General features: G+C 41.1%; 1 long non-coding RNA gene and 4 other non-coding genes across 5 annotated transcripts; all 5 read left to right on the top strand.

Moving 5' to 3' along the window:
- Positions 1–30,135: 30,135 nt before the first annotated feature.
- LOC138243038 (uncharacterized) lies at positions 30,136–31,642 on the top strand. The gene is made up of 3 exons (XR_011191899.1): positions 30,136–30,214; positions 30,322–30,436; positions 31,002–31,642. It is a non-coding gene; the product is annotated as an uncharacterized lncRNA (long non-coding RNA).
- A 3,844-nt stretch (positions 31,643–35,486) lies between these two features.
- trnaf-gaa (transfer RNA phenylalanine (anticodon GAA)) lies at positions 35,487–35,559 on the top strand. The gene has a single exon. It is a non-coding gene; the product is annotated as a tRNA-Phe (tRNA).
- A 109-nt stretch (positions 35,560–35,668) lies between these two features.
- On the top strand, positions 35,669–35,741 carry trnav-aac (transfer RNA valine (anticodon AAC)). The gene has a single exon. It is a non-coding gene; the product is annotated as a tRNA-Val (tRNA).
- A 1,235-nt stretch (positions 35,742–36,976) lies between these two features.
- On the top strand, positions 36,977–37,049 carry trnav-cac (transfer RNA valine (anticodon CAC)). The gene has a single exon. It is a non-coding gene; the product is annotated as a tRNA-Val (tRNA).
- Positions 37,050–38,761: 1,712 nt separating this feature from the next.
- On the top strand, positions 38,762–38,834 carry trnaf-gaa (transfer RNA phenylalanine (anticodon GAA)). The gene has a single exon. It is a non-coding gene; the product is annotated as a tRNA-Phe (tRNA).
- The last annotated feature ends 33,255 nt before the right edge of the window (positions 38,835–72,089 follow it).

Genomic DNA, 72,089 nt, shown 5'->3' with positions numbered 1-72,089 from the left:
CATTTTTGACTGAAATATTTAAACGACAAGAAATATTATCACTATGCAATTCATTAATGCAATTGAGCTCCTCTAAATGTTCTAGTCTGATGAAACAATGTATAGAATTAGGTGACAATATAGGAATTAATTCAAATGCACAAGATAAAGTTTCAGCAACAAAAATGCGCTCGAAAATATTTTACAAGAAAGAAACCTTACATTCACCTTAAACAACATTCACCCTCGACGTTAGCGAGAACAGTAGGACAGATAGTTAGTGTCACTGGACACTGCGTCACAGAGGTGGATCTCTTCTCCCTCATTATGCAGGCTTACCCGCTCATGATGAACTGTCCTCCAGTGATAGTCAGCTGCCATCACCAACTCAGATTTCAGACCCAGTTCATGTACATATTATACCTTAATTGTACCTGCCACTGCATTACAATAATTTGATCAAAACAACTGCTAAACAAACAATTATCAAATATTTCTTTCTTTCTTTTAGCAGATAAAAAAGAAGTATTTATTCCTTTCCTCTCCTACCAGTCTTTGCAAGCCACCCAGTTTTCTCTGAGCCAGTGTGAGGTATGAGGCAGTCAAGGCTAAACAGCCGAGCACTCTAAAGAACTGGATTAAAGCTCCAGACTCTTTGGGGACGTAAGTTGGAATCCCACTGCTGCCAAATATCTCCAACTATCTGTGTTAAGAAGCACTTAATTTTTTGTTGTTACATCCCTTTGATTTAAACCAATTTCAGACCAATACATTTAAATAACCACACTGATCTTACGGCACGCCTTTGTCTGGCAAAAAATAACATGACACCTCCTTTCAAACACACATTTTCTACGGAAGGAAAAGGAGAACTCGTGCCATTCAACCTTATAGCGTGATGTCATTTTCTCACGCTCATTTTTAGATGCTCGTGATCGAACATATGATCCTTATGAGTGCGCTCACCCTCCATAAAGGTACCACAGATATAATGTGCCACGTTTTCAGAGAATCGCATTAAATACAGGTCAGAAGAAGGTGAAAAAATGTCCGCTAGGCAGTTCAGCGATGTCAACGGTGTTCTCTGTTTTTTAGTTGTAGAGTGCCAGCTGTTACAACCAGGAACCACACAGTTTCAGGCATCAAAAAGACTTCCCCAAAACCCTTATCCTCTCCTTACTCCGATGATGGCATTCAGACATTTCCTGCAACAAAGCCATGATATGGTCTTCAACAACACATGTGAAAAGCTTGTTCCCTACCCCTGCAATCCTTCTCAAAGAAGGACCAAGTGTGCTCAGTGTTAAATGCACTGTTTATTAATAATAATAATAATAATAATAAACTTTACTTTATATAGCACCTTTAAAGGTGGCTTCTCAAAGCACTTTGCAGAATGACAACAATACAATGAAAAAATACACAAGATAAGCAGGATGAGAATACACAGTTAAAGGAGACAGTAGATGGTGGTACCAAATACAGTAGGAGCAAAGGGATAAAGAATAGTTAATTAAAGGCTCTTCTAAAGAAGGAGGCTCTGAGTCTGGATTTGAAGGAGTTTAGACAAGGTGACTCTCTGATATCCTTGGGGATAGAGATCCAGAGGTTGGGGGAATAACCGGAGAAGGCCCTGTCACCCGTAGAGTGTAGACGGGCTTGGGGGACAGATAGGAGACCAGAATTAGAAGAGCCAAGGTTACAATTAGGGGAGTAGGGCAATAAGAACTCAGACAGGTACTGAGGTGCCAAGCCATGGAGAGGCTCATAGGTGAGAATGAGGATTTTGAAGTCGACATGAAACTTGACAGGAAACCAGTGCAAGGACTACAGGATAGGAATAATGCGATCACTGACCAGGTCCATTGCTAATTTCTCCCTTGTGGCCGCTGGTTCATTTTCGACTGTCGACTCATAAGAAGTCCTCTATTTGACTTGATCAACACCAATCCCTAGAGGATTTCGAAAGGCTGAATCAAAATAACATGTGACTCTAGGTGGACTCCAACCCACAACCTTTGAATGACTTCATTCTATTAACATCTAGAAGTCCAACACGCCCTCCATTGCACCACAGAGCCAACACTTGTGCTAAAACATAAAACACCTGCAGAAAGCTGTAACACATGCATATCCTTTCATCCTTAATTTTACTATCAGTGACATATTTAGCCAATGTCCACCTGGAATTTCCTCCCCCTTAAACATTTGTTATATCTCTGCAGCAGAACATAGCAGGAGCCTGGTTCAGGTCTTAAATTGAAGCTAACCCCCTTGGCTTTGAGTGTGAACAGTCAAATTTCTTATATTTCTTAATGTGTCCACTCAGCAGAAAAAAAAACAAAATATGAAAAAAAAACAGCTGGTAATGATTTTAAAACCTTCTTCTAGGTGGCTACTAGCTTGGATAAAAATTTGGGACAAATTGATCAATTAGAAAAAATTATACATCATGTTTTGTGAAGACTGGACCTGGAATGAAATTTCACGCCTATAATAAAAAATCATAAAAATATTGAAAATAATAAGAATAAAAACCATTGCAAAAAAAACCTCAGAGTTGCCTTCTGGTGTGAAAAAAAGGAGCACTGATAAGAAACTGATAAAAAACTGATTGATTACCCCTTCTGAGTCAATGATTGACAGCTAAAAATGCGGCCTGAAGCTTCTAGAGGAAGTCTCACCCCCTAAAGGCTCTGAATGGCTGAAAATACAATGAATGACAGCGGTTTTTACCAATCAAATCACCTTATTTCTGGCGCTCGTTCTTCAAACATTTACTAATTTTTATTGGGATTCTGCTAGTTCATTAATTTATTGGTTTATTGCATAATAGTGTCATGTCTGTGGAAACAAACTTTATGGTTTTGTTGTGGTAATATTTGAGAATACGTGCATGTGAGAAAATTTGTGGAGCGGTTTCAAACAAACGTTGTTTATCTCGCGTTTATCTTAAAAATAAAAAGTGTCATCTGGGGAGACAGGAGTGGTCCTCGGTGACCGCGATCCGGACTAAGTGAGCTCCATAAATATTGGCAGTGATTGGCCTGGTGTTTATGAATAGATACCACTGGGATTCACACCCAGGATCTCTTGTTTTTTAGTCAGGCACACTAACCAGCTAAGCCATGGCACCAAACATGCAAAATGTTATCTACAGCTTCAAACATCTGTGAGAAACAGGCAGCTTTGCAGTGTTACACCTGCTGGCTCAAAAGGTTAACCTTTTCAAAGATGAAGATTGGGAGAGGATTTTTTTGTCAATTCAATCAAACGTTTCAGAAATGCTGAAAGATTGGTGTGTCTCATGAGCAGCACAGGCTCTTGTTTGCTTACAAATAGAATTAATTTCTTACTCCAATCTACTCAACTTCAATTTTTGCTAATCATTTTGTTTAATTGCTTCCTACTGTATACTGCGCTGATTACTGCACTGTTCAATTTACCAGTTGATTTTCATTTCTTGTTCTGTAAGACAAAGAGGCTGTTCAAAACGTTACCTCACACTTCAGCAGCTCTTTTATTTCCAAAGGCGCAGAGAGAGATACTACAACAGGTAACACCCCGTGAGAAATATCATGAGCATCTGTAAAACCTCTCTACCTGCAAACTCCCCACACTGACGTGTGTGAGGAGGGTTTTAAAGGGACATTTTGAAGTGTAGAAACATTTTATCATTCCCTAATTTTCTGCGCAGTTTGTTCCCTTTCAACTATGCCCAACAACAGAGCTAGTGTTTAATATGACAAGAGTAAAGGCACACTGCACATCTGCAAAAGATCACATCCGAGTTTAGTTACAGCAACATCAGAGTTTGGAAGGTACAGTTGGTAGTTTCAGATCACGTTTTTATTCAAGTTTCAAGCAACCCTGAATACCTTCTCAAGAAAAATGTGAGAATCCCAGCTAAATCCAGTACGATAGCTGCACTGATCTACAGTATACAGTTAGAACACTGTTTGTGCGTTAAAAGAAGACACACCGCCCAGAGCATTTCTAAAACAGGAATTACACATTTCGGAATGCGTCCTACTTTATAAATTAAATAAAAGGTCCGAAGTCTGCTCCAAAGAAGAACTATATTCAGAGCTGCCAAAGAAGTTGAGATTTCACCAAGTGACAGGAAATATCTCATAAAACGAAGATACAGTCGTTTCCATGTCGGGCAAGAGCTAAAGCCCAGTGTTCTTTGATTGAGTAATGTGAGGAAGGAATGTGCTGCAGAAGGTAGTGTGGCTCCGTTGTCTAAGGTGCTGGATTTTAGGCTCCAGTCTTTTTGGAGGCATGGGTTCAAATTCCGCTGCTGCCAGGTTCTTCTATGTTAAGACCTTGCTTCCGATGAGAATTTAATCAGTTAAGAATTTATTCGACAGTCTGTCGAGAGATTGCGATATCTTTCAAGATAGTTTTTGTCAGCTCAACAGGCAGAAAAAAGCTTTAATTTGTCATCTCAACAGAAATGCTCATTGACCCTTTCAGCTTCATGCGGGTAACAACAGCTGCCGAGATAACTTTTCAGTCAGTGCGAATCGTAGTGTGCTGTCTATTCCATTTAATATTGCTTTTGGCTTGCATTCAGCTTTTGTCAGTGAAACTCGAATGCTCTGCTTTTTCACACCGAATTGTCAGCAGGAGTACAGTTTATGAAATCTTTGCACACAGCGCTCCATCAAAAATACTTTGTCCAAGTTTAGAAGAAATTGTGGGATTCTCTGCATGCGTTCACAACACATACCTCAAACAACAACACCATTCAATGGGAAATTGATTCTGCTTCTTGCTGTTGTTCCTGTGCTTGCGGTAGTTATAAAGTTGAACGCTCTTCCACCTTCTGCTATAGTATTCACTGGGTCGGCTTCATCAATTGGCTCACAAAGGTCAACTGTCATTCAGGTCCGGAAAAAATCAGCAGCAGTGTCGTTATTTTGTCAGTGGGTATGGCTGTCTTTTAAAACACATGAAAAATACGAGTTTGTGGATTTCTCCAAATAGCAACGGCAAGTTTTAAACCTGCGATAAACATTCTTCCAGTTGAATAGTTTTCCTTCAAGGAAAAGGCAGCACAACAGGGATAGTCAATATTTAAAGACTTTAGCATCTGTATTGGATTGCTTGTATGTAGATATCGCTCAGAATCCCTAATATTATTCTCCCGAATTCAGTTGTGCAGTGCTTTAGCTGTTTCAGAGTTTCTTTTATTGACACTGCTGTATTAGAGAAGTGACATAATCACAAACGCAACCATTTGTGCTGGCTGTTTCACTATTAAGCTTTGTTAACTATCACATGATTTTAACTAATTTAACGTAATCTTCAGAAAGGCAAGAGAGCGCTGCGCACTGAGCTGAAAGCTGTGTGAGCTCCTAACTGGGTGTCCTGTGCTGTTACATGCGCTCTCATGTAGACTATCTACTGTATCTGCAGCCCAGTGACAATAACACCTTGAACTTGTTTCGCATTTGAAAGAAAATGCTAAAGAGCCTGAAAAGATTGAACATTTAAAATATCCATGGCACAATTTGAAAAATTGAAGGACAATACATCAACTGTTTTGGGCGTTCACAAAAGCCTCAGAAACACAGCTACCCAAAAAGGTACTTAAAACCTGGACCCCCATATTGGAAATCTGATGCTTTACTGACTAAGATAAAGACACTACCTGCTAAGCGCTCTTCATAGTACATACAGATGCAGCCATTCAAAATGCGCGGGCGATACCGCATTATTTTGCGGTATGCTGTACGCAGTCTACCGCGAGTTACCCGTAAATACTGCGAGTTACCGTAAATTCTCCTATAATACAGCAAGCAAAATAATAGTATCCAGAATTTCCGCAAGGTGGAGCTAATAAAGCTCACTCTCATGTTTTGAGCTGTCGCCATCAAAGTCTTTAACGAAGATATTACTAATAGTATTAATAATGAATGACCTTGGACAAGCTGTAAGTGTAAACTCAAAGTATTGCCCTGGTCAACATTCTTTTTTTCATTGACCGTCTTTGTAAAAGTAACACCACAGCATTTCGCAATCACGCATTTGTTTCCAATCATGCAAAGTACAGTGATTCACCATGCCTTTCACATGCTCATAAAAGAGATTGATTTAGGAACATAAACATATTACCGTATGCAAACTGTACTGTATACAGTATGTATATGTATATTTAATGTCTTAACTGTGCCCGTTTAAGTATTGAATATTCATATCTAATTTTACCACTGAAGGGAAATCTTAGTAGCTGAGCATAAAAAGAATAGGAGCATACTGCAACGCGTGTGAAGGCCATAAACGATATTAATTTTGGAACATAAACATACAGTATATGGCTGGTCTCGGTACTTTAAAGAAAACATACACGAAACATGGTTTCATTATGACCAGAATCGGTCTTGAGATATTTTTAACTTGATTTACAGTATTTGAGAGGTATGTCTTAACACCGATACTACAGTGCTTAAGTACTGCTCATGTATATGTTTCTAGGTTTATATTATGCATTTCATACGGTCAAATTACTTTTGAGCAACTAATAAGAAGCGCGAAACGGTATGCGTTTTAGTTTCGTTTTGTGCTGGGGCCCGTGGATTGATTAGAGATATCAAGTACATACAAGTCATTTTTTAAATGTTGTAGTTCGTCTTGAAAAAATGTTACGAGTACATCATCTATCAACAATTACACAGGTTCTGTTTCCATATTGCGGATTTTGGTTACGTAATATTATTTTCTAGATTTCACGTTGTGAATATATGATTTGGGCAAACAGAGCCGCAAAGAAGTACATTATAGGTTGTTGTTTTTTTTTGCAGTTTTATCTAGAACAAGCGATGCTTAAACCTTTGTCTGATTCTTGTGAAACTATCCACACGACAGTTACAGTACCTAGGAGTTGACTTCAGTGATGTCACTGATGAAATGTTTCTAAAAATCCATCCTCTGTAAAACGTCTTCTCTAGTTGTCCTGCATATGTATTCGCTAATGAAGCTGTGTGTTCTGAGCCTGGATCTCTACATTTCTGTATGAACCAGCTTAGAGGGCTTAAGACAGCTTGTGTTTAAATTGAGTGTAAGGCAATTTATGCTTCTAAAGTCATGGTCAGCATTTATTATTGTACTATGCTGTAAACTTGTTCTGTGCCAAGTCACATTATTTTATAGCGTTTTTATAGCGTTATCGAATCCGGAGGCACTGTGTGTTAGTTTCCTGACTCCTATGTCACATGGTCTGTGATTGAAACCTGTAAAACTGGTTTAATTCGTCACAGCCAGCACTCCGGTTGTAAAGTAGAAGCAGGTGAGATTTCTAGCGAAAAACACCTCCCCCTTCTTCAGGTGTGAGGGTCTTCTGCTCAGAATGAAACGCTAAAATGTAATGTAGGCTCTGAATGGGTTCAATTATGATTTGGGCTTGATTAAGGTCGCTGCCTTTCATCTAAAACCCTACTTGAATCCTTCTAAACTAAAAATCAGTGTTAGTGAGTTCTAAATAAAGAGGTATCCAGGTAACAGTGAAACGGGCGGACAGTCTGGGGAGATCGCCAGTTTTCCATGTAAATAGTTCCGCACCCCTTGGTGTTTCTCTCGCTCTCTCTCGGGTCACCTGATCATTAGCTCGAAAGATTTGAGTGCTTTGTGTATATTCTAATGGTAGTGGGGGCAGGGTGTGTGGGAACAGGTTTGGTTGAAATTGCATTGGAGATCTATGTTCTTCACACCTGAAACATTTTCTCTGAAAGCATTTTCTTCGCAGTTTAACCGATCTTGTTACAGCATGTTACAGTTTACTATTATTAACCATATTAATTTGAAGTGCTTAATGTAAAATCTTGTAAAAATATATTTTCATTGTTCCAATATACATTAAGTCTGACTATCATATAATAAGTTAAATACAAAACTAAAGAAAAAATAGGGTTAAATATAATTCAAAATATTTTGCTAACAATGTTAACTGTTTATAAATAATAAATTGTATTAACTAAAGAGTAGGATGGCACAGTTGTTAGTATGCTTTTTTTTGTTTCTTTTTCATAAATACAACAGTAGTACCTCATGTCTCAGTGGCTTTCAAAATTAAATTATGCATGCAAACCTGTGAATTAGAAAGATAACTAAGCTATCCATCCATTTATAATGGTGGCAAAGTGGTTAGCATTGCTATCTTGCAGCACTGGGGTCCTAGGTTCAGTTCCTGCCATCCTGTGTGTGTGGGGTTTGCATGTTCTCTCTGGGTTACATGGTTTTTCTCCATATGTGTGATATGACTCCCTCTCGCACTCCAAAACATACTGGTAAGTTAATTGGTTTATGGGAAAACTGGCCCTGGTGTGTGTGTGTTTGTGTCTGTCTGTCCTGTGATGGACTGGCGCTATGTCCAGGGTGTATTCTGCCTTGTGTCCGTCGCTTACTGGGATAGGCTCCAAATCCTCTGTACTGGATAAAGAGATTAGAAATGGATGGAAGTAAAGGCACTGTGTGGATGGAACTATACACAGTGTTAGAAACCCACTATGAAATGGCAGCATCTCACTGAGAATAAAATATCTTATAGTGCTGGCTTAAGGAAACAGCCTTTCCACCTCTCTTGCACATCAGTATCCATACCTAGTTATTTAAACAAATTGCCTCTAATTATAAACATCTTAATATGCTGGCTCTGTGGATCCGCATCAGCTATGTTTGCCCATTCCTTCAATTCATGTGCATCCAACACACAGTTCAACGCTAGCAACTACACAAAATGTAAAATACAATCCTCATTTCAGTATCTATGTAAACATACAGTCTGTTAACTTCATCATCTTCATCAAAAGTATGCCTAACCCCATTAGGAAGTGTTCTTGTTATCAGTGTATTCCTCAGCTATCCCAAAATTATCTTCTTCTTACCAACATCTCTAGTCTTCTATCCTGCAATAACTCAGCCAACACTTAAATCTCCAAAAGCTGCTTGTGTTAATTTCTTGAAATCACAAATATCATGTGTAAATACTGGCCATGTAATACTCTGCATTGTGGAATAATAGTTTATTTTAAAGGGAACTAGAGAAACTAAGAACTAGAGAAATCAAGAAAGGCTTTTTTTTCTAGAATTAATAAATGCACATCCTGTTCACTGGGGAAATTAAATCCACACTGAGCAATCTTCAATATGTTCAGAATATGACAGCGAGAATCCTATCAGGGATGCATTACACCTGTTTTCAAGTCCTTGCATTGGTTATCTATCAGGTTTCGAGTCAACTTCAAAATCCTCATCCTCATTCAGTACCTACAGTATATGGCTTATTATCTGTCTACTCCCCACCTTTGTCCATCTGACTCTGGTCTTCTAGCTGTCCTCAAGAACATCTACATTCTGTGGGTGACAGGGTCTTCTGTAGCTGCACCCCAGAGCTCTCAATTTGTATTCCCAGTGATATCAGTCACGTACCCTGAGAGCATTTAAATCTAACCTCAGAACCTTTCTTTTCAGAAGACTTAGTGTCTGTATCTGCTTCATTTTCTAATTTTGGTAGCACCTCTAACTGCTTGTCTTTCTTATATGTATTTTCTTTGTAGTCTGTGGTCCTTTTATCTGTTTTTATATCTACTGTATTGCTTTGAGATGCCACTTTTAAAGGTGATATATAAAATAAAGTTTTTTTTATTATTGTTATAGAGAAACATGATCAGTTTTCCCTGGTTCAGATAAAAAAATCTAAAGCATACTTGTTTGTCACTCTTCTCATTCCCTTTGCTAAATAACTTTTCATACTAATCTGATCAATCTAACTGCCTGTTTTCTGTGCTTTCTCTATCCTGCTAGATTTGCAATTATTCTGAAAATTTTCTTCTTGAAATAACTCATTTCTAAATACCTTTTTTCACTGTTAACATCTTGCAGCAACTCTGTGACAAAATATACACTTAGCACAGGTCATCCTGCTACCAACATTGAATAAAAAAAAATCTTATGATTTCTATATTTATGTCTTTATTTAGTGGTTTCATTAGTGACAAAGGCTAAACTTTCTTGAAAAAATGTATTTTATGTGTTGCGGAAAAAACTGACTTGCTTTAACAAAGTATGTTTACAAATCCTTTCACCTGGCAATCTACCTGAATGCCCAACTATCTGAGAAGCCCTCCATGAAACCATGGTTGTTATTAATTCATTTAGGGCTCATTGACAGAATTGCTGTTTTTTATGCATGCTAATTTTCTGATCCCTCACTCTGCTTCATGTTTATAGATAAGACTTTATTGATCGCGAAGGGAAATTGATGTACATGTTCATGTACATGATGAACATGTTTGCATGTTCTTTTGTAACACACCTTTTTGTGATTTTTTTGTATATCTAAGCAAGTGTTCCTGCATCCCTCTTCTGCACTATAGGCATGGCTTTTTTTCTGTTTGCTCCATTTCTAAAATGTTTTGCTCATGTGCATTTTTGTATTTTTTTACATCTCTAGCACTTTAACGTCCTGAATTTTCATTTGCCTTAATTTGTAGAATGAATTTGAGTTTTAGCCTTAAAAATCTTAAGTTTTCACTATCTTTTGTTTCTTGTCCTATAACTGTTATTATTGATCACCGAATTATTGTACTTGACATGACTTCATTCAGCCTTTCCTGAACGTCTATGACAGGCAGAGAGAGTGCTGTTTCTGGTGCGATCTTTTGCAGCTGACATTTCACTGTTTTAAACGAACAAGACATTAGATTGCTCATAAATCACTTATCCTATATAAATACAGCGTAATTGCCCTCCGAAAATCCTCTTTTCTTGTTCGTTTTAGAGACCTTGATCGAAACTGATTTTAGATGTCAGAAAGGATTTCTTTTCTCTGTATTTCCTACATTGCTTTGTCGAGATTTTAACTTTATATCTAACTTTATATCTAGGCTCAGATTTCAACTATAAATCGTACAGTAATTAATAGCAGTAAATACTGATGTTTTGCTCCATCTTACCACAAAAATATATATGTTTTGTAGCTGGGATTAACTTTATTTCGTACGCGTAGCTACTACCATTCGGACACGAAGCGGTTAAAGATGGCTGCAAATCAGACACCCAGAGAGGGGGGGGGGCATCTTCTCGCCTCCATAACTAAAATGCCAAATAGGAGTGGCTTAAGCGACATACACAGTCGTGTAACTGACAGTTTGAGGTAGCCTATCGTGTAAATTTCGCTTTGTTGCTGATAGGTTAAGCTTTCGAAACTCTGCCCCAAAGTCATGTGACTGATTTTTCCCCCTGTTTCGTTGGTTAAACGCAATGATCACAAGCACCACCATGGTAACTGGGATGTGTAGTTTTTAATTCCGTTTGAATTATAACTGTACGTACTGTCTTCATATTTGGCCAGGGCTTTAAAGAGAAGGCGCGCCAAAAAATTTCGGTGCCGTCGTCTCCGCTTTAAAGGTACCCCCGTGCTGGAAGAATTTGACCTAGGAACGTTTGCCCAGCGTACTAATAGCTAGCAAGTGCTCCTAGTTAGTAAAGTTTTTTGTGTCCCTGCCTGTCACGCGGGAAACCGGGGTTTGATTACCGACGGGGAGACAGCTAGTTTTTTTATGATCAGATTCCAGTCTTTAATGCTGTGTGTGAGAGTTTACATAACTTTCCTTTTCTCACATTTTCTGACGACTATTCCGAAGGAGCGCCCTGTCAACTCCTAATACTTTTCAAAAATCTGCCTGCATGTTTGATTAGTTTTGTTTTATTTAGAAAAAGTTCAATATTGATCATAACTAAAGAAAATTATGATCAGAAACAAAAAGAAAATGTTGAAGATGCAACTCGATCTTGAATCAGAGCTGGGTGACATGGGCTTCTGTTCTGATATGGTTGTACGAGAAACAGGAGGAATCTCTTCTCTCCTATGGAGCATGATGAATCAGGAATAAGACATGTCATATATCAACGCATGACCTACATCGTAAAACTAAAACTAAGTTGTCAGAGACATTCATTTATATACAAACAAGAGACAGACAAAGCAATAATTCTACAATAACTTGTCCTGCACTGATCAGACTAATTGAAATGGTCTGATTCAGAGCCTGTGCAGCTCGTGCTAATACAACAACGCCAGTATTGAACCCTCAGCACCATACTGACTACTGAGCACAAGTTCAGCTGCTCTCCAGCTTTGTTACGCACGTTTTTTTTATTGCAAATGGAGCTTATCTCCAGACAGTACAGTGTTAATTAGTCAGCAGCCTCTACTAGTAATACATCGCCCCTGTCCAAAATCTCTAGGTAAAAAAAACACATTTTATACATTTGTCTGTTTAAAGATATAATCTCTTTAAAAAAGACAAAGGGTTTGTGTGTCAACTGTTTCGATTAATTTCGAACGCAAAGAAAAGTAGTTTTCTTCCAAGAAATCACACATTTGTCGCATCCTCCATACTATACTTCTCTCTTGTAGTAGTAAAGCATTTTGATTTAAACTGAACAATATATTAAATGTTTCATCTATACACTTACGATTAACATAGGCAGCCTTGAACGGATTGCGGAAATCAAATACACAGATGGATTCAGAGTGTGCTTTCCAACTTTTGTGTAACATTTTCCTTTGATAGGGCGGAGTTGCTTTTAAAATCTAGATTAAATAAAAAGGAGTGACGTCAGTGTAAAACAGCTTTCCTTCATGGGGAACAACAGTTGTGTTCCATATTTCTAATTATTTTGGTTTCAAGATAGCAATTTAGTATGAAACATAAAAGCCAGCTAGATAAATCTGTTACACGTCATTTACAATGGTCTTTCAACTAATAGCCCGTGCAGGGATCAAACCCCAACTGTTGGTATGAGTTTCGTAAGGCTCTGCAACATGCAGATGAGAAACTAACCTCCGCTTCTTCATTATATACACAGTGAGCTATATATGCGGGCCTACTGCCCCCTACGGGCTCTGTATTTGATTGCGGTACAAGACCGGCCATGGAGAAATGAAGTGAAGAGGGTGTGTTCATTAAAAGGCTCATAGCGTCCCTGGGAGGTCTCAAACCACCACCCTTTTGGTTAACAACCGAGCCACAAAGACTCATGTACAGCTTAACACTTCTCGGTCTCAGTGAAAGTGATACACTCCGTAAACTTTCTGGAGAATCATTTGTCAATTTCCCTACGTGATTAATAAAGTATTATCTATCTATCTTAAAGGAAAATCGCCAACAGTGGCCGATATCTATTGGAGTTTTTTCATTCTATACTGCAATTTCTAAAGGTTACCCTGTGAAAATACGAATTTTGACGAGAAGGGATGGACATATATGGTCAGCAGGCTTGGGGAATTGGACCTTATGGTGAAGGCTGCGGGCTCAGCATCAGCAGAACCTGATCAGTATCGGTTGACTCCGATATACTTTGACAACTTAACTTCTGGATTTTGAGACATTTACCTTAGTGTCGGTATACTAAGATGTTTTGGTAACGAGGAAGGAGGGACAAAGCAAATTGGCAGAATGTGTGCTATTTTGTATACTACAAGTCCTCACATGCCAGAGGGTCAATATATAAAAAAAAATGTAACAGTATAATCTCTTGTACTTCACAATTTAATAGTGTCTGTTACATTGTGTCTCACACCTCAGTGTCAGAATTGTGAGACGAGTTTGTAATCAGGAGGGAGGGCCATAGCAATTCAGCAGAAATTGAATTCACCTTTTCCCAATGCATTCTCACATGCCATTTTCTCACATGCCATGCTCAGAGGGTCATATTTTTAAAATGGTATCATAAAATGTCATGAAGTTCAGGATTTTGACATTCTGTTATATTGTGTCTCACACCTTGATGTCAGAAATATGAGACGATTTTAAAATCAGGAGGGAGGGCCCAAGCAATATAACAAACATTGCATTTACCATTTGACAATATATTCTCTCATGCCATGTTCAGAGGGTCGTATTTAAAAAACGGTACAGTACAATGTCCTGAAGTTCAGGATTTTGATAGTCTTTTCCATTGTCTCTCACACACCTGTCAGAATTTTTAGACATTTTTATAACCAGGAGGTAGGTTCGATCACCCTCTGCTCATCCTCAGTTAACCATATAGTCTCATATGCCATGTTCTAAATGTCCCATTTAAAACTACTATATTAAAATTTCTGGAAAAAATGCAAGAGTTTGAGACTTTTTATGATCAGTAGGCAAGGTCGTGGAAAACATGCAGAAAGTGCCAGTGAATTTACGTTTTGCCTTTGTCTTATTTACTCGTGGTATAACATGCCAGTTTGTTTTATTGTGAGTTGTGTTTCTGAAATGTGTTTCATACAAAAATGCAATCTGGACAGTCTCTACTTACATATTCCCCTTTACTGAGGATATGTACAGTAATACATCCGGATAAGTATTTTTAAAAATGACTGTAGAGAGCCGTCTACAGGCGAAAGGCGGCATAACATCACAACAGCAGCATTTAAGATGGAACGAAAAACGCGAAGAAGCTTGCTAATAAGAAGCCAGCTTCAGCCTCGTTAATGCAATAGCATTAGGTGAGGTTAGGTGGAAAAATATTTCTTGCTCTGAATCTATAACATTTTTATGTTCTAGGACTTCTTGCCTCAGAAAAAAACTGCCAATACATCACTTATTTCTACTCTATCAATAGCAGCAGTGTTATCAGTACTGAGCCCTAAATCTAGGTCCTGTCATCATATAAAAAGTCAAAAGTATCGACTGCATTCAACTGATAAAATGTATCTTCTATGAAAGTTATAACTTTATCCAAAATACATTGGAAAGAAATTTGCAAGTTTTTTTTTTTTTCGGATCCTGAAGACTGAGACTCAAAACATGTTTTTTCTTCTTTCCAGGAGGAAGGATTATTCAGATGCAAACATTGTCCCAAAATCAATGTACTTTCCTATTGCTGTTGCTTCTTCAAATCCTTCATCTGAACGTTGATATTTAAATATTATATCATACAAATTGTGTTTTTCTTTATAAGGCAAATGTTATGCTTCAAATTAAATAAATTGTATTTATTATGAATGTGCCTGAAATTTTTCAGTACTTTCGAGGGTTCTGCCATTTTAGATGTTATGCTGTTCCTGTCTGATTTATCAAATGTGTCATTTAAATCTCCCGTCATTTCTATATCAGTCTTGCAGTAAAGATTGCAATTCATCCCAAAATGCAATTCATCCAAAAAACGTTTCCCACTGGTGATACATACAAGGAAATGAATGTAAATTTTCCTCCCAAATCAACAAATGTAAAATCAAATACCTCCCTCATCTGCAGGTAGAGAGAATAATGTCGGAATAAATACAGGTTTAAAAGTCAGGAGCATTGGTAGTCCTATTTTAAAATGACAATAAAATGCTCACAATATATTAAAAAGCTCTGTAAAATAATAAAAAAATTAAAACAAGGTAAAAAGAAATAATACACAGTTATAAAGCTCAGGAATTATCAATGGGAAGTTACAATGGGTTGATATGATTTAAAAAATAAAATATGTGAAAAAATCCACTTACAATATGCTAAAAATGGCAAGAATACTTAAAACAGGTTTTAAAATAAAACAAGTTAAAAATAAATACTAAATGGGTTTAAAATTCAGGAATGTAATTGGTCAGATCCAATTAAGTAGAATAATGAGAAATGGGCTCGAACCACTAACCTTTCAATTAACAGCTCCCAGAGACTCACGTGCATCCCTTTTCTCCATTTGCAAGCTTTTGGTAAAAAAAAGACTTTATTCTTGCCAGCCTGTGATATTTGTTTTGCACTGATAAGCAAGATCTGTGTTTCATCTTTCGCAAGCTGTATGAATTTCATGAAAAGCAAGTTGTTGTACAAAGAAAATGAAAACTTGCATTTAACAAAATCAAGCCACACGTGATCATCCATAGTGATACATTCTATAAGACAAGACAGGAAGAAAGGCACCACTGGGATTTGAACTCAAGATCTCCTGTTTAATAGGAAAACGTATTAACCAAATCAGCCAAAGTGCTGTCAGAGTATTAACATCATGTCTGATGTCAGTGATTGCAGCTGACTATCGCTGGAGGACAGTTCACTGTGAACAAGTCAGCCTGCATAATGAGGGGAAGAGACCAGCCTCTGTGATGCACTATAGAGTTACACTAACCTTCTGCCCTACTGTTCTCTGCTGCATTCTACCCTAGCAGATAAATATTGGTTTCCATGCATGTAAGGTTTCTTTTTTTTGTCAAATATTTTCAAGCATATTTTTGCTGTTGAAAATAAGTTGTTTGTGGTTTTGAGTGTTGTGTTCCTCTTCCCTTAGTGTCACCCAAAGTGATACATTGTGCTTTGGCAATTCTTCAGGCCATAGTGTTTAGAGGAGCTCAGTTGAAGTAGTTTGAGTAGATAAAGTATTTATTTTCCTTTTAATCTTTAAAACCATATTACATTGTCAATACATTGTATCTTTCTTCCTACTAATTGTCATCATTTTTCTTATGGCTTGATCTCATGATCAGATATTTCAGAATCTTCCTTAAAAACTAGCAAAAGAAGTGGGACAGATTCATGCACACTAAAAAATATGAAAGGGTAGCAGGACACAGTAACCACCAAACATCTCGTAGATTATGAATGTGCCTAAAATATTTCAGTACTTTAGAGGGTTCTGCCATTTTAGATGTTGTACTGTGCCTCTCTGATTTATCAAATGTGTCATTTAAATCTCCCGTCATTTCTATATCAGTCTTGCAGTAAAGATTGCAATTCATCCCAAAATGCCAAGTTTCCCACTGATGATACGTACAAAGAAATTAATGTACATTTTCCCCTAAAATCAACCAATTTAAAATCAAATGCATCCCTCCTCATCTGCAGTTGGAGAGAAAAATGTCAGAATAAATACAGGTTTTAGAAGTCAGGAGCATTGATAGTCCTATTTTAAAATTATGCTAAAATGCTCAATATATTAAAAAAGTTCTATAAAATGCAAAAATAATTAAAACATATTAAAACAAGGTAAAAAGAAATGATACACAGTTATAAAGATCAGGAATTATCAATTTGAAGTTACAATCCACTTACAATATGCCAAAAATGGCAAGGATATGTAAAACAGGTGTATACAATTTTTTAAAAATAAAACAAGTTAAAAATAAATACTAAATACTTTTAAAATTCAGGAATGTGATTGGTCAGATGCTTACGATGAGTGTTGTTGGTGTTTCGTGTGATTTAGCGAATTGAAAAAATATTCAATTTTAAAACGGCAGGAGATCGTATGAAAAAAATAGTTCGTAAGTATCTTTGTTGTAACAGCTGCGCCAGAACTAGTGTATTCATATACATCAGAAAAGTACCTGAACTTGACTGGTTTATATTCAGTTATGTGCATTGGGAACAAAAGGGAGACTTCCATGGATTTTATTAGGTTTTAGGAATCAGAAAATGTATTTTTGCACGTTTATGCATACGAGCAGAAATAACTTCCTGCTTTCAGCGCTTTTATTGTTTCTGCTTGTAACTTCGAACAGAGACACCCAGTACCGACTCACAGAAAAGCCCCGGAGTTTCTGTGTTTCTGGGATTTAAGAGGGATGTACTGTATGTAGACAGTAAAGCGAGTTTTTTTTCCCGCTGTAGAGTATGAAGGCGATTTGATGAGTCTGGAGGGAGGAGACGCGCATTCCGCACGGGGAGCACAGAACAACGAGTTTCACCTGCAGCTCGCCGAGTCCTGTCCTATATAACCGCTGAGCCTGGGACACACTGAGTCTCTAACCAGTGTTGGAGATGTAAAGGGTTAAACCCAGAAGTTGAGAGTGGAGTTTTTGTATAAGTGTTTGATTAAGGGATTAGGGTTTCGGTTTAGGTTTAGTTTGCTTTTGACACATTTGTAACGGCCATGGCGGCCTGTAGAGTCGGTATGCGCCGTTACTTTTGCGCACATTTGGTGTATAAGGGTGGTGAGGGTTCATCTCACTCGGGTGATATTTCACGGTTGGACTTTTCAAGGAAGGTATTACAGAAAGAGTTAAGGATTAGGGTATTAGATGTCAATTGCTTAATTACTTTGCCGAAGGGAATTGGTTTTGACATCAGTTTCAAATCGGCAAAGTTACTGGAAGAATTTTGGAAGAAGAAGAGAAAAAAGATGTGGGCCTGATTAGAATGTTTAAATGGCAGAAGCTGATGGATCTTTCCAATAGGACTATGATTGTTTGCATATTTAATGAGATGGTGATGAAGGAAGATATTGTGACATGGTTGTCTAAGTATTGTTTAGTGAAAGGTGAGCCTCAGAAAGTCTGGGATGATGATGGCATCTGGAACTGTGCATGGAGAGTACCTGTTTCATTGCATGGAGATAAAAATGGTTATGGTGGATTTAAACACATTCCTTCTCTGAATGGATTAGGTGAAAATAGAGGCCTTGTGTTATACCAAGGGCAGCCAAAACTGTGCAGGAGGTGTGGGGAGCTGGGTCACTTTGTGGATGCCATTACAAAGGTGGTGTGTGGTAAGTGTAAGGAAATTGGACATGCATATACTGAATATACAAGAGTGAGGAAATGCAATCTCTGTGAGTGTGAAGGTCATGTTTAAAGGCTGTCCAATTTCCTTTGCAAATAGAACAAAAATGCAAAAACAGTTTGAAGAAGCATTTTAGGGCTGGAGCAGTGGTTATAGATCAGGAACTGGATGTGGTTGAGGTTGAAGAAAGTGGTGAAAAGGAGAGCGAGGGTTCAGAATGGAGTGAAGGGAGTGAGGATGGGGTAGAAGAGAATTATAATGATGCAGAAAGATTTACATCTCTCCAATATATGTAATCCTACTGACCAAGCTTTAGAACCGGTGACTCAAGGAGGGCAGATGGAGAACTGTCCTGTGGATAGTGGGGGTGGTGGAGGAGGAGAGAAAGAAAGCAAAGGGGGGAAAAAGAAAAAGGCCTGTATAGTAGGTAGAGGTACGTCAGCACCTTGTAGTGAAACCAGCGAGAGCACTGGTGGTGTATCTGGGTTTCATGAATGTCTAATTTAAACTCTTAAATCTATATTGTTGCTCACATGATGGATATGTCCTAATTCAGGAACTGAGTATATTTATTGGGATGGGAACCAGTGGTTTTAGCTGGGGATTTTAATTGCCTTTTAGGAAGAGAAGGCAGAATGAAGGGCGAGAGATGGGTCCAATTTCATACTTCATCAATATTATTGCAAACATGTAAAGATTTTAAACTGAAAGATGGCTTCAAACTTCATAGTCAGGGGAGGGCAGATTTCACATGGTACAAGTCTAATGGGACCCAAGCCTCACGCATAGATTTTGTTTTGATACTTGATTTTACTTTCACGACCGCAGGCTTAACCCCTGACCATTGTTTCTCTGACCATTGTTTACTGTCATGTACTCTTTCTATTCCAACGGCTGTTACTGTGGGGAAGGGTGTGTGGAAGCTCGATATTTTGCTTCTGGAAGGTGAGGAAGTGATGCGCAGGTTCAGGGAAAGATATAAGGAATGGCAGTCTTTGTATGACCTGTTTGGCACAAGAGCACAGTGGCTGACCCTGTTCAATTAAAGGACAATAACCAGAAACACTGGTTCTCACATGGAATGCATTCTCCTTCAATCTTTTTTACCAACAGGTGAGTGGAGTTGCCATGGGCACCAGAATGGGACCCAGCTATGCCAATATCTTTGTTGGCTGGGTAGAAGAATGCTTATTCGCTTCCTACACTGGTTATGTCCCTGACCTCTACAAGCGATATATTGATGACTGCGTCGGTGCCGCCATATGCTCCGACGATCAGCTTAAGTGCTTCCTGCACCATTTCACCAACTTCCACCCGTCCCTCAAATATACGGTTAACATATCTTCCAACACTCTTCCGTTTCTAGACATCAACTACCCCAGACTCTCCACTTCAGTTTATTACAAACCCATGGATTCACACAGCTATCTCTTGTATAACTCATTTCACCCCAAACATACTAAAAACTCTCTCCCTTTTTCACAGTTCCTTCGGCTACAATGACTATGCAGGGACGACACTGACTTTGAGAACCAAGCCCTCAAAATGTACTCCCTTTTCATCAACGGAGGATACCCCAGCAATGTTATTGAGGGGGCCCTTGCCCGAGCCAAAAACACCCCTCGGACCATCAACCCAATCAGGAACTCCTGCAGTAACAACCACATTCCTTTGGCGTTTCCCTACCACCCTAACACACTTCCTATCCCCAGGACTGTTAACGACAACTTTTCCATCCTACACGATGATCCCTCCATTGGGGCCCTCTTTTCTGACCGCCCCATCATCTCATATCGCCGATCACCTAATCTGCGCAACCTTCTTGTTCACAGCTCCCTTGATCGCCCTCAGCAACCATCCACACCAGCTACTTTCCCTTGCAACAGAGCTCACTGTATCACATGCAAGTAAACATCCAACACCACACTCATTCAAGGCCCCTCAGGACAATTCTGGATCACCCAGATGGCATCTTGTACCTCCAGCAACCTTATTTACTGTATCTCTTGTAGTAAATGCCCAGTTTCTCTCTACATTGGAGAAACATGAAGGAGACTTGGAGACCGCTTCAGAGAACATGTCAGGGCTGTGAAGATTCACTATATTACCTTTGCCTACTGCCTTGTCTCTCTCACACCTGAAGAAGGCTCCACGGCTGAAATGTTGATTTCTCTCTTCTTTTTTTCAGCATGGAATAAATCTATTACTTGTTCCTTAACAACCGGAAACACTATCTTCGGTCTTTCCAGAGCTGTAAGTAGTCATTCCAAGTTTATTAACTTGTCTCTGTTTTGTATGTACTCTTCAATAGCCACTGATGTTATTTACAACAGCTATTTTTAAAAATAAATGTGCATTTTTTAAAGAATTGGCACATTAGGTGGAGCGGTGGCTCTGTGGCTAAGGATCTGCAACTGTGCCTGGAAGGTTGCTGGTTTACATCCCAAGGTCGGCAGAGGAATCCTACTCCGTTGGGCTCCTGAACAAGGCCCTTAACCCCAACTGCTCCAGGGGTGCCGTATAAATGGCTAACCCTGCGCTGACCCCCAGCTTCTCTCCCTGTCTGTGTGTTAATGGAGAGCAAGCTGGGGTATGCAAAATAGGAATTCCTAATGCAAGAAATTGTATATGGTCAATACAGTGATCATATCTTATTGGCACATGGTAATCTCCAAAGAACACGGAATAGGTTTATTCCATGCTGAAAAGAGAAGAAAGAAAACACAACGTTTTGATCATGGAGCCTTCTTCAGTTATGATTTGATTTTTTACAATCATACCCACACAAACTTTGCAAAATCTTGCACACACAACCCAGATATGTTGAGTTTTTTTAAATTGGGGGGTAAGTTTAAGAAACACATAGTTCTTTTCTCAGGAATCCTCAGTGAAAAGGTATGCAGATCCTGTGCAGATGCAGGAGCAAGTAGTTATTGAGACAGTCGAACAATCCAGAACGTCAGGCGAGGTCCAAGGTCGAGAGGCAAAAGGGAGTTCAGTAACCAGTAAGCGAGATTCAAACAGAAGACTCAATACTGAGTAGCAGGAAGCGGGTTTTAAAAGGGATGGTTAAAAAAGTGCTGCAGAGCGTGTGCTGATGGATTAACACATGTTATTATTAACCTGCTGCTGGTACTGGTTAGTTCTTTTGTGAGTTGATCCCCAGTGGTCGTGACAGTGACAGAATGCTGTTTTGTGATTGATGCTATATTAAAATATAGGGCCCATAAAATTAAGCACAGAAATAAAAACATTTAATCGCACTATCTCTATCGCACTCCTACACTATTAACATCCATTGGGAGTTGAATTTTAATTATGTTTCCACTTCATTCAGCTGTGTTTTCTATTTTTCAGATTGTTGGCAATGCCACATGTTAAAGAAGGACAGAGGAGTAGGAGCCCAGAAGTGTGGTCAAGGGTTGGTGGAGTAGGCCATGTGATCAAAAACTTTCTGAAGTTTCTAAGCTAGAAAAATAAATAAGGTGGCATGACAATATGTGGTCAACACTGTCAAACAGAGTCCTTGGAGAGGATTGCTCCAGCAACAGGAAATGTTTATCAGTGATTTGGCATGAAGATAGAAAAAAAGTTAGAACCCAAGTGCTTAGGGCACAGAAGGGGGTGAGTATTGGTAAGGATTCCAAACCAGATGACAGTACACAATCTATAGTCAATATTTCAAGTCAAAGTGAGGGACATAGTTTGGAAGGCAACACAGAGCTCAGAAGTTCATCAGAAGATACAGAAGATACATGGGCAGCACACGGCAGCACAGACAGTGGTGACATTTTAGAGGGAGAAAAAAAATCTGTGTAGAATCAGAAAAAAAGCCTGAAGAGCACAGTGAATATTCCCAGGGGGCAAGCTCGTCTGGGACGTCACCTCAGGATAAAAAGGGGATTAAGAAAGATTATGTCTGTGCCTAAAACTTTCCAAGTATGTCTGAAGGCTGAATAATGGAGAAAAATAGCAACTCTAAAAAGATTGCTCTCTACCATTTTCTCCCTTAAAAAACAGATTATCCTTTCCGACAACAACATCAAAGAGGCTAAGGAATTTCTACGGCTGACAGCTCCACATCATCTTCCCTTCATAACTAACCTCATTAGATCTCTCAACTCTAAACTCTACCAGTTTCTCACTACAGAGAAGGACAAAAAACTCAGTCATCTTCTACAGAAGAAAACCATCAACACCCCGGACACCCTAACCAACCCTAACCTTGTTGTCACCATACCTTCTGACCTTTCCCTTTCACAGGACGAGCGATCCCTCCTCAGCAAAGGGCTCAGTTTTGTACCAGTTCCCAGGAAGCTGGACATCCCCCAGACCAATGTCGACCTTAACCGCTTTTACCGCAGGATCCGTCTCAGAGCACATTTTGCCGACAATTCCTTTTCACAGGCAGCTGATAACAACCCGGTTATTGATGTCATTAACAACATTAATCCCAAACAGAGCTGTTGGACTCCCTCCTCTGGCCGTTTTCCACCAGTTGATTATTTCATTAACCAATGCACTAATCAAGCTCCCAAGGCACTCTCTATACCCAGTAAACATAGGTCTAACCTCACCCAAGGAGAAAATCAGGCGCTTCAGTCTCTCCGCAACAGGGATGATATCGTCATCAAACCAGCGGACAAAGGAGGTGCTGTTGTGGTGTGGCGTAAGGATCTATATATCTTTGAAGCCTCTAGACAACTAACTGACACTTCTGCCTACCTCCCTCTCCAACAGGACCCTACCACTGACTACCAAAAGGAAGTGGTATCCACCATTTCCCTTCTTATCAGCAGTAATGAGCTCCCCCAGGAGGCGAACCGGCTCATCATGGAACATCCACAGGTATCTCAATTTTACCTCCTCCCCAAAATCCACAAACCGGACACCCCTGGACGCCCCATCGTATCAGCATGTAACTGTCCAACTACTTACATCTCAGCCTTTCTCGACAGCCTCATGAGACCGCTGGTTGAAGATCTTCCCTCATACATCAAAGACACCAACCACGCGCTCCAACTTTTCAATGATTTCCAATTTCAGAGTACCGAATGCCACATTTTTACCATGGACATCACATCTCTGTACACCGTCATTCCCCATAATGACGGCCTTACAGCACTCAAGCACACGCTGGACAAACGCACAGTGCTTGATCCACCCACCCACACCCTGGTACGCCTTGCAGAATTGGTCCTCACACTGAATGCATTCTCTTTCAATAATCTTTTTTACCAACAGGTCAGTGGAGTTGCCATGGGCACCAGAATGGGACCCAGCTATGCCAACATTTTTGTCGGCTGGGTAGAAGAACGCTTCTTCGCCTCCTACACTGGCTATGTCCCTGACCTCTACAAACTATATATTGATGACTGCGTCGGTGCCGCCACATGCTCCAACGATCAGCTTGAGTTCTTCCTGCACCATTTCACCAACTTCCACCCGTCCCTCAAATATACAGTTCACATATCTTCCACCACTCTTCCGTTTCTAGACATCCACTTGTCTATCAACTACCCCCGACTGTCCACTTCAGTTTATTACAAACCCACGGATTCACACAGCTACCTCCTGTACAGCTCATTTCACCCCAACCACACTAAAAACTCTCTTCCTTTTTCACAGTTCCTTAGGTTACGACGACTATGCAGCGACGACATCGACTTCGAGAACCAAGCCCTCAAAATGTACACATTTTTTATCAACAGAGGATACCCCAGCAGTGTGATTGACAGGGCCCTTGCCCGAGCCAAAAACACCCCCCGGACCATCAACCCGATCAGGAACTCCCGCCGTAACAACCGCATTCCCTTGGTACTTCCTTACCACCCTAACACACTTCCTATCCCCAGGACCATTAACCAGAATTTTTCCATCCTACAGGATGATCCCTCCATTGGGGCCCTCTTTTCTGATCGCCCTATCATCTCATATCGCCGACCACCTAATCTGCGTAACCTCCTTGTTCACAGCTCCCTTGACCGCCCTCAACAACCATCCACACCAGGCACTTTCCCTTGCAACAGAGCTCGCTGTATCACCTGCAAGTACACAGCCACCACCACACTCATTCAAGGCCCCTCAGGACAATTCCGGATCACCCAGACAGCATCTTGTACCTCCAGCAACCTTATTTACTGTATCTCTTGCAGTAAATGCCCAGCCATCTACATTGGAGAAACAGGAAGGAGACTCGGAGACCGCTTCAGAGAACACGTCAGGGCTGTGAAGATTAAAGATCTCTCCAAGCCCATTGTTTCTCATTTCACCTCTGACGGCCACGACCACACTAATCTCTCCGTCTGTGTTCTCAAAGACGGTTTTCCGAACTCATACATCAGAAAGACCACCGAAACTAAAATTATTCTGCAGTTAGGATCACACATTCTCCCTTCCCTTAACGACAGATTACTGTTCTTTTAAATTTTCTCCATTCATTGGAAGTTTCATTTCACACCTCTCTGCACCCATTCTGACTTCACACCTCTTGATTGGCCTCTCTTTCTGTCCCCTGCTCCCGCCTCTCACTCCTCCTCCCTCCCAACCTTTGTTCTCCCGCTACTTTACCTTTGCCTACTGCCCTGTCTCTCTCACACCTGAAGAAGGCTCCACGGCCGAAACGTTGTGTTCTCTTTCTTCTTTTTTTCAGCATGGAATAAACCTATTACTTGTTCCTTTGCAACTCTAAAAAGGTACATCTAAACTAAGATGACCATGGACCCATATCTTATATAGCGAATTCAGGAAGATTAATCCTTGCTGCCCAATAGCCTTCAAATACCAATACATCAGGAAAGAGAACAGCAGAAAAAAAACATTTCTGATGATTAAAGCAGTCTGTAATTTCAGTTCCTACCTTCAGTTCCTATAATGTAAATAATGACAACAAGACATAAACCAATGGGCAATGATGACATCACAATTGATGTTGTACGAGTAGGGCAAATACAACACAGTGAAAGGGAAACAAAATTTCGACAGGCACGTCAGCCTTATTGTTGAAAGATTGCCCGTGCCCTCACAAAAGAAATCGGCAATGTGTACTACAGGCAGCAGAGCAGAACTCCGCTTGCTGAAACTGCAGCAGGCTATTTATCTAAGCCACTAACACGGATTATCCTGAAAGTCATCTTATCAGAGTTCAGGAACAGTAAGCGCCTTCACTATGATCCAGTGATTGAATTACATATGACACAAACATTAATGAAAGCATGCGACTTTGACACTGTCCATTTTCCAGGATATGTACAGATTTTGCAGTTAGACACATTTGCTGCTTATCTTTACACAGAACAGAGTATGCAAATTCTTATTGCCCATCTAAAGATGAAGGAGAAAGTCAGCCTTTACCTGGATGCGACAAGAGGGGTAGTCAGAAAAATTCCATCGGAGAACAAAAGAATTCTGTACTACAGTCTCACATTACCTGGAGGTGGAAAAAGAAAGCCTCCATTACCAGTGTCTGAAATGTTGACAAATGACCACACCATAGTCAATATAGAACGTTGGCTCTGGAAATTCATGTTTGACATCTCAACATGTACTACCAAGAGAGTGCAGCATGTAGAAACTGACTACAGCTAAGCCCTGATTCACAGTGTTCTTTTTGCCTTCAATGGGGACACCATCCATGCATACTTAAATCGTACAATGAAAGTCTGCCAAGGCAAACTTAAGTACACAGAACTTCAGATGTTCACTGTTCTGCACCTTTGCTCTGCCCATGTCATAAAGGCTGTCCCTCAAGCAATTAGGAAAAAAACAACAGACAAAGGACTGTGAGACTTTGCAACATTTTCTTTGCCATCCTGCAAAACAGCACAACTTTGAGTGTCGCCAGAAATGTTTTCAAACACATGTGCATTGTACTCTCAAGCAGGAGGTTCACAACTGAAGTCCAATCTAGTGTCTGCCTCCTTAATGCTTACATTACTCAAACAACGATACCAGACCAGATGGAAAAGGAAGCAGAAGTCAAAGACACAGATGAGGTACTATACCCAAAAATGAGAGGCAGCCTGGGCTGCTCTCCTTTCGCTGTGGAGTTCAAAGGTATTTATGAAGACAGCATATCAGCTCAAGGACATGATGACTATGGGACACAACACAATGTGAACCCCTATTTCTGTGAAGACATAATTAGATTTCTGTTGCAAAGATACATGGCATTATTTCCACTGTGGAGAGAATTTTGTTGGGTGACCTGACAAGATATGCTTCAGACAGCAAAAAAGACATATCAATGTCAGAGGTAGCACAAACAAGAGCCACTAATTATCATGTTGAGACCTGGTTTGGCATTGTCAAGCAATCAATACTTCAGCACAGGAGGAAACTGAGGCCAGCAGAGTTTATTACGATAATGAGAAAATCTCTCTAGGGCGGAACAGAGAACATGATCAAAAAGGTTTTGATGACACCATTGATCACCACTAAAACACGTCATGAACATGCACAGGAACAATGGGCAAAGAGGGCACCAGGTGTAGGCAAAGAAACAAAAAATAAATTCTACAGCGCACCACAGAAAATTCCAATCCCCCCAAAAATGAGAAAACAGGAAAAAAAATTAGCAATAGAAATATTGAAACAAGTGAAAAGTCGCCAGATGACAGCAACAGCCTGCAAGTACAGCAGGGGAAAGCAGGAACCACAGAATATAAAGAATGGCAGCACAAAGAAGAACGGAAAGTGTCACCCAAGCAAGCTGCCATGGGCATGACTGAAGTGATCACACCACACTGTGATGCACGCCCCATCTCAAAACTTATAAAAGAGAAAACAGATTTCAGAAAGAAGGTAGGATTTGTATTTCAAATAGTTTTCTGTGTGGACATTCACTACTTTTTCAGAGCTTATGAATGTCATCTTCTACTACTGTAGGTGTTCTTTGTCGTTTCTCTCTAACTTGTTATACTTCTTGATAGTGGTGTGTAATCTCAATTTTCGTTATGTATTGGTTATGTTAGCTCCAGTGATCTCTTGTGTATGCTTTTGGCTTGGTAAATCTTTTTTAGGTTCACGCCCTTTGGAACATCAATCCGAGTGAATTAGTGGTTGCAGTTTTGCCATCCATGCACAGTGCAGACACATATATTCTCAGACACTCAGAGTTTGTGTCTCTGAAACCAGATGAGTGCCTCATAGACGAGGTGAGATGAAAGTGTTTGATTGCAAGGTTTGTTAAGGTTTCTGAGCTTTTGTGTAATCAAATGTGTGTGAGTGCGTGAAATCATATCTTCTTCAATTGTATTTGCTTTTCCATAAGACCATTGAGTGTTACTTTCAAGTAGTGAAAGAATCCATGGACTTGGGGAAGAAGGTTTTCCAAATGAACCACTACACAACTAGTGTAATCATGAGTGGGAATAGAGAGCACATGGCTAGACAATGTTTGTCCAAGGTAAGGACATCAAACACAAATGTTGATGGATTACATTAGTGAGGGGCAAACATGGTTTTTCACTAACTGATGATTGTTTTATCAATAGAGAAACAAGGAGAGCTACAAGCAATCAAAACAGGTCACAACTGTGCTCATGGTGCTGCCTAAAGAAACTACCTTTATAGTCAGAGAAATCAAAATTCATAGGTAGCACACCATCCATGTGAGGCAGCCTGTCGTGCTAATCTCGTCATTCTTTTCATTACAGGTCAACTTTGAAAACTATGAAGCCATAATTAGTTTTTTTTTTAACACTGGTGTCCATTGGAAGTTGTTGGTAAGTGTGGTGCAGGTAATCCAAAACAGCGTAGGTTTATAATTACACTTGGAACCATAACACAGTTCAAGTGATTATCCCTGTTGCATCTAAAAAAATTACAATGTATTGGTTCCTCTCCTGTTAAAAAAGGCGGACATGGATAGTGAGTATCCAAGGCAATAGTGACAGTGCACTTTTCCTAAAATATTATTGTGAATACTGTTGTGTAATAAACAGAAAACCAAGTGTCATGAATTACACCCCCGCAGGCAGGCGCTCATGCATTCCCACGAGCTCCTCCCATCCCAAACGTGCACGCACCAATCTTTCCTCTATTTAAACCCTCGCCAGACCCCCTTTCAGTGCTCACGATTGAGATCTTCTCCCTGAGCTTAGTTCCTAGTTTACATTCTGCGATACTACTCTTTGACTCCTGGATCTTGACCCTGCTGTTCTTCTGCTACGTCTTTGCCTCCCGACTTTGTACCTACGCGCCTACTACTCTCTCCTGGATTTTGGACCCTGCTCTTCTTTCCAGACGACGCCCACACCTACCGATTCTGTACCGACGCTCCTACTACGACTACCCGGATTTTGGACTCAGCTACTTCTCCGACTACGCCTTCGCCTATCATTACCCTTCCGAAGACCTCCACATAGAATCCCTATCCTCCGCAGTCACCCCCTCCGTGACACCAAGCAGGTCAAAGTATCATGTAGGAAAAAAATAAGTACTGTTAGGTCATTTCCTGACTGTCTTTGCTGAGGTTTGCAAAATATTACATGTTAAATAATATATAAATGAAATATTTAAATATTAAAAACGTTTGTTTCCACAACATTAAACTCCTGAAACTGCCTGTGTGTCTGGCCCCACATTAAATGCAACTTCATGTCTGATGACGGGCCATTTGTTTCTTGCAGTATCTGTATGCTCCATCCCAGAAAGTCTTTGTGGTCGACCCTATGGGGAGATGGCAGACTCCACTGCAGTGGTAAAAAGTTTCAGGTAAGAAATCAAGCATTGGTTTCGTGGTGAAACTCTGCACGGGCACACATTCATTTCTTATTCAAATTCAGCATGACAAATATGTCCTCATTTATCAATAACCTATTATTTTGATTCACAGGGACTTTCAAGATGCGAAGGAACGTCCTAGGAAAAGAAGACTGGTTGAATATCATCTGGCACCCAAGTGTGATTGGTCACACCAAGCAAGCAGATGCCTCAAGCTGTGGGGTCTTTGTGATGCAGGTCAGCATAACCTTTCCATGCAGAAATTTTGGACTGTCTCAAAACTATTGTATGAGAGATTTTAGGGAAATAATAATTGTGACAAACCTTCGTCTGTTAGATGGGCGCAGACATCATGAACAATTTCCCGGATATTCAAACATACATCGAGATGAACAGCAGCGCCAAAGAAATAAGAAAGTTGCGGGAAGACCTGTCAATCAGAATTCTTGAAGCTTCAGGTATTGTACCATTTGATCATCATTGCCTGCGTTTATTGGTGTATGTTGTTTTCCTGAAGCATGCTCTGTCTATGTAACAAGTCTGAATGAAAAAAGATTCTCGATTTATTTATATGCAGAACTCATTTGGGTATTCTTTTTGTACTGTATAACACAGAGATGAAAAGTTAATTAAATCACATTTCGCACAGTTAAAATTCAATTACACTTTGGCCTTCGTCGTGGTTGACACAACCATAGTCTGGGAAAAGTGTGGGTCTTGATTGCCCATAGTGAAACAAACTGGTTGAACATGGCTGTGTTATCATGTGCCCCCTTAAAGTCATAGCAACAAAAAAAGGGTAACAGGTGTTGACAGGAGTATTCTGAGACATGACAATGTGCGGTTTAAGAAGCAGTAGAACACCTAATCAGGAAAGTGCATACGAAAAGGTCTCTATCAAATGGTCTTCAATTATGCAACAATGATCTGTAGATAACATTGGAAAAATCAGTCTATTTGGCATGTTTATTATAGCTCCTCTCCAGGACATGTGCCTGATGTGTGGAGAAACACCAGTGCGGCAGACAAACTGGGTAAGTGAACATCATCTCTATCTGTATGTGTAATGTAAGCACATAATAACAAAACATGCCAGTGAAAGGTGATAGCTGAACTGATATAAGGTTTACTGTCCGTGTAGATTCAGTGTGACAGTTGTGAAAACTGGTTCCATGAATTGTGCATCTCAAAAGAAGAGTATGAAAGCGCAAAGAATGAAGTAACATGGATATGTACATTTTGCCAACCCCAGTTTGGTGAGTATGCTCTGCATGCAAACTATCACTATGAAAGGGTTTTTTAAGCAGGACATGTAGTTTTAGATTCAGCAGAAACATACAGTAGGATGACATATTTCAGTGGACGTTATAATTGTTTGTTATTGTTAAGAAGTTTGGATTGCAGGCTTGTCTTCTGGCATTAATGGTTCTATAAATTAGAGATAACTTTTCAAAAAACACACCAAAGAAGGCACACATAAAAGATTACTGATAATCTGTGCAATTTATTACATGACACAGGCATCTCAAAGATAGAATTACTGTGTCAGATTAATGATTAGACATGGATGCATCAAATCACTTACTAGGTTTCTTTCCAATAGTATAGAAACAAAGACACAACCATGAACACCTAAAAGAGCTTGCCATTTAGCACAGAAACAATATAACGTCTTGCTGTAAAAACACAAAGTAAGAAAAAAGGAGTTTGATTAAGAGAGATCTGGCAAATTGTGCAAATACCTAGATCTTGATTTGTGACCCATTTATACTCCTTGGATCCTTTGCAGTTCGTAACCCTTCTTACGGTTTTATATTTCAGGCACTGTTGATGAGTGAGCATCCACCCCCTACTCCCGAGCATTACATAAAAGACATGCTGGAAACTCAAGAAGACTGTCAACGTGTTCTCAGCAGAATTCACCTCCAAAAGACACGTAAGTACAAGTTTCAATATCCCCCCAAAAATTTTATCTTGGGTAAGAGTAAACTTTCGTACACTTTGCCAAACAATAATGAAAAACACTAGAACACAAAATCACTAGAAACCATTTGTTATCTATTGCCAGAAACCAAACAAAGTCTGTATGAAAACAGTAAAAAAGTTAATCATGACACAACACAGTCCCTTTTAAATATGATCACTACACACTGTTAACATCACTGTAGTAGTGCAAAGAAATGTAAAACGACAGTATGTCACCATGACATGATTTATGTGAAAGATTTCCAGATAAAATTGTATCCATCCTAGTAAGATAGATTAATCAAGAAATTCCACTCCGTTGTGAGAAAGATCAAAGAAAAATGGCTTCTATCAAATAGAAGTGTATTAAGGGTGATTCCTTTTTATTAGGTTTCCAAAACAGTACTCTATCTACCTTCAGACAGGGCACAGTGCTAAAAGGATTCTAACCGGAACAATAAAACACAATTGCATCATCGAAGTCCGAACCCCACTGGCTTTCAATATCGTGCCATGTACATCTCCAGGAGTGGAGACTCATGAAAAAGAACAGCCTAGACACCAAAGTGATACTTTTCTTACAGTAAGGTTAAGGTAGTTGTAGGATGCTGGCTAGATCAATGAACAGATTATGTTAACAATAGCAAGCACGTAGCAGAGCATTTATGCACACAGCCCCTAAATTGTGGAAATATATGTCAGACCTTTTTAAGGATGCCCCATACCTACAAGCATATTTAACAATGCTGTAGTCTTCTACATCGTCTCTGTAGTCTTCTTTATCCCAAGTGATCTAATTCTTTAGGAGGTGCAGAAACATAGATATCAAGTGGGTAAGTAGACAACCACGTTGCAATTGTTTTTTCTGTGTCTAACCCTTTTTTTTTCTCCACACCATGCCTGCCACTGTTCTCTCTTCGGTGCCGTTGGTTGATATTGAGCTCCGTCCCCCATGACAAGGGATCCTCCTGGATTTCTGAAGCAAGGAACCCAGCCTACAAAACTCAAGATCCTGTACTGCTCAACCCAGTGGATGGGACACACTCAACATTAACATCTAGTCTCACATAATATATGAAATAGAATTCACCGTGTCAATCTGCATGGTTGTGCATGTGAACTGTTTCTAGTAACTACTTGTCATACACAACCAGGACCTGGAGGGGAGGTCAACCATCAGGCCTTGGACCCCCAGAGATTTTTTTTCTCCTTTGGAGTTTTTTGTTTTTCTCTCCTTCGTGCCTGATGGTTACACAGTCACATCATCAAGACTGCATACCACACCTTCATTGTGATTACAGATATAGCTTATTTAAAATGTGAAATTAGGAAAAAACTAAACGAAACATGGGAAATAAAAAGAATGTAAAATCTAAAATTTTCAGATGTTGTGATGAAGCTTTTGACTCATGAATAGCACCCCCCTATCCCAGTGTATTACCTGTAGTGTTATCTTCAGAAACTCATTACAAAATAAAGAAAGGAGCCACAGCCACAGTAAGGTTGTATGAGGTTTGGGGGCCTGTCTGGTGTGTAAACCACTTAGTTTCAGCAGAGTGGGTGCTGTATTTGAAATGCTATTGAGCCATGAAGACGACCCACCCGTCCCAGTGTATTACCTGTAGTGTAATCTTCAGAAAATCATAAAAAATTAAAGAAAGGGGCCACAGGTACAGTAAGGTTGTATGAGGTTTGGGGGCCTGTCTGGTGTGTAAAACACTTGGTTTCAGCAGAGTGGGTGCTGTATTTGAAATGCTATTGAGCCATGAAGACGACCCACCTGTCCCAGTGTATTACCTGTAGTGTTATCTTCAGAAACTCATTACAAAATAAAGACAGGGGCCACAGCCACAGTAAGGTTGTATGAGGTTCGGGGGCCTGTCTGGTGTGTAAAACACTTGGTTTCAGCAGTGTGGGTGCTGTATTTGAAATGCTATTGAGCCATGAAGACAACCCACCCATCCCACCTGTAGTGTTATCTTCAGAAAATCATAAAAAAATAAAGGTTCCATAACCCAAAACAAAGCTGGGAATAGTCAGATGACCTGCTTAGTGTGCAAAACACTTACCTGCAGCATTGTGGGTGCTGTGGTTTAAATGCTATTGGTTTGTGAACAGAATACCCCTATCCCAGTGCATTGTGCCACATGAAATAAAAGCAAGAGAAAAAGAGATTCAGAACACAAAGCTGTGTCAGTGTTCTGTGTAAAAAGTCGGTATGAACATCATGGGAGCTGTTTTTAATAAGCTGCTGAGTAAAGAATATTTTTATCTTCCTGCTGTCAGTAGTATTGTGAATATAGTTGACCCTTACCTGAATGAAAACAGGACGTAAAGGAAGGGTTTCAGAAATCAAACAAAGCTTTATTCCCGTGCTTACAGTCTGGGTAATTGGAGACTGCGCTGTTCTGCTTCCTATGGTCATATACCGGTTTTTCGCACGAAGCCGTATTGAACAGTATTTCTCGCGTTGTGAACGTGTGCACACAGCGGTCCCCCGGGTTCCAGTTCGTGCGTAATTACGCATCGATGAAAAACCGGAGGTTTTAAAAAAGATAATTAGCTCACTGATAGTTTGATATAAAGGGTGTGGAAATATCCACAAGTCGTGGTCTTTAAAATGCATTTGGTTTGACAGCATTCTGTGCTTCCATCGCGAAGATATGGACAAAAGAATATTCGTGCTTGGTCAAAAAAATGTCATAAAAACGACAAAGTAAAGGCTGAGAAAGCATCCACAATGTATTTTATACACAAAACAAGCATTCTCGCAACTCTAAGAGGTTTCGTGAAAGCGCTACAGGCGTGCCAAAATCGTTTTCGAACTTCGAGCTAACTTTACCCCGGTTATTTCCACAGCCTCTACATCAAAGTATCTGTGAGCTAATTATCTTTTTTTAAACCTCCGGTTTTTCATCGATGCGTAATTACGCACTAACTGGAACCCGGGGGACCGCTGTGTGCACAAGTTCACAACGCGAGAAATACTGTTCAATATGGCTTCATGCGAAAAACCCGTATATGACCATAGGCAACAGAATAGCGCAGTCTCCAATTACTCAGACTGTAAGCACGGGAATAAAGCTTTGTCTGAATTCTGAAACCCTTCCTTTACGTTCTGTTTTCATTCGGGTAAGAGTCAACTATATTCACAATACTACTGACAGCAGGAAGATTAAAATATTCTTTACTCAGCAGCTTATTAAAAACAGCTCCCATGATGTTCAAACCGATTTTTTACACAGAACACTGACACAGCTTTGCGTTCTGAATCTCTTTTTCTCGTGTGTTTATTTAATGTGGCACAATGTACTTGGATAGGGGTATTCTGTTCACAAACCAATAGCATTTAAACCACAGCACCCACAATGCTGCAAGTAAGTGTTTTACACACTAAGCAGAGAGCGATGTCTTCCTCGTTAGTATAGTGGCAAATATCCCCACCTGTCACGCAGGAGACCAGGGTACATCAGGACATGCATTGAAGTGAAAGCAGGATGCGCTGCGACATCCACTGTGCAGATCCCGCCACACTAAGAGGTGAGTGGGTCTGTTTGATCACAGCGCTAGGCGAATCCCCAAACAGTCTGCGTGGCAACAAACGAAAAGGGCCTGTTTCCGCCCGGTTTCGATCCGGGGAAATCGGGCCCAGTAGTGGCGGGATCTGTACAGTGCATGTCGCAGCGCTTCAATGTGCTTCCTGATGTCCTACCCCGAGAAGAGAAAGGACAGCGTACACAGCAACAACAGATCAGGTCTCTGCACTGGATCTAAGCTGCCCCCATCTCCTCTGCTCTGCGGCTCCTCCGGAGTGGAGTCCTGCCTGGAGCCGTGTTTGCAGGCGGCGGCTCCCCGCGCTCTGTCTGTGCGTCGTGTCCAAGAGCTCCTGGGAGGAAGAGAGAGCCCTCCCACTCGGGGGCTTTTCCACGGTCTGTGCGAGGAGGGGCGGGTGTGTCCAGTAGCTTATCGAGCGGAAGCCTGGGGCGGCGGAGAGCTGTGATCGTGCAGACCTTGAGGTGTCACCTCTTTGTCTGCTTTCCTGCCCCCCCTCTGCCCAAGCTCTGCTCCAAAGTAGCCCGGCAACCCCTCACACCTGCACGTGTCACAACCTAAGGTGTGGTCATGAGACACCCATGGGGTGTAGTTCTGTTCTTGTTAATTGTTTCCTGCCCGTCGCAGGCAGGAGTCCATGCGAGGAAGATGCACTGGACAGAGCTCAGAGGGCGCAGCTGGGTGGCTTTCCTTCTGAGTGACGTTCCTGCAACACTCTCCCGCTCCTCTTGGTGCGCTCATGCCGCAACACATGAAGGCTGGAGCAGGTGGCCGTGGGCTCTGCGCACCGCCGAAATAGCTCATTTGGGAGAGCGTTAGACTGAAGATCTAAAGGTCCCTGGTTTGATCCCGGGTTTCGGCATTTTGTTTCATCGCACCCTATGTTCCTCTCTCCAGCTCCCCCTACCTAAAGTGACGCGTCGCTTTCTCAGCCCGAAACGCAAGCGAGACACCAGCAGCATTTCCTACAGGTTTCCGTAGTGTAGCGGCTATCACGTTTGCCTAACACGCGAAAGGTCCCCGGTTCGAGACCGGGTGGAAACAGCCTCGTTGAAGTACGCTCCTGTACTTCACAGAGGTCTTGAGAGACCGGTCATTTGTTCCCAATGTATTTCCGGTGCCTTCGTGCACTCCTGTACCAAACGCACGTTCCTTCTGTACGCGGAGCCGATCATTTGCATTTGGGCTGTGCCGACAGACCAGGACGAGCTCTGTCGGCTTAAAAGCAGCGCAGGACCTGCAAGAACAACAGAAAGATTAGCATCCAGCGGGGGCCTCTTAGTGAGCCCAAGATCTCATCAAGAATCGGCTCCAGCAACAGGGCTGGGCGCATTGTTCCATTCTCCGACCACTCTCGGTGTAAACAAGTCCCTCCTGGTCTCTGCTTGAAATGCACTTCCCTGCGTTTGCTTTGGTGTAACTGGCTTCCCCTGCATGGGCGAATGTGAAGAAGATCCTTAGTAAGTCATTGAAGAAAACCGAGAAGAGGTCGGAGTGGCCTCTGTCGTTCATCAACGATCCAGTCAGGCAGTACTCCTCTGCAAAGCGCCGTTCGTTCACATCGATTGGCTTTTTTTGCCTTCATTCGTGCAAGTAGTAAATTATCTTTGTGTGACATAATTCGGAAAAGTCCTGACGTTGCATTTCAACTGAGCCCCAGTATACATCGACCCTTCGACACTCTGAGTGACAACTCTCTTGCGTGTTTTCTCATATTTATGTAGTTTGCTTGCATGATGCCGGGAACAACGTGGTTGTTTGCTGCCATATGGTGTAGGGGTTAGGATTCCTGGTTTTCACCCAGGCGGCACGGGTTCGACTCCCGGTATGAGAACGTGTCGGTTTTGCCTCCTGCTTTCCAAAAGATCAGCACCGTGTACAAAGGAGCTGCATTAAAACCACTCGAACGTGCAAAACGTGCGAGAAGAGGGGGCGCTTGTTTCCAACCGAAACTTCTCGCGTGTGAGACGAGCTGATCATCACTGTGGGAGGGCTACTCTGGTAGACAGGGCTGACCTTCGGCAATAGGATTTATACTCTCCAAGATGATATTTGCACTTTCTGGAGAGGCGATTTTCTCCACTTCAGTAGCCCGATTTCGTCGATTGCGTGGAGAGGGCTGTAAAATGTGGCGCCGCCTTTCCTGCTCCGTCCATGACAGGCGTGCTGGTCTCTGGAGAGAGACCACGGTCCATCAGCGCACTCCAATAAAGGCACTGGAAGCAGCTGAATCGCATTGGCGAAGCTCAGCGCTGGGCCGCTGGGCACGTCTTACCACCGTTTCCGTAGTGTAGTGGTTATCACGTTCGCCTCACACGCGAAAGGTCCCCGGTTCGAAACCGGGCGGAAACAGACTTCTTTTGTCGCCACGCACAAAAGGGGATTGGGGATTCGCCTAGCGCTGTGATCGAACAGACCCACTCACCTCTTAGTGTGGCGGGTTCTGCACAGTGCATGTCGCAGCGCATCCTGCTTTCACTTCAATGCGCGTCCTGATGTACCCCGGTCTCCCGCGTGACAGGTGGGGACAGGTGACAGGTCCTATACTAACGAGGAAGACATCGCTCTCTCTCCGACCCCCGGCATCGTGTCCCGACCCACCGTGCTGGAAGCCGACGCGTGCTGTGATTCCTTAACGGAGCAGAAATGACAACCGAGGAGCCGAGAGATCATTTCAGCATTTCGCGTCTGAATGGAAAACACAAACGACCAACTCGGAATGACTTGCCTTTGACGCTTATCAAAGCGTTCTTTGTGCATCGAACAGACCCACTCACCTCTTAGTGTGGCGGGATCTGCACAGTGCATGTCGCAGCGCTTCCTGCTTTCACTTCAATGTGCTTCCTGATGTCGGGTCGTGTGCCGTGCGAAGGCTCTGATAGCGAGAGCAATGAAAAGGTGCACGACGCTGTGAAAGAAAACAGAGAAGTGAAAGGCAGTCATTTCTCTAAGGAGGTGAAAGAAAAGCTACTCCCCGTCAGGGAATCGAACCCCGGTCTCCCGCGTGACAGGCGGGGATACTTGCCACCATACTAACGAGGAAGACATCGCTCTCTCCAACCCCCGGCATCGTGTCCCGACCCAGCATGCTGGAAGCCGACGCGTGCTGTGATCCCTTTACGGAGCAGAAATGACAACCGAGGAGCCGAGAGATCATTTCAGCATATCGCGTCTGAACGGAAAACACAAATGACCAACTCGGAATGACTTGCCTTTGACGCTTTTCAAAGCGTTCTTTGTTTACGACGACTGCGCCGCCTAGCAGATACAAATGGGTTGTACAACTTTGAACTAGCAAATGGAAGAGGGCTAAGCCCCCTCTCTTGTAGCCCAGGTTCGATCTGTCTCCCAGAATCACCAGGGCGCACACACACACACCCGTGCCGTTGAAGTGCTCTGCTTCATTTCTAAGGGCAACTCAACATTCACTCCTACCCCGAGTGCAGAAAAGACAGCATCCACAGCAACAACAGCTCAGGTCTCTGCACAGGAGCTAAGCTGCCCTCATCTCCTCTGCTCTGCGGCTGCTGCGGAGTGGAGTCCTGCCTGGAGCCGTGTTTGCAGGCGGCGGCTCCCCGCGCCCTGTCTGTGCGTCGTGTCCAAGAGCTCCTGGGAGGAAGAGAGAGCCCTCCCACTCGGGGGCTTTTCCACGGTCTGTGTGAGGAGGGGCGGGTGTGTCCAGTAGCTTATCGAGCTGAAGCCTGGGGTGGCGGAGAGCTGTGATCGTGCAGACCTTGAGGTGTCACCTCTTTGTCTGCTTTCCCGCCCCCCCTCCGCCCAAGCTCTGCTCCAAAGTAGCCCGGCAACCCCTCACACCTGCACGTGTCACAACCTAAGGTGCGGTCATGAGACACCCATTGGGTGTCGTTCTGTTCTTGCTAATTGTTTCCTGCCCGTCGCAGGCAGGAGTCCATGCGAGGAAGATGCGCTGGACAGAGCTCAGAGGGCGCACCTGGGTGGCTTTCCTTCTGAGTGACGTTCCTGCAACACTCTCCCTCTACTCTTGGTGCGCTCATGCCGCAACACAGGAAGGCTGGAGCAGGTGGCCGTGGGCTCTGCGCACCGCCGAAATAGCTCATTTGGGAGAGCGTTAGACTGAAGATCTAAAGGTCCCTGGTTTGATCCCGGGTTTTGGCATTTTGTTTCATCGCGCCCTTTGTTCCTCTCTCCAGCGCCCCCTGGCCAAAGTGATGCTTCCCTTTCTCAGCCCGAAACGCAAGCGAGACACCAGCAACAATTCCTACAGGTTTCCGAAGTGTAGCGGTTATCATGTTTGCTTCACATGCGAAAGGTCCCCGGTTCGAGACCATGTGGAAACAACCTCTTTTTGCACGCTCCCTTACTTCACAGAAGTCTTGAGCCAACGGTCATTTGTTCCCAATGTATTTCCGGTGCCTTCATGCACTCTTGTACCAAACGCAAGTTTGACGAAATGACAACCAAGGAGCCGAGAGGTTATTTCAGCATTTCGCAGCAATTCACCAGGGCCTAGCAGATACAAATGGGTTGTACAACTTTGAACTAGCAAATGTAAGAGGGCTAAGCCCCCTCTCTTTTAGCCCAGATTCGATCTGTCTCCCAGAATTACCTGGGCACACACACACACTGTCTTGTTTCTCCTACACGTATAGTGTAAAAATTAAGAACCCAGGACGAAGATGTGACACTCGAACAAACTCTTTATTATTTATCCTGTAACTCCGATCCAGTCACTATGACCTGTGACCCTGTGACCCTGAGCAACCGTTATTCCCCGCTCAGCCCTCCATCAATTAACATGCAGTTTCACTGCTGACACACACAAATATTACACCTTCTCCAGCTGTTATGAATCGCCTCTCTTCAAAGCCCGGTGTGTTTTTTTTTTTGGAGATGTTATATATTTTAGAAAGAGCACTGTGACGTCAGAGACACCAGCCAGAGCACCGGGATCAGAGAGCGAGATCTCGGGAGGCGCGTGGAGCGCACTGCGGAGAGTTATTGATCACTTATCTATCGACAACCTATTAATTCAACTGAAGAACTGTAGAATTAACGATTAACTTCACCGATTGGTGAGTACTGATTCTTTTCCCATTCTTGACCCTTTCCTATTATTTAGGAATTTAATCCTAGAGCTAGAGAATTATATTCCAAGTTGATAAATGTGTTTGAGTAACAGTTGAAATGCATTTTCCATTTGTTTACAAATCATAAGTATGGTAACCACGGCAACACGCGCCACGTCACTATGCCCGGCTAGGCATCTCGCTTTCGTCACAAAGAGCGGCGTGATGTCATGGACAGCTACTAATACTAATGCTAGTGTATTCCTGTTAATATTAGTGAGAGTACAACTGGTAGTTTTAATATTAATACAAACAATAAAATGATTAACTAGAAACAATCAGTTCTTGTTAATACAGCTGAACAGCTGTGATTTAAGGCCACAATTCCTGCTGGGCTAGCATGAAAAAATGTAATATAATGATATGACAGCATATTTTTAGAGAGGGACATATTATCTTCAGTAAAACTGCACTATCTCTTCACTCCCCTGTCTTTAGGAAATGGGCCTGTTTCGACAGAGCTTTACTGGAACTGCAGGTCAGACTGTGCAGTGAGTTTGTGGTTTGTGCAGTGCAGTGTGATGAGGTATACAGGAAGGCACATGGGGGAGCCCAGTGCTCAGAGCTCTAGTGCTGTACAGAGATACATGGGGAGTCCAGTCAGAGCTCTGTTCCTGTACAGTGAGGCACACAGGGGAGCCCAGTGTTCAGAGCTCTACAGGGTGACAGGTCTTCTACCCACACAGCTGTCTCAGGGCTCTAACAGCTCTCTCAGTGTGTCTTTCAGGGGCTGAACAGGAGGGGCTATTCCTGTCAGAATGGAGGCTGACTCTCAGAGCTCCAGAGTCAGTATGAGGAGAAGCTCCCAGACCTGACTGCTGCCAGAGCCTCTGAGCCTGAGTGGCCATGAGCCCTGAGCTCCTCAGCAGCTGAGAAAAGCCTCCTGTCTCCTGTGGTCACAGTGTGGTTGAACACCTGCGCTGTCTTCATGCTCCTTCTCCTCTCTCTCCCACTTCCTGTCTCTCTCGCTGTGTGTGCTCTTATCTGTCCATCTCTCTCTCCTTTTCTCTCACTCTGACAGTCTGTGCAGAGTATCTGAATGGGATGTAACATTGATCGGCAAAGGAAAAGACTTCTCACAGGCAGAATAAAAAAATGTATCTCAGTCAGATTCACAGCTCAGACTCACACACAGAGCATTGGATCCCTCAGTACTTTACCAAAACTCCTACCTCCTGAACAGACAGAAGCTCATCTCCATCCTTCTCTTTATCCTGACAATCTGAGTTCTTCAGTTGAATTGTATTCTACATATTAAAAACAGGGTCAAAATGGGAAAATAATTTGTTCTCACCAATCAGTGAAGTTAATCGATTATTCTAAGGTTCTTCAGTTGAATTAATTGGTTGTGAGTATTGCCACTCTTACCAGTGTATCATGATTCTCAGCAGCAGCAGACCAATGGTTGTGTCTACAATAGTGACCAGTTGACCAGTCTTTAGCTCTGAGCAGTGGGACTCAGATCACACAGAAGATCTGTCAGTGTGTGATTCCACACCAGCCCTGGGATTCAGCATCTCCCACACATCTCTCGCAGACAGTCTTATAAAAATACAGTTAAACAGAGTGTGATAACAGTTATACAGTTAATTAAATCATCAAACTGGCTGAGGAGCGCTGGGCCACTGGACACGAGTTCCCATCGTTCCCCTGCAGGTTGCCATAGTGTAGCGGTTATCACGTTCGCTGTGTGACTCTGTTGGTGAAGCTCTAATGTGCCTAGTCCTGTAGGAGGAGCTTCTCCCAGACAGCACTGTCAGTCTCACATTGCCCATCCTCTCCCTGTGACACTGACACAAGGAGGGTCGGGACCTCGGTTTTCCACCTCCCCCCGAAGGACGGCGCCTGTTTGTGCAGCAGAGTGTCGCCATCAGGATGCTGGGGCATAAGAAAGCCACACAGACCGCAGGGTGAGCGCTCCCTACTGGTCCCAGTCACACCTCTTGCAGGAGCAGCAGCAACCTGAGCTTTTCCGGGGGGAATCTCCCATCCGGGTGCCGGCTAGGCTCACACCTGCTGGGCTGCCGTGGGTGAGCCCAGTCGAGAGTCGCAGGGTGAGATCTAGTCAGCGGGGAGAAACGATACAAGCGAAGGATTACTCGGCTCCCAGCACTTGAAAAAGACAGACAAATGACTCGTTCCCGCCGGAGCTGAATGTACCTGCATGTATCGTGTCGTCTTCTTCCCCTGCCCTGCTGTGTTTGCTGTATTGTCTTTGAAGCCGGCCCCCGAGACGAGACGGGCTGTTCCTGTGCCCCAATTAACACTTTACAGGTGCCATTCCCCGGCATTGTGGCCATTGTCGGTGGTCACACGCGATAAGATAAGGTGGAGGAGAGCGGGGCATGCCCAGCACCAGACATTCAAGGAGGGGGCTGTGCGAGGTGAGGTGAGGTGCGACACGCCGGAGCCCCGACGCTGCTAATGCGGAGCACTTGTTGAACTGGCATTGAAAGGACGTGTGCGCACGGAGCGAGCCTTCCCTGCGGCAGAGCGTGGAAACCTTCTCACCGCGCTGCAGGAGTTGTGTGCGCTGCCGAGAGAACAGCACAGAAGGGAGCAGGCTCTGGAGAGCGGGTAAGAGACGGAGCCTTGTGGGCAGGCGAGCAGGCCCGTTTTTTTGAAATTGCTGAAAAGGCTCCGGTGTTTGTTCGGTGTGTGGCAATTTACATCTCTAAAGATCAAACCTGGACTGTGAACACTGACTCTATCATGAAGAAGGCTCAGCAGCGCCTTTATTTCTTGAGGTGCCTCAAGCGATGGGGGATGCCAATACATGTGTTGGTGAACTTCTACCGCTGCACCATCGAGAGCGTCCTCAACAACGGGATCACCGTGTGGTATGGCAACACCTTTTCGCGAGAAAGAAAGGCACTGCAGAGAATGGTCAATATGGCCCAGAAGATCATCGGCTGGGGTCTCACCGAGATTAAACAGCTCTATGAGGACCGCTGCCTTGGTAGAATTCTGGCCATCACAGAGGACAGTCACCACCCCGGGCATGAGCTCTTCACCCCACTGCCCTCAGGCTAGAGATATAAGAGCATATGGACACTTACCACTAGATTCTTCAATAGCTTCTATCCACAAGCAGTGAGACTGGCAAACACATTTAGCCATCTCCCTCGGACCACACCTACACCATCACCATCTACCTCTTTATGATTTCTTATCTATTGCACATCTCCAGTCATTGTTTACACGTCTGTATTGTTTACATTCATACTGTCTACATGTTTACTTGCACATTGTCTATTGTTTGTTTGTACATTGTCTTGATGCACTGTTTGCACTTTGTCTTGTTTTTTACACTTGTTTTACAATCGAGAGACTTTCTGTAAGTAAGAATTCCATTGTACCAGTACCGGTTACATATGGCAATAAAGTTCAAGTTCAAGTTCAATGGGGTACCGAAGACTTGAAAAAGCTCTCGCATTAGATTCTGTTTTTGTTGTTTCCCAGATTTGTTTTTAATGTTATTTTAGTTTTGAAGTTGTTCCGTTAAGTATTTTTTAATTGTATTTTTTGTAGTCGTTAGACTACTACAGTGATTTACCGAGGTTCCCGGAAGGCTTCTCGCATTGTGGTTGTTGTGTTTTCGGGTTACAAGTATTTTTTTTTCTATTGAGAGGACCCCACACATTACTGTGGGACTAGTTAACTTAAGTTCTTACATTGTACCTGAAATTACCGCATAAACTACTACTCTGTTTTTCTTTTTTTTTAATAAAGGCACAAATGATGTTTTTTTTTCTTGTGGCTGATTGGCAATGTCCATACAACGGGTCATTGCTACGAACCTGGCTGCTGAAATTTGTCAGCAGCTCTGTACTAAACCTGTTCTCAATTGCAACAAACCTAAAATAACATCTGTTGACCATTAGATCTTACTGATGTAGGAGACTAACTTAAACCACCTCTTCACAGGGTTTAAGTAGCTCAGTAGTGGAACAGTCGATCGCTTTTGAACTGTTCTGTAGTGGAAATTATATGGTCACAAAGTAACGAACATACAGTATTCACCACTCGCTTGAAATATTTAGCTAAAATTGTTTTCTAGACACCACAACTATTCACAATGAATTTGATCAATACATGTCTTTATTAATAAAAGTGTTATTTATTAATATTTAAGATTAATGTAAACCTTTATTAGTAGCTGTATTACCGGTAAATCTGATGAGAATTCAGAACACGAGTCTCTTGCTCAGTAAACACGCTTTATCGTTTACTGAGCTTTCGAAGAACGTCAAAGTGAAAGACAAATTCACTATTTTCACTTTTTGTTTAAAGAACACTTTTATCACATGTTCTGCACTCCCGATGGTGTTTAGCGGTGCTCTTTTCTACACGCCTGATTTGAGGATCCCCAGCTAAAATATTTTTTACTTAACAGGCTAGATTTGAGCATCTTTACAGACAGCTGATTTAGAAGCCTCACATATGCAAATGGTGACACTTTATTTTCGCTCCACATAAGAAACTCATAAATCTTTGAATGCTTTCCTCTTCACCTGCAGCACTAGCATTTGTCTACAGTTTGTGGCATCTTTTCAACACAATATATTTCACCATGGACTGAAAGATCAAATGGTTTTGGCAAAAGATAAGGAGATCTCCTGGCCTGTAAGGGATCAAACCCACAACCGTGGAGTTATTAGAACGACATTCGATCCAACTGATCTTCCTGACCACATACACGTGAGGCTCTCTGTGCAGCATAAAGTTTAATTTAGAGAATTATTTTTCCCTCTGAATTTAAACCCTCACAGTTATGTGTACTGGTTTCTGGAAATGGTGGATATGATGAAGAAGAGATCAGCCTCTGTGATGCAATATCAAGTGACACTGACCTTCTGTTATACTGTTCCCTGCTGCATTTTAACCTACTGGGGAAATGCTGGTATCCATGCATGTAAGGTTTCCTCCTTGTCAAATTATTTTCAAGCACATTTTTTGTTGTTGAAAATAAACCTTGTGGATTTCTATGTTGTGTCCCTCTTTTGTTAGTATCATCCAAATTGATACATTGTGCTCTGGCGATTCTTCAGATCATACCATTTTGTACAATACTGTATCAGTACTGTAGAACTCATATCATTAAAGAAAATAAGGCTTTTTTGTATATTTTATTATAATTGTATTTATATGTGGAAATATGTTATTTTAATATCGACATGTAAATTTGAAAAATTATTTCCCCCCCTAAAGGCAGGCAGCCTAACATTTTCAGCTGACAAAAATTATATGAATTTTTAAAGATCCAGACTGAAAGTTTATAAAATATTGTTATACACTATATGCTGCTGTTTTGGAAGTATACTTATTTTACAGGTGCAACTGTGGTTAACATTGCTGCCATGCAGTGCTGGCGCCCTGTGTTTATTTCCTGACCTGTTGTTCTATCTGTGTGGAGTTTGTATGTTCTCCCCATGTTTGTTTGGAGTTTCCGCCAGGTGCTTCAGTTTCCTCCCGCAGTCCAAAAACATTATGATATCATTTTAGGAAGTGAATTTCATGATCATAAGTTTTCTAATGTCATTTTGTCACACCTGTCAAAGTGTGAATTGTTTGAACTTTAATCTTTCCTGTCATTTGAACCCAGACGCCTTTGTAACAATCTGTAGTTAATATTTCTGCAGTTTTAAGTGAGGTAGCTATGCTGTATATTTCAATGAGCCATCCCTTCTTGCAGGACGAGGACCCTTAATTTCTCTTGATTTGTAGGGAAATGTAAATAACAGTCAGGATGTCTCATGTTGTGTCTGGATTTGTCCACAGTGGCTTTTCTCCTTTGTGTGGTCCAATGTATACATATTGATAACAAACATTTAAGTTTCCCTTTCCGCTGGGGTTGATATTTTCATTGTGAGTTGCCAAGAGCTCCTTCATTTTTAATTGATAGTTTTAATATCATAAATTAGACATCATAAGCACATAAAATGGTTCTAAAAAGTTTCTTGCAAAAAACCTATTAAAATTAATAAAAAATTGTTCCCATCAAAAGTGTTACATTCAGAATTTACATCAAGGAATGGTTTAATTTCTTATTTCTGAAACATCAAATTGTAGAAAGAAGAAAGAAATGGGATGTTCAAGCCTAACTTTTGTAAAACAGAAGCTGCAGGTACAGACATTGAGGAGAGTGTGGAGTGAAGTGGACTCAGGTCACAGTGTCAGTGTGGAAACAGTGGAGTGAAGTGGACTCAGGTCACAGTGTCAGTGTGGATCCCATCCCTGAACAACCTCACCCACACTGAGTCCCCTGTCTGTAGTCCCCTTTACCTGAAGTGGGGTCTCCCTCAATGTCCCCTGGATCTCTGTATCCATAGGGTGTCTCATCAGAGAGGACTCTCCCTGTGAACAGACGAGCAGGTCAGTAATGGCTCTGACCCAGATTGGCCTGTCAGATACCTCTTCTCTCCCAGTCAGTATTTATTTGCTGGTGTGAAATTAGGTTGAAACTAATGACAAAGGTTAGTCCAGGTTGGTACAGGGTGTACTCCTGCATCTTATTTATAATAACTCACCTGACAGCATCTGGACTCTGGGGCACACTCTTTTTCCAAAACTCTCCACCTCTCCATCTTCTCCTTCAATTGTTGCTTCTCCAAAACTCTCCTCCTTTCCTCCTCCTTCTTCAGCTTTGCTTTACCTCCTTTTCACAAACTCTCCTCCTCTCCTTCTCCTCTTTTGCTTGTTTCTTCTCCTGCTTCTCCAACAGTTTCCTCCTCTCCTTCTTCTCCTTTGCTTATTGCCTCTCCTCCTCTTCCCAAAATCTCCTTCTCTCCTTTTCCTCCTTTGCTCGTTTCTTATTCTCCTCCTTCAGCTGCTTCCTCCTCTTCTCCTCCTGAGCTCACCTCCATTCCTCCTTCTCCTTCTGCCTCCTCTCCTCCTCCTGCAGCAGGCGTTTCTCCAGCCCCCGAGCGTAGGCCTTCCACCTCTTCTGCTCCTTCTTCTCCCATCTCACCTCCTGCTTCTGCTGCTCCCTCCTGTTCTCCTCCGCCTTCTGGGCACGTCTCCGCTCCTCCTTGTTCATGGTCCTCCTAATTGCATCTGCTGCCTTGGTGCGTCTTCCTCCGCTGCTCCTCCTCCTTCTCCCGTCTCCTCCTCTCCTTCTCCAGCACCTTCCTCCTGTCCTCCCCCTCCTTCTCCCATCTCCTCTCCTGTTTCTCAAACACCTTCCTCCTCTTCTCCTCCACCTTCATCCTCTCCTCCTCCAGCTTCCTCCTCTTTTTCTCCTCCTGCACCTCCTGTCTCCGATCCATCAACCACCCTTCCAGCTTCCGCCTCCTCTCCTTATCCCGCTTCTGGGTGTTCAGGGACCGGTGCCTCCCAACCCGGACATTCCTGACTTTCTCCACTGGTACCATTGTCCTTTTGCCCCCTTGCGGCTCCTTCCATCTCTTCAGCTCTGTAGTGTTGCTCTTATCCTCATCGACCCCGGAACAGCACAGCATCTTGGTGAAGGAATGGGAGGAGCTGACCTGCTTTGAGAGAGAGGAGTTAATATAGACACACTGACTGGACACTCCAGTACATTAACACTGCACTGAGAGAGAGGGGTTAATACAGACACACTGACTGGACACTACAGTAAAGGTTCACTCCTCATCTCTCCTAGAATCACAGGAGCTACAGGGTCCTCCAGGTGTCTCAGCACCTGTGTTCTGACTTTCAGCAACTCTGGAGGCCTGTCTTCAGGACTTGGACCTTCCTGACTCTCCTGATTCCTCTGCCTCTTCTTCCTCTTTTTCTTAGTCTTCTTCACCCAAGCCTTCTCATGGGAGGTGATGGGAGAGAGGTGAGGGATGGGTCTGGGGACAGGCAGCTGGCTGGACAGTGAGGCAGTGACCTGGGGCAGGTCAGTGTCAGGATTAGAAGAGGTGGACATGTTGTCCTCTTCATTTTTTTCAGGGCTGACTTGGAAAGCACGCCTCTTTGCACTTGGACACTGAAGACAGACACAGGTCTTTGCTGTTGGGGTCAGTTCTTCTTATTCTTAATATACCCTCAGTATATGCATTGTGACTGTAATAAGAGTCTGCACAGTTGACTCTACACAAGGACAGAGGGGGCAGCATGGAGCAGTCGGCAGGGAGTTTAATGATCTCAGCGGCGTCACAAGTGAGTGTAGAGGGAGGGACCAGGGGCACCGAGGTCCAGGAAAGGAAGGGGTGGACAGCTGGTTCTCTTTGAAAGCCTTGTCCACCTGGATAATGGGCTGTGGAGGCTGAAGACACACAGGAGACCTTGGTAATGGAGACACCCTTCACTTCTAATTCTGTACGCACTATAAGGTCCACATGCACTGAGTTTCACCAGGTGAGTCTGCACAGTTTGTCCAATAAGATCCTGGACAAGTGTGTCTGTACAGTTTTTTTAAGTGTTTGTACAGGGGTGAGTCTATACAGTGTGTTTAATAAGAGTCTAAACAGGTCTGTTTATATAGTGAGTCCTAATAAAAGCCTGTACAGTCTATACAGTCTATACAGTGCGTCCTATAAGAGTCTGTACAGGTGAGTCTGTACAGTGTGTCCAATTAGAGTCCATACAGGTGAGTCTATACAGTATGTCCAATAAGAGTCTGTACAGGTAACTCCACACAAGGATTCAGGTTCTGTTCGCTTCTCACCTGTCCCGGAAGCTCAGGAGCTCTGACACTCCTTAGAGGAGGGAACTTAATGGGGGCAGCATGGCGCAGTCAACAGGGGTTTCTCTGAGCTCAGCGGGGTCACAGGTGATCGAAGAGGGAGGGCCCAGGGGCGCCAAGATCCAGGAGAGGGAGGGATGAACAGCTTGTTTTCTTCAACAGCCTCGCCCACCTGGATCGTGCGTCTCCTGGGCTGTGGAGACTGAAGACACACAGAAGACCTTTCTGTTCCTGCCGAGTCCCACAACAGGTCAAACTGTCCTAAGACTACTACAAAGAGAAAAAATAAACCTGCTATTCACAGACCTCAGCTACAGGGACTCCCAGGTAATTCTGCAGGATGAGGTCAACGTCAATGTTGGCTGCAGCCTGGTGGAAGCACTTGTTCACCTCGGAGAACTCACACCTGACCTTCGTGTTTTCAAAGTAGGACTTCAGTGTCTCCACCACCTCTTCGTAGTTGTCCTGCTTCATGATTCCTGTGCCCTGGAAGGGAAAATCCTAGGAAAATGGGGAGAGAGAATCAGGTAAGATGTCCTGACCATGTCTGCAGTCGTCAAACCAAACCTCCATTATATGAGCTTGTGTTGTCTGTTGTCTTCACTGTTTTAATTTTGGGATTTGGTAAAATTTCTTATCATATCCTCTGTGAAACTTCACTAACTCAGTAACAACTCCTGTACCAGAGAGAGAGAACAAAGACAGTGAATCATCATCATCATACCTCCACAGCGCCAGACAGGAGATGCAACCTAGGGGTGAAACTGTGGTATCTCTAAAGCCAAAAGAGAGAGAGATGGGGTGTCACCCCGCTGTTGCCATCGATGACCAAGAGTCTCACCACCCACTCTATGATGCCCCCTAGCGGTGATCTGTAAGCGGTGTGTTTTTCAGCCACCCACTTGAAATAACAGCAGGCTGGTGTCCCAGCCCAGCTCCTGTCTCTCTCCCCTTGGATCTGGGAGATTTCCAGGTTGAGTGGGGTGATGCAGATATCTTGGAAAGCTGAGGGGTCAGGAGAGTCACCCCAGCCCCTGTACCGCCCCAATACCACAGTGTAAACTGGACAAGGGGAGGGGTTTCAGTGACTCACTAATCCCACATATGGATATAATTATAATCCCCTCCACCACCACCAATGTGCAGCATCCACCTGGATGATGCGACGGCAGCCATAGTGCGCCAGAACGCTCACCACACATCAGCTATCAGTGGGGAGGAGAGCAGAGTAATGTAGCCAATTCATAGAACACCAGTATTCCATTTCTCCCTAAACATTGTAAGCTTCGAAGTCTTTAACTAACGTGATACCGGAGTCAACAAGCATACTTTTAGAATTTGATTAAAAGGGAATATAATATGGAATTTAATAACGGTATGATTATATCCGTGTACTGCGGCAGGGCTGTGTAGGGCTGTTTCGCCTGCCTGTTCATGCGAGCTGTCTTGTAGCCTACTGGTCTAGGTGCGTGACTACCAACTGGCAGGTTGTGTGTTTGAATCCAGCTGGTGCTGGACCTTTCAGTTTTATTTTTTTTTTAATCGCGTAACATAAACATATTACCGTATGCAAACTGTACTGTATACAATATGTAAATGTATATTTAATGTCTTAACTGTGCCCATTTAAGTATTGAATATTCATATCTAATTTTACCACTGAAGGGAAATCTTAACATAAACATACAGTATATGGCTGGTCTCGGTACTTTAAAGAAAAAAATACACACCAGTATTCCATTTCTCCCTAAACATTGTAAGCTTCGAAGTCTTTAACTAACGTGATACCGGAGTCAACAAGCATACTTTTAGAAGTTGATTAAAAGGGAATATAATATGGAATCGCGTATCTCAAGAAATTAATAACGATATAATTATATTCATGTTGCAAAAGAACTGCAACGGACATAAAAACTCCCTTGCTTTTAACAGAGCGTTCCATAATTTCTAACTACGAAAATGCCAGGTGAAAGGATTTGTAAACATATTTTGTTAAAGCAAGTCAGTTTTTTCAGCAACACATAAAATACATTTTTCCAAGAAAGTTTAGCCTTTGTCACTAATGAAACCACTAAATAAAGACATAAATATAGAAATCTTAAGATTTGTTTTATTTAATGTTGGTAGCAGGATGAACTGTCAGAGTGTATATTTTGTCGCAAAGTTGCTGCAAGATGTTAACAGTGAAAAAGGTATTTAGAAATGAGTTATTTCAAGATGAAAAAGAAAACATACATGAAACATGGTTTCATTACGACCAGAATCGGTCTTGAGATATTTTTAACTTGATTTACAGTATTTGAGAGGTATGTCTTAACACCGATACTACAGTGCTTAAGTACTGCTCACGTATATGTTTCTAGGTTTATATTATGCATTTCATACGGTCAAATTACTTTTGAGCAACTAAAAAGAAGTGCGAAACGGTATGCGTTTTAGTTTCGTTTTGTGCTGGAACCCGTGGATTGATTAGAGATATCAAGTACATGCAAGTCATTTTTTAAATGTTGTAGTTTGTCTTGAAAAAATGTTACGAGTACATCATCTATCAACAATTACACAGGTTCTTTTTCCATATTGCGGATTTTGGTTAGGTATTATCAAATCCAGTGGCGCTGTATATTAGTTTACTGAATCCCATGTCACATGGTCTGTGATTGAAACCTGTAAAACCGGTTTAATTCGTCACAGCCAGCACTCTTCAGGTGTGAGGGTCTTCTGCTCAGAATGAAACGCTAAAATGTTTGTGTATATTCTAATGGTAGTGGGGGCAAGATGTGTGGGAACAGGTTTGGTTGAAATTGCATTGGAGATCTATGTTCTTCACACCTGAAACATTTTCTCTGAAAGCATGTTCTTCGCAGTTTAACCGATCTTGTTACAGCATGTTACAGTTTACTATTATTAACCATATTAATTTTAAGTGCTTAATGTAAAATCTTGTAAAAATATATTTTCATTGTTCAAATATACATTAAGTCTGACTATCATATAAAAAGTTAAATACAAAACTAAAGAAAAAATAGGGTTAAATAGGGTTAAATATAATTAAATATAATTCAAAATATTTTGCTAACAATGTTAACTGTTTATGAATAATAAAATGTATTAACTAAGTAGGATGGCACAGTTGTTAGTATGTTTTTTGTTTCTTTTTCATACATTTTAGCGTTTCATTTATAATTATGTTTAATTATATACGTGATTCCATATTATATTCCCTTTTAATCAAATTCTAAAAGTATGCTTGTTGACTCCGGTATCACGTTAGTTAAAGACTTCGAAGCTTACAATGTTTAGGGAGAAATGGAATACTGGTGTGTATTTTTTTCTTTAAAGTACCAAGACCAGCTATATACTGTATGTTTACGTTCCAAAATTAATATCGTTTATGGCCTTCACACGCGTTACAGTATGCTCCTATTCTTTTTATGCTCAGCTACTAAGATTTCCCTTCAGTGGTAAAATTCAATATCTACAATGGGCACAGTAAAGACGTTTACAGTAAGTCTTTCTACAACAGACCAACGTACCACGAGTGCCCCTGTCGGTCAACCAATCACGCACCGCGGTACCCCGTGTCATCTTACCTGCGGTACGTGTCTGTACCGCTCACTTTGAATGGCTGCATCTGTACATGTAAAACGCTTAAAAGCGCTTTTTACATTGACTTGTGCTCTTTCTTTTCTGCTCCACAGGAGTATGCTTTATAACGCATTAGTCTGTGAAGTAAACATTTTTTTTTGTTTAATGAATTTCATTCCTCGGTTCGTCATTCTCCTACTCCTGTTGTTATGAATCGCTTCTCTTAACAGCCTGGTGTGTTTTTATTTTGGAGATGTTATATATCTGTAAGAAAAGCCCCCCCTCATGCTGAGGTTGTGGTTTTGAACCTCACCTGGAGCAGTATTGTCTGTGTCTTTAGCTACTGAAAGCAACTGACGAGTTTAGGTGCTGGAGATGAGGTTTAAATTAATTTGGAAGAAACAAATAAAGGTTTATTCTGTATCACACCCAAAGAATGCTCCTCTGCTGTAATGTGTTTCCTTCTCGTTTCAGCATGGAATAAGTAGTTGCAAGAAAATCAGTCGCCTGAATAGGGACCCTGAGATGAGAAGTTCAATATTCTACTGACTGGACTATTCCCGTCTACTCAGTTTCTTTCTCAAACAGCTTTTTTCAAGAAATACTTACAATTTGTGAAAATTGAAATACAATCTTGCTTAAAAATGCAGATTATTTCTTCCCAAAAACTATAAATGGAGTCTCTGTGGTACAATTGCTTAGTGTAGTCAGGTCGGGACTAAAATTAAAGTAAGGTGCTGGTTCAAGCACAACCAGGCTTGCCTTTCTCACTGATCCAACATGAACATCAGCTAGACAAAAAGTGGCATGTAATGTTTAATACCTTATTGATAATTGGAGGGAATACATATGCTTTGCATGTATCGAATTACAGCACGTAACAACTGAGTACCTGAGTCGATATCACCGGGCAATTATTTTCTTAAAAAGATATCACCGAGATATCTTCTTAGACGAAAGGAGCACAATGCAGTACCAAAAACTTGAAAAGCTCTCACAGTTAGATTCTGTGTTTTTGTTATTTCCAAGATATGTTTTTAATGTTCTTTTTCTTTATGTTTTCAAGTTTTTTGTTTGTTTTTATAGTTGTTCAACTACTACAGGGATTTACCTATGTTCCCAGAATACTTCTCCTTTTGTGGTTGTTGGATTTTCAGGATACAAATATTTTTTTTCTATTGATAGGACCCCACGCATTACTGAGGGACTAGTTAACTTTAGTTCTTACATTTTACCTGAAATTACCTCAATAACTACAACTCTTTTTTCTATATTTAACTACAGTTGCTTTCCAGACACCATAACTATTCATGATGAATCTCATGAATACATGTCTTTATGAATAATAGTATTATTTATTAATAATTAACTTTAATGGATATCTTTATTAGTAGCTGTATTACAGGTAATGCATGTACAGCCTTTAATATGCGATAGTGAATTTGCAGGTATCTTGGGGAGGGAAGAGAACTGAAATTAAAGAAATACATATTTAAAGGGGGTGCAAGTCACCCCTGTCACATCTGAGTGTTAACTGAATAGATTTGTGGTATTATTTATTGTGTTTTAACTCTATACTCGTGTTTCTCAGGAGACAGCAGAAATATTGAAGATTTGTGGCTAGAGAAAAAAGCGTAAACTTTATAGGCAAATGTAAGGTTACGTTAAAGAAAAAAAAACTTAGTCACCTTTTACAACGTGATTATTTAAGACAGTTTTTCTGAACAGTATGTCTTCTCATATCTGTGGCTGTGGTCCAACAATAACAGTGGTGAAACAGGTGGAATGAACTGGAGACTCATCCAGTCGATAGTAAGGTTGTGTAGGACCGCACAAAATAGGTGACAGTGTTGAGTAGCGTGGTTTAAACGCTTCATGAGCCAGGCAGGAATCGAACCTAAAAACTTCTGATCCAAAATCAGACACGGTATCCATTGCACCACTGTCCCTACTATCCTCTTACTCAACTGCACTACAGTGAGCTCAGAGCCGCTACTAGTAATACATCGCCCCGGTCAACATGGTCTCAATTAGATTCACGTGTTTTGTACGTGTCTATAATTACTACGTCTTTCGATTTGTCTGGTTTAAAAAATGTCTCTTTTGTCTCTTCAGACAAAGAGTTTATGTGTCTCCCTGAAATTCACACACGAGGGAAGTCACAAGAGGAAGGAAAGTTATCGCGTTTTAAAAGAATCCAGAGTGGAGACGCCGGCAATTGAAAACGACGCTTCATAGAGCACGCTACCACTGAACTAAACTCCCGATAGCGAGTCTTTTCCGCAGGTCTTTAATTGTGTTAGGAAGAGTGAACGGTCAACAGTGCACATTTTAAAGGTCAAAGCAAGACAATCAGACGTGAGGATAGATCAGAACAGGAGCCTCTGCTTCTCTGTTTGCTGAGCTTTCGGTGAACGTAAAAGTGAAAGACAAATTCGATATTTTCACTTTTTAATTAAGGAACAAGAAAACACCATCCTTCGAGCCAGATTCAAAACAGCGACATAACAATCGCCCGCTGCTTTTTGAAACAGTTTTACACTCTAGCAACTGAGCTATGGAAAGGTCAACTCAAAACCCACACGTTTTGTCATACGCGTAGCCCAATGTTGTGTAGTGTTTCTGTTTATTTAAATCCCAGTTCGACATCAAATACTCACTCCCATAGTCTCTTTTAGTAGAAGAAATGGACCAGGATTCTACTGTATATTCTACCAGAGATCTTACAAAACGTTTGAAGGGATATCAGTGCAGGCCGAAATTGACTCTTTTTCTAGTGGGATCAGGATCATACAAAACCTTTCTTTTGGATTGAGAAGAGGATCATGGTGACACTCAAATCACCTGTCTTTGTTTCTTTTGAGGACTAATGGATTATTGAGGTGTAAACATCGGTTCAAATCAAAACTCCGCTACTGCAGTTGCTTCTTGGAGAGTTTCTTCAAATCTTTCAACTGAACGTCGATATCTTGGGATATTAACCATGATATCATACAGAGTGTGGTTTTCTTTTGATCGAAAATTGTATTAAAATATGAGCCTCTTTTACCTTTGTCTTGGATGTTTTGCAATGTATAATACTTTCCCGTGCATCCTCAGATAAACATTATAAATACCACAAAGTTACAATATATGGAATAGCATTTACTTTTACATATATTTTAAAATTTACTCTTATTTAAAGCTACATTTAGTGCTAGGTAAAGATAACGTTGCTAATCATGATGTAGTAGAAATGTAAGATGAATTGATAGCTGTCTGAGCTAAAAAAGTCCTAAAATGCCTCCTGTAACAGGTAAGGACTCATAGCAAGATTCAACTCCAAACGTTGCTATTGCTTTGTGCATTATGTAAACACGACCCGTTTCAGCTTCTGGTGAGTGCAGTTTTTCCAAATTGAAATTAACAAGAACATTTTTCAAGATGCACCATGTCCCTAAATCGATCATCAGGACTACTATTACTATCAGGTGAAAGCAGTACAAAACATAAATATAACCTAAATATTAAGAGACTATTGTCTGTCCCCTACTGCTGTAAGCCATGTTCGGCCAACGCTAGAAATATTACTGCTCTACTACAGTAGCAAAAGTGCACAAACCCGACTTAGAAATGGATCACAAGTCAAAAGCTCTAGATGACAAGGATAGGATTCAAACCCACATGTGGAGAACACAACGGATGAGCAGTCCATCACCTTAACCAATCGGCCACCTCGTCAAGAAAGCCACTCTCTTCAGACATGCGTTGGCACGCTCAAGATCATCTTTCTTCATTCTTGATGGTCGTTTTCCTCTTCCACCTGCCATTTCACTATTTTGCTTGAGTGATGTCAATCCAACAGGCGTGTCCTGTGCTTCAGTGGTGAGTATAGAGGACACCCTGTTGTACACGGAAAGCACATTGATCTCCTTGGACATGAAAAGTGCCAGATAAAAGCCATTTCTCATCCTCTCTCTTAGTATCGGGGCTGCTAGTGCATGAAAAGGAGGCAACTTGCTCAGCGAGCAGGCTCAGCGCACACCGAACGCAGATGTCTCAGAGCGGTGTGTCTAAGCGGCTGTAAGAATAGCGCTCTGCCGGCGCCGTGGTTTAGCTGGTTAAAGCACCTGTTTAATAAAGAGGAAGTCCTGCGTTCAAGTTCTAGCGTTACCTTTCTTCCTGTCTTGTTTTACAGAACAGATCATTTGGGACACTCACATAGGGCTTGATTTGGTTTAATACATGTATTAATTTCCTTTGTGGAACTTTTTTAAATCATATATCTTACGAAAGATGAAATGTGAGCGAATTTTTGTGTGCACCAAAAGTATGTAAATGGAAAAAAAAACGGCGTGAAAGCATTTCTGTGGTGCATTTGGTTGGCGTGTTTGGCTCTTAGCCCAAAGGTGGGTGTTTTGAGCCCACCCAGGGACGCACTTCCTCCCATAGTAAACATCATCACCACAGATACATAATTTGTCCGCAAAACCTTAACTATTTTGATATTTGCAGTAGTAAACAATTGAGGGTTGGTCAGAGGTAAAGACTGCGGTAGAGTCAACATTACCGGGAATTTCCAATAATTACCGACAAGGGCAACTTCCAAGCAGATAGTATTCACCCACGGAAATTTGTTCCAATGGGTGGCGGGAGAATTCACTTATAATCCCGTTGCATCCTCAGCTAAAATAATTTAAAATACAATGCAAAATTATCTGAGAACTTGATAAGCAAAAACGACAGATCGCCGGAGTTATATTTTAATATTTTTGTATATTTACCTTAATTTGAATTCTAAATGTTAACCTAGTGCTGTTCAATATAATGTAATTTTATTGTACTTTTAAAATATTTTAGCTGAGGATGCGAGGGAGGATATTACACATTGCCAAACATCTAAAATAACTGTAAAAGAGGCTGGCATTTTAATAAAACAGGCGATCAAAAGAAAGCTACAAATAGCCCAGTGGGCAAAAGACGTATAATATACGTCTATTAAACGCATACCTTAGACGTCTAAATGTGGTCTACAATTCGTCTAGAATGAAATTCTAATATACGTCTAAAGTTATACGTCAATTATATGTCTATGTTTAGACGTTCATTATACATAAATGGTTGGAGTTCTATTATACGGATACATTTAGAGGACTATTATACATATATGGTTGGAGTTCCGGATAACTTTAGAGGTCTATTGTACGTATATGGTTAGAGGTCTATTATACAGATAACTTTAGAGGTCTATTATACGTATAAGGTTAGAGGTCTATTATACGGATAACATTAGAGGTCTATTATACGTATATGGGTAGAGGTCTATTATACGGATAACATTAGAGGTCTATTATACGTATATGGGTAGAGGTCTATTATACGGATAACTTTAGAGGTCTATTATACGTATATGGTTAGAGGTCTATTATACGGATAACATTAGAGGTCTATTATACGTATATGGGTAGAGGTCTATTATACAGCAAAGATAGATTTTATAGGTGTAGAAACAAGTAAACCAAGCCAATGATTAGGTTTAGAAATTTATTCTGAAAATACACATTCACACCTGAAACATATGTATTTCAAATTATCCATTGTATACAATCAATCAACAATCAACATATGGGCAATAATCATAAAAAACACAACTAGTCTTAAACTTCAGCTACAAATTCTGGTAACATGGCAATATACAGTATAGTAATGACAAACACAAAACTAATTGCATTAACACAATAACTCAAAACCACATTTTGATTCAAATATACATTTTAAAATGTACAACTTCTATATTTCCAAGAAAAAAAAATATTACAATGGAAGTTAAGACTATTTTTGTCCACTATTTGCAAACCCTGTCTAATTGTCCTAACAGTTAGAACCAAAAACCTATTATTTTCAGTGTCCAGATCTCCTGGCTTCCTGCCTTGCATATGCATTCTTCAAGTAACACATTGCGTGCTCCTTTATTTCTTTTTCTGTTGATGTAGGGTGGGACTTCAGCACCACAGCTAGGAGAAAATTATATAATATTACTTCCCAAATAAATGATGATTAATATCTTCTTTAGTATAATCTAAAAAATGAACGGTTTTTTAAGCTCAAAGCTGAAATAAATGTATAAAATTTGGCTTGCATCATAGCAGTTGAGCAATAAAGTCTGTCCTAATTAAAGAGTACCCAAAGTTTGAAAGTACAACATAGAATAAGAATAAGAGAAACGGCAAAACGATTTTGTGTCATCTTCCCCATTCACACTATTTTATGTGCCATTTATTTGCTTATTCACGTACTATTTTAATCAAAATAATATTAAGAAAGATCTGTATGTATTCAGATAGTATTATTATTGTTCATACTTACTCGTCAAAAGAGGATTGCTGAGATATTTGCGGATAAACTTCTACGTTTGAAAAACGTGTCCAAAATGGTGACCAACGAATACTAGCAATGCATTGTGGTATATAACCGGAAAATATGCTGGGTTCGATATTTTCTCAACGTATGCGTTTATTAATGTTGTCGATATTATGGTTGAAATTTAACATTGATAATACATCGCGGCTATGTGCCCCCTGCTATGAGCTGATGTGCAATTTTAACGCATGCAGTTAGTAAGGATCGGTCACTGTTGTATGGTATTATATATAATGACATTATGGAATAGGATGGGGACAGGCCTGGCATCACGGGGGGAGGGGGGAATGTCGCCCCTTCAGTTTTGGGCAAAAAGATTTACCTAACTTAATTTGCGCCCTAAAAAAATAGTTGTACTTTGTCAATGGTCAGACAACACTAAATGACACGAACAGTCACTCAGTCTGTTTGATGGGCAGGAGGGCTATCCGTCCAGGAACTGCACATATCAGTGTCGTTATTGAGTGTCAACATTACGATCCTGTTTGCTCAGGTGGACCGATTCCTTGCAGTAGTTTATCATTATACTTAAATCGTTATATAACTAGGACTAGTTATAGCAGTCTGTGCTTTCTGTTGGTTTTACAACATTTTTTTCTTAACGATTCAGAACATCCATGTAGCTGCAAAAATGAACGCTTATGGTACTTTTCGCTCCAGGCAATACAAACCTTGAGAGTGACGAAAAATGTGAAACTGAACTTCATCGCAAATACCAGATTGCTAGTTGTATCTTCTATCATGAAGCACTAATCAATGGCATAGCTGCGAGATTTCATTTGGGTAGCTGCACCGTACAGCTCCGTTTCAACCGAAATATCACCCCCCCTCAGAATTTCAGACGCCCCCCAACAGATTTTTCCCCGGGCACCGCGCACTGATGGGGGACGGGGTGTCCAGGAAATGGTATCAACTTTTGTCAAGAAAATAAAAATAGAAACTCTATAGGCACTCAAACATTTTACTGTTTTTTTTCAGGCAGGTGGCAAGACCCCCTCCGCAAAACCCTTGTATGCCAAGCTGTGGGCATTGATTCGTCGAATATACGTATATTTACGGCGAAAATACGGCTATACATATATATACGTCGCCTCGACGTATAATCAACGTCGAATTGCAACCGTAAAATCAACGACATGAATAAACGCATATATAACGTCGAAAACACATCTAACACAGTGCCTGAGGCTTTTTACTGTATCGTGTGTGCCGCAACTAGGAGTATACGGCACTCTGCACAGTGTACGAAGTAAATTATTTTCGCAGTAATTAATTTATTATATTTATTACTATATTTATTATACACGTGTAAATTAATTACTGCGAAAATAATTTGCAGCTACATGGAGGTTCTGAATCGTTAAGAAAAAATTGTTGTAAAACCAACAGAAAGCACAGACTGCTATAACTAGTCCTAGTTATATAACGATTTAAGTATAATGATAAACTACTGCAAGGAATCGGTCCACCTGAGCAAACAGGATCGTAATGTTGACAATCAATAACGACACTGATATATGCAGTTCCTGGACAGATAGCCCTCCTGCACATCAAACAGTCTGAGTGACTGTTAGTGTCATTTAGTGTTGTCTGACCATTGACAAAGTACAACTATTTTTTTAGGGCGCAAATTAAGTTAGGTAAATCTTTTTGCCCAAAACTGAAGGGGCGACACTCCTCCCTCCCCCCGTGATGCCGGGCCTGTCCCCATCCTATTCCATAATGTCATTATATATAATACCATACAACAGTGACCGATCCTTACTAACTGCATGCGTTAAAATTGCACATCAGCACATAGCAGGGGGCACATAGCCGCGATGTATTATCAATGTTAAATTTCAACCATAATATCGACAACATTAATAAACGCATACATTGAGAAAATATCTAACCCAGCATATTTTCCGGTTATATACCACAATGCATTGTTAGTATTCGTTGGTCACCATTTTGGACACGTTTTTCAAACGTAGAAGTATTTATCCGCAAATATCTCAGCAATGCTCTTTTGACGAGTAAGTATGAATAATAATACTATCTGAATACATATAGATCTTTCTTAATATTATTTTGATTAAAATAGTACGTGAATAAGCAAAAAATGGCATATAAAAATAGTGTGAATGGGGAAGATGCCGTTTCTCTATTCTTATTCTATGTTGTACTTTCAAACTTTGGGTACTCTTTAATTAGGACAGACTTTATTGCTCAACTGCTATGATGCAAGCCAAATTTATACATTTATATCAGCTTTGAGCTTAGTAAACCGTTCATTTTTAGATTATACTTAAGAAAATCTTAATCATCATTTATTTGGGAAGTAATATAATATTATTTTCTCCTAGCTGCGGTGCTGAAGTCCCACCCTACATCAACAGAAAAATAAATAAAGGAGCACGCAATGTGTTACTTGAAGAATGCATATGCAAGGCAGGGGGCCAGGAGATCTGGACACTGAAAATAATAGGTTTCTGGTTCTAACTGTTAGGACAATTAGACAAGGTTTGCAAATAGTGGACAAAAATCATCTTAACTTCCACTGTAATATTTGTTTTCTTGGAAATATAGAAGTTGTACATTTTACAATTTATATTTGAATCAAAATGTGGTTTTGAGTTAGTGTGTTAATGTAATTAGTTTGTGTTTGTCATTACTATACTGTATATTGCCATGTTACCAGAATTTGTAGCTGAAGTTTAAGACTAGTTGTGTTTTTATGATTATTGCCCATATGTTGATTGTTGATTGATTGTTTACAATGTACAATTTGAAATACATATTTTTCAGGTGTGAATGTGTATTTTCAGAATAAATTTCTAAACCAAATCATTGGCTTGATTTACTAGTTTCTACACCTGTAAAACTCTTTGATGTATAATAGACCTCTAACCATATACGTATAATAGACCTCTAAAGTTATCCGTATAATAGACCTCTAACCATATACGTATAATAGTCCTCTAAAGTTATCCGGAACTCCAACCGTATATGTATAATAGTCCTCTAAATTTATTCGTACAATAGAACTCCAACCATTTACGTATAATGAACATCTAATCATAGACGTATAATTGACGTATAACAATAGACGTATATCAGAATTTCATTCTAGATGAATTGCGGACCACATTTAGACGTCTAAGGTATGCGTTTAATAGACGTATATTATACGTCTTTTGCCAACTGGGGTGTCTTCCGACTTGTCGTAGCTGTTGAATCTCACCCGGGATTTCCTGAGAGATTGTTCAGCGAGCTAGTCCTCCGTCTGCACTTTGCACTGAGCTGAAAGCTGTGTGAGTTCCTTACTGCGTGTCCTGTACTGTTACATGTGCTCTCGTGTAGATTATCTATGTGGAGAACAGCGACAATAATTTTTCCCATATGTGAAGGAAAATGCTAAAGAGCCTGAAAGCTTTGAACATTTAAGTTCGCATGTTTTATATTCTTCATATACTTTATATTCCTTACAGCAGAGTAAGCCAATCGTAAGCCAATCACCAGCGGAATTAACATTAATATACTGTAAAGTGCTGTTACTTGGGAGTGTTAATCTACAATTAAAAGAAACACGTGGCATCTAGAGCTCTAAAGAGGTTAACATACAGTAGACGTCTGTAACAGATCTTTTCAGTTCATTGCTGTTCCTCTGGCTTGGTGAGCCTCTCATGTGGTCTGTGTCCATTAAGAGCCGCACCATCACTGTGTCGTGTGTGGTCCTACACAACTACACAGCTATCTACTGGAGTCATCTTTTGTCTGGCTTCCGGTCAAATTCTGCGTAGACTTTAAAATCCTCATGCTCACCTATAAGGCTTTACATGGCTTGGCACCTCAATACCTGTCCGAGCTTTTATCGCCCTACTCCCCACCTCGCAACCTCCGCTCTTCAAATTCTGCCCTCCTTACTGTCCCCCAAGCCCGTCTACATTGTATGGGCGACAGAGCCTTCTCCTGCTATGCCCCCAAGCTCTGGAACTCTTTGCCCAAGGATATTAGAGGGTCACCTTCTCTAAACTCCTTCAAATCCAGACTCAAAACCTTCTTCTTCAGAAAAGCCTTTACTTAACTGGTTCCATTCTTCACCCCTCTGCTCTTCTTAATACCACCTTCCACGGTCTCCTCTATTGTTATTGTTGTATTTTTGTAATTATAATTGTGTCCTATCTTGTGAAATCTTCTTATTTATTGTTGTAGTCTTCTTATTTATTGTTATTATCATCCTGTAAAGAGCTTTGAGAAGCCACCTTTAAAGGTGCTATATAAAATAAAGTTTATTATTATTATTATTATTATTATTATTATTATTATTACTTATACAGCAGTACAAAGTCATGACGAGGTTGTGAGTTCAAGCCTCACCTGGAGCAGTTTTGCCTGTTATTTCAGCTACAGAAACTTGCTAGTGGATTTAGGTTGGTTGTTCTGTTTCTTTTACCGCTCGATGGAGCTTTATTAATGCAGGCACACCTGCTTCCAATTTTTTTAACAATTTACAAAGCCTACAGTGGACGACATTTGGCTCCGGCACACATCAGTTGCTTGGGATATCATTATAATATTTAATTTGCTTTCCCGTCACACCATTTTTATTAATAATGATGTTTATTAATAAATGTTTATTTAAAACATGTCATTTATTATTGATACAGTTTCATTCTGTCTTTATTAGAACCTGTATCACAGCTAATGCACGTTAAGCCTTCAGGATGCAATGGTGAAAGTTGAGTTATCTCAGGGATCGAAGAGAACTGAAATTTAGTAAATCCATATTTTAATAGAGTGTAAATCTTCGAAGTGTTCTGTCACTTCAAAAGCAAGTTATAGGAGCAGGGATTGAACCCACATGGACACTTGTCCCTTGGACCTTAAGTCCAATACATTGACCACTAAGCCATCCTGGTTGGCAGTTTCAACTATTCAATTGCTCAGCCATCCCGGGTTCACCTTTCCAGTTCTGTGTTACACAGTTCATTGAATATATTTCTTAATTTAATATATTAATTGAATATATTTGTTATATTTTCAAATGGGATGGGACAGTACACTGGTGGTTCCCAGGGGAAAACAGGGTTATTGAGCCATTGGGTATTCTGAGAATAAATTGGGTGGGTGAATGTAACCGTGTGGTAAAGTAAAACAGTCCTCTTAGATGAAGCGCTACAGATGCAGCCCCTCAAAGTGTATAAGACTTACATTTATAGTACTGCTGACACAAATGTAACCTCTACATCAGACCAAAATAGAGTTGTGTTCACTTAATCATGTGAAGGATCTCCTCATGAATCTGTCTCAATCGTCAGTGGAAATAGAAGCCATTAAAATACGATACATGTTCACCTTCAACCCCTTCTGCCGGACGTGCTTGTTTCTGGGATATTTGCAATGAGTACCGAATTAAGAGTTATGTGTCCTTACTGGTATCTTTTAAACCGTGAGGGACATTCGGTTATATACAAACAGGACAGAGAGAAAGTAATAATCCTATTTTAAAGTGTCTTGCATTTTAATTTACTGATCAGATAAATTGAAATGTTCTGATTCAGAGCCCCTACAGTTCATGCTAATTAGAACCACAACAATGCTCCTGAGTCCTGAGCACCACACTGAGCACAATTTCAGCTGGGGTCTGACTTTGTTCAGCACGACTTCTTGTTGCAGTTAAGCTCAGAGCTGGAGACGATTTCCATATTCTACCACACTAACTAGTCCAAAACTTAGTACACAGTACACACTTTTTAAGTGAAGTCAGGTTGTTAAAAAATTAAACCAGCACCCTGTCACAGAAACGTACTCCGGTCTCCCGCGCAACAAGCAGGGGTACTCAACACTGTACTATGGTGGAGCACTTGTCTGCAGCTGAGCGTGAGCCCTGATTACTGTTAGCAGACATTTCCTCTTTTCCAAAGACATTTTCACCTTCTCTCAGCTTTTTAAAGACGGTCATAAACGCTCAAGAAGTAATTCATTTCAGTTTGAAGTCTGTTTCTGTCTCCGCTCTTGATGAAGAAAAGCTGTGCGTGGGGGACTCCCTCTCTAAAGAGGTTTGCCGTTACCCTGCAAGGGAGAAGAGCCAAAAATCACCGAGGCAACTACTGAGGCAATTAATATTTAACACGTCAATAAAAAATAAGAAAGAAAAAAGAAAACTAGCCCAAACAAATATAAAGTTTAGAGCAGCGCTCAATAAAAACGATCAGAAACCAAAAGCGCTACTTATGCGGATCAGTATATTCCGATACTGGTGGTTCCGCGGAAGAAATAAGAAAAGCCGAACTCCAAGCACTGTGTTGCCATCACGGCTACTCTGGCTGCAGCTGCTTTAAGATCTGCTTAGCGGGCACAGAAAGTTGTAGGAGGTCAGACTGGTTTGCGCTGTCCAAATAACAGTATGCGAATTTAAGCTTGTTCAAATAAGAGTATTTACAATATAATACATACTTCAAAAGTGTTACTAATTAGCATAAGTGTTTTGGCAGATTGTGGTCTTCAATTAGTAAACGATGAAGTGTTTCCCTCCTCGTGAGCAGACCTGCCTCCATTTACACAGACTCCTGCTCAGCTCTTGATTTCACAGCAGTTTTTGAACAGAGCCCAACGCTGTAAGCAAGTTGAATTATGAAAAGTCATTAGGCACTAGGGATCCCAGTATGCTATCGCATCCTACTTGCACGATCCTACTACATGGTTGGAGAGATCAAGAGGAGATCAAGAAAATTGGACTCAAACTCATGAGATTAAAAGTTTCATGCTGTACCCACCGTGGTAGCTGAGCACCTAAAACATACCTCTACAATCTTTATTTCCTTGTGGGTTGTGTTTAATACATAACACATTCTGATACTTAACGGCGACGTTACAGGGCAACAGATCGCAACCCTCAGCAACAATAAGCAGGACTTGGTTGTCCGGAGTGTGAAGCCAGGATCAAGGATCATGTCTTGATCCTTCACTGGCTGCTATTTGAAAAGCCGTCATAAATGACGCGTAACAGAGCTTTATGCAGCTGGCTTTTATGCATCACAATGCATCAGGAAATACAATACTATCAGGAAAATAAACCAATTAGAAATACGCAATACAATGTCTGTTCCCAAAAATGCAAGCTGTTTTACACTGACGTCACTCCATTTGCGATAATTCAGATTGTGAAGACAACTGCTCCCTAGCAGATCAAAATATTACACAAAGGCTGTAAAGCACACTCTGAATCGATCCGAATATTTGATTTCTGCGATCCGTTTAGTCAACAACAGGCACCTTGGCGCTTCTCCAGCAAAGCATTGCTCAGTTTAGTGAACTACTGGTGCTTTCAACACACCACCTTGTATAGCTCATCAGGATGGCTGAGTGGTCTAAGGTGCCAGATTCAAGGTTTCATATCCTTCCATTGTTTGGGTGTTCTGGTCTCTGAATAGAGGCCTGGGTTCAAGCCCCATTCCTGACAGCTAGTCTCCTTTTCTCCCCGTCTTGTGCTCGCTGAAAATGACAGGTAGAGGAAAACGGAGAAACCGGTTTGCGGGCCCATCATGGGCAGGGAAATGCTTCGTGAACACTTCAATGTGATTAGCGGAAAGTCAAAGAGGCTTCAATTTCTGCCTTAAGAACTGTTTGGATTGCCTGTAATCGAGTAAAGATTTACATATGCATTCAAAAGTGAAAGACCGAAATATAAAACCAGATGAAGACTTATTAAAACATTGTTTTCCTTGCTGTTTCTCCTGCGTTTCATTAAATGTGACATTGTGAAATCAACCTGTAGCCCTACGGAATGCAGTCACTCCCAGTGACAGCGGCAGGAGCAGAGAGGATTATATCAGAGCTCGAAAATATAGGCAAATTGATTTACAGAACATTTTTATTAAACTTTCCTATCTGCTCAGCCTTACTGAAGTATTTCAGCTTTTTTGTCTATTTCTATACTTTACAGTAGATAGTGTTTAGCCAGAGAAGAGAGATACAAGCACTATACCCCACAGTAACCGCCATTTCCAATAACCTTAACGAAAGCAGGAAGATCAGTTTCTGCTCAAGACAGCTGTTTTCTGAACTGTGAATCTCCAACACTGGCTGAAGACGCTGTGTCTGGGCTCCGCAGTTACATGAGAAAAGACTCAGCGAGCTGCAGGCGCAGTTCGTTGCTCTGAGCTCCACGTGAGGAATGGGCGTATCCTCCTTCCGTTATCATCTTCATACACTCCTCTTAAAACACAGCAAACTCGGTGAACAATGCACTGAGTTTTGCAGTTAGCAGCTACATCACCTTCCAACCCAAAACTGATAACCCATTGAAGCTACGAAGGTCAGTACCTGGATGGGCAAGACCTGCTGGAAAAAAAAAGGCTTGTTGCTGGAAGTGGTGTTAAGAGACTCTTAAGATCTTCCAGAGGTGCTGGTCTAATAGCATTAGTTCCCTTACAGAGTTTACCTTTCATAGATGCGCAAATATTGATGGAGGTGCATGCTTCATGGTGCCTTACAACAGTAGGGACTGCTTAAAAATGAGTCATAGCGTGTGTTCGTTTCCATATACGCCCAGTGCCGCGGTGGTAGAATAAAGTATGATATTGCTTTGACACGCAATACTTTAACTGCAGGACTTCATTTTTTGGTCATTTTGTCTTTCATTGCATTAAGAAGCGTGTAAATCAAAGGCAATTCCTGTGTGTAACATTAATATTAATGTTATTCAAACTGTGGTGCAGCTTTTAAAATCCTTGTACACATTTCTCCATTTTTTTCTAACAAAATTCCATTTTAATGTCCAGACGGGGAGACTATCATTCCAACCAAGCCCCCCTTAAATCCTCCGAGGTGTATCTGTCTGCTAGCATGTATTTTGTAAAGATTTTTCTTTAAGACAGAGAGGGACTTTGAAAAAGGTTTCCGATGCCGCCACGCACTCCATGTTAGATTTATTGCAAAAGTGTGGCGGTAGCAGCACTTACTGTAGTTGTGGCAGAGCGCCCAAGGCAATGGACTAGAAATCCATTGAGGTCTTCCCACGTGGGTTTGAATCTTACTGATTATAGTGACCTTCTTATGTCATTGTGTTCTGGCACAAAAAAAAAAGATAAAGTGCTCTTTCCTTTTTCCTGGTACTTTTGAAATGCTAAATCAATTGGACCCAAAACCTTGGCAATAAGTCCTTCAGTGTCGACAAATGACATTTCGCAGATGGAAGCAGATAACAACGCTCTTTGCATCCTCATGTCTTCTGCCCTACTTCCAGCCTTTGAAAACCTCTTTAGTAAAGCTGAAAGAACCGACTCCGTAGGTGTTGGTCGTGCACAAAGAGGAGCTGTGATAATAGAAGAGGAGGAGTGAGAATGGTGCAGATGCAGACCTGTTTTCTTACACTTCTTTGGAAGAAATTAAAATAAAAGCTGAAACAGCAGTAGCCATAAGAGGAAATGCCTCCAAGCAGCAAGCAAGCACCCCTTGTTCGTATAGTGGTGAATATCCCCGCCTGTCACGTGGGAGATCAGGGTTTTATTCCCCAACAAGAAGACTGGTAGCTTTTCTCCCATCAGATTCCATCTCTCATGCAGTGTGAGAAAGCTTATGTAATATTCCTTTCTGTCATTTTCTGACAACTATTTCAAAGGGGCACCTTGTCAACTCCTAAATGCTTTTTATCAAAATCTACCTATGTGTCTGATTAATTTTATTTTTTTCCCAAAAAAAGTTTATTAATTAACAATCTCCAGTGAACAAAGAAAGTGCCGAAAAGGGTGAGTTCTTGAATCTTGAATCAGCTACACTGAACAGGGTATCTGTTCAGTAGTGGTTAGGATATATATATATACGAGAAACCAGGAGGTCACTTAACTCCTATTAAGCATACAGGATAGGATAAGGACATAACAGGAAAGGAATGGGACATTTTGTGTGTTTGTGCATATGTTAACGCATTATCTACATCATAGTGCCTTACCTCATTTGCATGATACCAAGACCATAGAGCAAGCTCTTCCTCACGAGTGAGATTCAAACCCATGCCTCCAGGGTGACACTATTATAAAATGCTTTGGAAAATGTGTTGGCTTTTATAATTCATCTTCTTTTTGGAGTGAATGTTGTATTTGAGAAAAAGCAAAGATGCTCACTAAGGTAGTGATGACACAGGTTCTGGCTATGCAGAAACTATGAATCATATTCATATGAGGGCATCAGAAAATAATATTTAATTGCACTTAGTTTATGATGCTGTTAAAGTGTATATATATATATTGCTTGTCCTGTCTGGTTTAAAAAAAAAAATAAAGAGCTGCACTGAAAAAAAAAACATAAAAATATGGAATTATTAGTAATGGTGCCAAAATAGATTTTCTTATCAAGAGAGATTCATACAATTTCTCCAATCCCTTATTATTTACCCTTTATTGCATAAATATTTCTTGTGTTTGATTAAATTTAGACTGTGCAACAAAGATGTGTCTCTTTTTCTTAAGAGTTACAGTTAAGAATCCTAATCTGTTTTATACACATTTCTTGCTTAACATGGTAAGCTGTTACACAATTACAAGCCTATCCAATGAGAACAGTCTTAATTGTAAATTAAACAGGACTAAACTTAACATTCCAAGACTATAAAGGAATAAAGAATTCAATTTAGACTTATATTTTATTATACACATAAAGTCAACTGCATGACTAGAATTCTGTTCTAATCAACCATAAGTAAGAGTAATCATAGTCAACATTTAGATGACTAGACTAAATCAAAAGTGGCGGACTACAAAGTGACCAATAGACATTTTAGGAACAATTAAAGGTTTATTCCTCTGAAAAAAGAACAAAGAAAACACAAAAAGTCAGCTGTGGAAACTTTTACGGATGTCACATGCTGACGCAGCTACCTACTTCAACTAATAGACATTTCAATTGACAAGACTAAGACTATGATTAAAATAAAAACTGGTGACTAAATTGGTGTGTTTTTAAGTCACCTGACTGGATAAAACTCTTCCCACACTGACTGTAGCTGAATGAACTCTTGCCTGTGTGACTGCACTGGTGAACAATGAAGGTCTTCTGTGTGAGTGGGCTGGTGGGCTATTAAGGTACACGAGTCACTAAAACACTTCCCACACTGATTGCAGCTAAAAGGTCTCTCTGCTGTACGAATAAGGGTGGTGTGGTGGCAATATGGCTAAGGATCTGGGCCTGTGGGTGCCAGTTCAAATCCTGAAGCTTACTGAGGAATCCTACTCTGTTGGATACCTGAGCAAACCCCCAAACTCTAACTGCTCCAGGGGTGCTGTACAAATGGCTCCCCCTGTGCTCTGACCCAAAGCTTCTCTCCCTATCTGTGGGCCTCATGGTGAGCAACCTGTGAAAAGATAAATTCCTAATACAAAAAAATTTATATGGCCAATAAAGTGATCTTAATATGTGGGCTCTTCAGGTGATTCAGTCACTAAAACTATTCCCACGCTGACTGTGTGAGTGCGCTGGTGGGCTCTTAAGTTATTTGACTGACTAAAAGTCTTCCTACACTGATTGCAGCTTAATGGTTACTCTCCTGTGTGAATACGCTGGTGGGCTCTTAAGGTACTTGACTGACTAAAGCTCTTCCTACACTGACTGCAGCTGAATGTTCAGTCTCCTGTGTGAATGTGCTGGTGTCTTTTTAAGTGGCTTAACCGACTAAAACTCTTCCCACACTGACTGCAGCTGAATGGTCTGTCTCCTACGTGAATGTGCTGGTGGCTTTTTAAGTTGCATAACTGACTAAAACTCTTCCCACACTGACTGCAGCTGAATGATCTCTCTCCTGTGTGAATGTGCTGGTGTCTTTTTAAGTTACATAACTGACTAAAACTTTTCCCACACTTACTGCAGCTGAATGGTCTCTCTCCTGTATGAATACGCTGATGGACTCTTAAAGTACTTGAATCACTAAAACTCTTCTTACACTGGCTGCAGCTGAACGGTCTCTCTCCTGTGTGAATGTGCTGGTGATTTTTTAAGTAGCTTAACTGACTAAAATTCTTCCCACAGTGACTGCAGCTGAAAGGTCTCTCTCCTGTATGAATGCGCTGGTGGTTTATTAAGTGGCTTAACCGACTAAATCTCTTCACACACTGACTGCAGCTGAAAGGTCTCTCTCCTGTGTGAAGGTGCTGGTAGGGATTCGAAATGCTAGACTGACAGAAACTCCGCTCCTGTCTGTGCCGTAATGGCAGTTTATCCACTCTATCTGAGCAAGGCCTTAAGTGATTCTTCCTCATCCTCTGATTGTGCTGGGGTCTCTTATTCTGCAAATGCTCCATGGAATGGTCTTGCTCTGGGTGCTGAAACAGAGCTGTGTTTTCTCCACCATGTCCTTCAGTGTGCTGTTCAGCAGTGTGAATCATCTGGGGCTCCTTCTCCAGCTCTCTGAGACTAAAACCGCCCAGCTCATTCAGTTGTTCCTCTCTTTGCCCAAGAACAGACATGCTCTCCAGTTCATTAAAACTTTCAACAGTTTTCTCAGTAACCAGATTTTTAAACCTGTGTGTAAAGTCATCGGATACTAAGGGATCGTATAATTGTTTTAGACTCTGCAATGACAATCTCTCCACTTGAACAGAACAAGGCCTAATTATTATCAAGCCCTGTTGGAGCTGCCGTTGTTCCTCCCTGTACTGACTCTCCTCTGGGTGCTGTAACTCAGTACTATTCTCTTCACCAGGGACATCAGTCTGCTGCTCTGCAGTGTCAATCAACTTGGGCTCCATGTCTTGCTCTGGAAGATTTAAAACATCCTGTTCTTCACTGTGCTCTTGTACAGTGACACAGCCCAGTTCATTACAACCTTGTGTAATGTTGTTTGTGTTCAGATTGTTAATCTTCTCTGTAAAATCATCACATACTAAGAGCCCAGGTGTCTCACTCTCAGGCTCTGTCTTCATCATGGGCACAGAGTCCAGATCCTTGACACTCTGTCTGCTGTCAGTGTGCTTCTCACTGAGTGTCTCTTTCCCTTCTGCAGCAGTGAGCTCTGTCTCCTGCATCAGACTGGAGCCCCACTCCTCCTCACTCTGCTGCTGTTCAAGAGAAGCCCATTCCCCAGCATCAGGGAAATCACTAGACTCTGATCCTAAAAAACACAGGACAGGAAACCAAGACCTTTATAATAATAATAATAATAATAATAATAATAATAATAATAATAACAACAATAACAACAATAATAATAATAATTAACTTTATTTTATATAGCACCTTTAATGGTGACTTCTCAAAGTGCTTAACATGATGCCAACAACAAAAATATAAGCATGATGAGAATACGCTGTTTGAGGAGACAGTAGATGGTAATGCTGGGCGATAATTCGATAACGATAATTATCGCGATATAATTTTTCTCGATATAATTTTAACAAAAGTTTGATAAATGTTTGATACATATGTTTATGCTTTGCGCATGCGCACAAAATACTACGAGTGCGCGTGTGTGTTGCAGACCAGGCAGCTAACGTGGTGTTGTTAACCCACACGGTGGTGGCTGACAGGATTGAAGAGTGGAGAAATGAGCGACACTGAAACAAATGTAGTGCTGCCAATGACCAGCTCGAAGGACGATGACATCATCGACAGAAAAGGTCATTCAACTTTGGTAATTTGGAGATATTTTGGCTTTTTACGATCAGACATAAA

This window comes from Lepisosteus oculatus, chromosome 14, assembly GCF_040954835.1.
Source record: "Lepisosteus oculatus isolate fLepOcu1 chromosome 14, fLepOcu1.hap2, whole genome shotgun sequence".
Taxonomy (NCBI): Eukaryota; Metazoa; Chordata; class Actinopteri; order Semionotiformes; family Lepisosteidae; genus Lepisosteus; species Lepisosteus oculatus.
This window is presented reverse-complemented; position numbering and strand designations above follow the sequence as displayed.